Here is a 70,323-nt window from a genome sequence, read left to right as displayed (position 1 = left end):
CGCCAAGAACGTAGCAAAACAGCCGCATATCCGGTTATGTGGGGATTCGGCTAAAAAGCCGGGGCAAACAAACTAACGGGGCCATATGGGAAATTCTGTTTAACAGTTTTACTATCCACTCTACTATCCTTAAAAAATGTATAACGTTTTTTTAGAGTAGAAGCTTAAGTTTGTTTCTTTTTTTTTCAAATTATAACTAAGCAAATTTCTGATTGATGGAAATTACTTTTCAGCACAACAAAGACAAGAAATATTAACAAAAATCTTAATATTGTTAGCAATACATTTAACACTGATAAGAGTTAAGTATTAAGTCATTTGGTATGGTTACTATATTTATAAGATCCCTTTTATTTGTAAGCTAATTATATTTAAATATAAATGCATAAATAAATCATTATTAAATAGGAAACTTAAAAAATGTGTATTCGAGTAGAATCAACCAGTTCTTAGCATCATCTCGACATCAAAACAACAACTAACTTTTAATAAAATAAATAATAAAACAAAATTTAAAATACCAACCGAGTCTTCCTATAGCAGCTATATAATATTTTAGTTAGTAGCCAAAATGTTACTTAAATGAGTTTCGTAAGCATTCCTTGGCCGACCAAAAAGTTTTTCAACCAAGAAGTCATCCTTCGACAGATTATTCCTGTGGCAGCTATGTGAGAAATAACTCGACTAGTGATGCTGATCAATAATCTATGCACTTTGTGAGTTAGGAGAAATCTTCTTTCGACGCAACCAAATCCAAAGCTACAAAAATCTTATGACAATTTAGTTTAAGACAAGCAAAATTTTGTCAGATTTCGATGTGTTTTTTTTTTTTGTTTTCTTCCAGCATTATCTCAACATTGTACAGTAGTGGATGTTGCCACAGATCATTTGCTCTTAAGCGGCGCCAGCGCGTGCCAAGGAAAGGGTTCCCTTTTTTGGGCTCGTGTCTGGCAACAGCCGCTCCAACCGGAAGTCCTTTTGTATGTGACAACGCTGGCTGCTGTAATAAAACGAAAGGATTTATATTTCCTATTGTGCCGTCAAATATCTTGTAATCTTCCAACGCGCCAGCTGACTTACATTCATATTATTTTTAAGAAGTTTTTACCCAAAAAGAAACATACTCAAATTCTGCAACGTTTTTGAGTTTCAGTGTTTTGTGCGTTTTTTTTTTTTAATTTTTGCCGACTCGTTTTTGTGGTGTCGCATTTCGCGGAAGCAGGCAACGATTTGCTGACTCATGCCACCGCTCGTTTATCCTTTTTATGAGCTGCCCGAGCATTTTGCGGCTTAAGCCTTCCTCACCTGTCTGTTGGCAGCGGCGGATTAGGCCACTGTCAAATATCACGTAAAGTGGGCAGTGGCCATCGTTGTCGCCGTCGGGCTAAAAGATCATTAATTTGGCTCTTATGGCACATAAAGACATTAAGCCACACTCAACGAAAAAATAGAGATTTTTCTTAACTTAAATCAAGTACAGATGAAAATCCATTTCTGTAAATCCCAAAAGACCTGAATGTAAAATTGTTTTGGATAAAGCTAGGTGCGATTGAGTTTATTTAAAAATAGTTGTGCTCTTAAACCACATTTGAATATTTAACATATTTTTCTAAAGCCAAACACTTGATTATTATGACACTTATTTTAGGCAACCAATTTCTTGGATTAGTCCTTTTATCGTCTTCAAGTAGCACTTAGCAGCTTGTCTCAAAAAATGAAGTTTGTAAATTTTGGATTCCTTAAAAAAGGACAGATGTTTCTTAAGTGAAATACTTGATTATTAGAACTTTTATTTTAAGCAATAAGCTCTTAGATCAGTCAGTTAGATCAAGACGTTTAAGCTTAAGCAGCTCGACTCCTGCAATTAAGTTTGTAAATATCAAATTGCATAATAGTTTTAATAGTTGGATTATATAAAAAAGTACAGATTTCTCTTAGTTAATAATACTTATTATTGATTATTAGGATTCTTAAGAAATGAACACTTTTACACTAAATTGATGTACAAAAATGCTTGTGCTTGATCCAAGAATTGTTTCCCTTTATGCAACATTAAAATTTTTAAATCAAAAATAAATTCTCGTTTTACTAGATTTTTTCTTCAAGTGCAAAATGTGTGTGTTTTGTCAAAGTAGGCAGCAGCGAAAAACAGTTAACATGTGTATTTGTGCAAGCTACTTGTTCTTGGTCGGCGTGTTTAAATTAATTTTAGCCAAGTCATCAGCTCAATTAGCTGCGGCCCAAAAAATGTAGGTGGAGCCACTCGCCGCAGGATCTCAGCAATGGAAATGAACCACCAATAGGCAAAGCGCTCTACCTGCCTAGCACACACACACACACACACATATGCGCAGGAAGATCGTCACTCACACACACACACACACACACACACACACACATTGACAGAGGCATAACGAGGGCACTCGATCGTGTCGCAATTTGACAAAAACAGCTGTTTCTTGAATGAAACCCAGGTGGAGGCGGGCATGTGTGTGTATATATGTGTATGCGTAATGCCCTCATACCTTTTTAGTCAGCCATAAAGAGAGCGCGCGTGAGAGCGAGAGAGAGAGTGTGAGATTCAGTTGATCACATGAATGAAATGTTTGCCGCTGCTCTCGCTCTCGCTCTCGCTCTCGGTCTCGCAACGAATTTCAAGAGCAACAGCTAAGAGCAACACACCTGCCATCTATCGTACTCTTTTGCGCCCGCACACTCTTACCGAAGTGTCGCGTCGCTTAAGCTTCCGACTGAGACCGCATATCGTGCGCCGTTGGCTGCTCTCTGCACACACTCTCTCAGATTCATATAAATAACACTGTATGGGCAACGTTTTGAATCATAAGATCGACAACGTTCGACGTGTGCAGATCAGTGCGAACTCACAACTTATTACAACACAAAAAGAAGCACAAGAAAAAGACTAAAAAAAAACACTTGTGAAGTTTTCTTTGACGTGAATTTACACAAATCTTTTTGCTCGCAAAGCCAAACAAAATTCACAAATAAAAAACAATAGGCTCACGCCGCTTAAATTAATAAACAATCAAGTTTATTCAAGACAACAACAACATCAAGAAAAAAAGAATTATTTAATGGATTTGAAGTGTCAGTGACTCTATATACAAAAAACTATTGACATCCCAAAAAACGAAAGAGCAACAAAAAGCTAAAAATATATAAATATAAACATACACACGCGCACCACTGTATAATCAGTCAATAACAACAACAACAACAATAACAACAACTACAACTGGTGATAATAAAAGAACTTACAACAAAAAATAACAACAACAACCCCAGCGAAGCCGAAGCAGAAGCTGAGTTTTAAATTAAACAAAGGAGAGATACAAAAAAAAAACAAAAAAAATATTTATTCGTGTTGATATCATTCAAGTATTTTCGTTGAAATTACACACGGCATTTAAATTTATATAAATAAATAATTATGGCTGCTTACTTGGATCCTACTGGACAATACTGAAAGAAGAAGAACTCGTCATTTTAGTTTTTCTGTCTCTACTCTAAAGTAATCATCTTTAAAATGGCCTTCTACCTGGATCCCACGGGTCAATATTGAACAAACTAGAAAACTATTTTTAACGCTTTTCCACACTGTAAAAGAAAAATCCACAAAATGTCGCTGGCTTTGGATCCCACTGGCACCTACTAAAAACGCAACTAGACCAACTTAAAGTCTAAAATTTGATATTGATTTGCTTATCAAAGAAAAAGGAGATAAAAAAAGAAATAAGAAAAAATGCTGGATCCCACGGGTACCTATCGTCGTCCGCGTGACACGCGTGACACGCGCCACAAGCAGCGACAGGCAGTTGTCGCCTTGGATCCCACTGGGCAATATTAGGGCGTAAGCCACACCCACAATCCACAATCCACATCCATTTTTGCCTTATCCACGAAGGAATTCTGGACATGATTGGCGGCGCTCGTTGGTTGCGCCTCCGAGGACGCGAGGAGACATCCAGCTGTCGGCGCCGAAGAAAGTCGCCTTAATTGCAATGATTGCAATTGTAAACATTTAGTTTGACTCTTTGACTATTATGCATTAAATTATTTATTATTATCATTATGATTATTATTATTATTATTATTATTTAAATTAAATAATTGTTCACAAACGAAAAGCTGTTCAGCATTCATGCAACAAATATCCTATCATAAAGCACAACCATAAACAAAATACATATCTCTACTATAACAACTAATTTATCTAATTTGTTTTTAGAAAACTATGCAAAACAAAAAAGAGTATTAAATTTAGTGTCATATTTATGCGCCAACAACTTTTGTCAGCAACATTTTACTTGTTGAACACATATAATTTTTTTTATTTATAATTTCTTTAAAATTATTATTTTTGCAAACGTTTTTTCCTAGTTTTTATCTCTTCTTTTTTTTTTGTTGTAAAAACTAATTATGCACAAATTTTGTAGGCATTTAAGTGTATTCTGTTATTTATATACAAGAACAACAACAACAAGAAAAAACATACACAAAACAAACTATTCACATAAAATATAATAATATTAAATGAAAAATCATATATACATATATATATATATATATATATATTGAAAAACATAAAAGGCTGTCTTCTTATTGATGGGCGTCGAGGCGCATAAAATTGTCGCATTTAATTACACGATTTTTGCACACTGGCAATTTTTCCTATAGGGCCTCTGCAGACAAATTGCAGCCGCTGCAGCCATAAAATATGATTTTCCAAACGGGCAGCGCATATTTGATGAATCTCTGTGCATTAATTAATGTCACTGGGCGGTCGCCTGCCGGCTAAAAAAAAATAATAATAAATAAACGGCAAAATGATACTGCCAATAACAACACCAACAGCAACAACAAAAACAAAAACAACAACAACGCGTGCATTAAATTGCATGCGGAAGTAAAAGTTCAATGTTCGTTTGTGCTCCACAATTGATTAGGTCAATAATAACAATAGCAGCAGCAGCAGCAGCAGCAGCCGAGCAACAACAACAACAACATATCAAACAGCAACTCTTTGAACTGAGCGCAGCTTCTCTTGCTTAGACTTAAGCAGCTTTTGATGTGCATGTAGAACTGCATTCTGAGAGATCGCGTGCAAAAGCTCACTCACTCTCTCTCTCTCTCTCTCTCGCTCTCTGTCTGTTTGTCTCTGTGGCGCTGCTGCAACAGGAAGTTCACACATGTGAAGCACGACGCGGATGTGTTGAGCGGCTAGCGCTATAAATAGATACGTTAGCTTTTATTTATTTATTTATTTTTTTTTTGTTTCGTGAAGTTCAGGGAAATCTACTGAGAGAGCAGGCGTAAGTGTGAGAGAGAGAAAGAGACTGTGTAGAGTCGCAGCTGTTTTGCCAAGGTTGCCGCCTAACGGAAAAAAGCTCTCGACGCATTTTGCATTGAACAAAACTGCAATTAATTTGTGCATATGAAATTTTAAATGCAATTTCGCTTGTCGTTTGTGCGATCAGCCGAAAACTTCGCCTCCCAATGTCTTGACCCAGTTACCAGATATTAGTTCGTCATTTATGACACCAAGAAAAAGTAAACCAAAAAAAAAAAGGAGAAAAAATCAACATAAATAACCGCAAGCAGAACTTTCTAAGTGAAAGTTTTCGCCGGGAATGAAGCGACTAGAAAAGTCTGCCATTCCACTTCATTCCACTCCGCAGACTGATTAACTGACTCTCTGGAACTGTTTATACCAAACTTCCACCGTCCCACACTCACACTGAGAGAGAGAGAGAGAAAGAGAGAGAGAGAGGGAGAAATACTCACCATATAACTTGACCTACATTTCTGCAAGACAATAACAACGAAAAAAAATATAAAAAAAAATACAAAAACAAATTGAGAAAAGAAAAAGCAAGAAATTTCCAACGGTACAACGCGTTGGGGCCTGGCGCTGATTCAATGTTTATGAAGCGGTTGTTGTTGTTGGGCTTCACAGACTGCTGTTTCAGTTATGTGTTGTTGTTGCTCTTGCTGCTGTTGATGTTGTTGTTGTTGTGCTTTCAAAAAATTATTATCGTAAAATTGATTTCATTGAAGTTGTCGACGGTGCTGCTGCTGCCTGCCCCTGCACGCGTTTTTTTCTTTTTTCTTTTTTTTACTTTTTATGTATTTTGATAATTAGGCGAAAGGTGAACAAACTCAGCGACTAACTGGAAGTCACCGTAGTTATTGTTGTTGTTATTGTTTTTTTCTTGGGCTCATTGTGGCACGAGTTGGTGTGAAGCTTTAATTTACACATTGTGGCAAAAGAAATCGCAGCTGCTCCATATTTGTAAGTGGCCAAAATTGTTTTTTTTTTTCTTTTTTTTCTCACACTGCAGCAGGATATGGATATTAAATTAATATTGATATTCACATCATATTTTGAGTTTCTTTTTAGAATGTTTTTGAACTCAATATTATTAAATATATACCTCGTAAATAAATAATAAATTGATGCAGACTAAAAATAATAAAGTCTAAAACACAAATTTCAGCATGCCGATCTGCTTATCTTTATTTTCATTTCTTTAAATACATTCTCGAAATACTCATTTTGGGAAATTCTTTTCTAATTAAAGCCCTTTGCTCCAATTTCTATTTATATTTGTAGTTTTATATGTACGCATTTGAGTATAATATTATTTTGAAGCTTCTAAAAATATTTAGAAAATAACAGCATTAAAATATCCTTTTTTTATGTCTCCTTATACATATACGAGTATTTCTAATCTTATTAAAATATAAAGAACAAATAATGAAAATTTGATAAAGTTACTTTGAAATTCTCTTATAAGCATTTAAATATACATATATATATTTTTCAGCACATTGGAATATTGAGAAATAAACATTATTAAACTATGCTTAAGTTTATCTGAACATCTTTGAATCTATTGAAAATATTGAGAAATATAAATAATCACTAAGTTCAAAGTTCCCTTTAACATATATATATATCCAGTTTATAAACATTTTGAAGAATAAACCTTAGTAAAATATGCTAAACTTTATCTGAAGTTCCTTGAAAAGTTTCTTAAAATATATACATTTTTAGCTATACTTAAGATGCTTTGAAGTTCGTTCAGAAATTTCTTAAAACCTTCAAAGCCTCTAAATAGATTTGTTGACCTAAATTTCAAGCATTTAACTGGAAGCGTCGATTTATAACGCTTTAGACTTGGCTGCATCCACTTGCATTCGAGAAAACTCCATTAAATGCCACATCAAAACAAATAAAGCTAACATTAAAAAGCTTCTCGGCAAATGTTTTTCTCCAAACAAAAATTAAGAAAAAAAAACAACAAAAATCTGAGAAAGAAAAAATAATAAACGAAAATAAACCGAAAGCACTCTCACTGCTCTGGGGCAGGCAAAGGTCAATGACATGGTCCAATTTTGTTGTACGACTAATGTTATTTTCATTTGTAAACAACGATGAACAATGAAGAAGACTGCGACGGCTCAAGAGCAATGAAACAACAACAGCAACAACAACAACTGGCTGACAACAACAAAAACAAAAATAAATTCAATTCACTTTCTATTCCAATGAAAAATCGCTCAAAGCTTTTGGCGGCTCCTAAAATCAACAACAGTAACAACGAAAGTGGTAGACAACAACAGCAACAGCAACAACAACAACAGCAACAACAACAACATTTGAGTTTTGGTAGCTGGTCTCTTAACTTGACTTGTTGGCTTCACTTGGCTGGGCAGCAAAAATCCAACGATAGCCGCATTGATCTTCGCTTTCAAGTGCCACTTGGACAGGGGGGCAGGCGGGCAGGGAGGGGCGGTAAACAACGGAGCACGCCTCATTAACAAAAAGGCGGCGGGCACGAGGAGCACCAACAACAACAACAACAACAACAACAACAATAATTTTGTACAATTTGAAAGCGATTTGAAAACTAACGTTTCTCGCTGTTGTTGTTATTTGACTTTAACGGTTTCCGTTTTTTGTCTATTGACTGTTGACTGTTTTGTTTGTTCAGCCAGCAGCAGCAGCAGCAGCAGCAGCAGCAGCAGCAGCAGCAGCTGTTGTTGTCGCTTGTCGCTGTTCATTTGAATATCTGGTGAAAATTTCACCCAGACAAGTGCCTTTTGTTATACATACATACAACATATCTTTCTACAGTTTCAGTTTCAGTTTCATCTGCCTCAAAATATGGTCTGGTAGCAAAAGTTTCTCCTAATTTGCAAATATTGTTAGTTGGCAAAAAGAAAAAAAAACAAAAACAAAACAAAACCATAACAATAACAACAATAATTTGTTGTATATGTTTTTATTGTTTGTTTTCGCATAGTTTTGCAGCGATTCACGTGACGAATGTTACATTTCTGTTTAAGCCTGAATGCGTCATGATCATGTTGACATATCTTTTTGACATGAATTTACATTTGTGTACATTCATTTCTTACATTTTTGTTGCCTCTTGAATATAATATTGTTGCACGCATATTTGTATCACTTTGATTCAAGTGCATTTCAAAGAAGTTAGAACGCTCGAGTCGGGAGAGCTCGACTAGAAGTTGCACTGTTTGCAGTTTGTTAAATTCGAAAATACATTTATGGTAACGATATCCGATCTCAATGAAATCCTCACAGTTGATCAATTATATATCATTCAGTCTCCATTTGATAGCTCAAGTAAAAAGATACTCTGAATATTTCTTTAAAATTCAAAGAATTATTTTAATATGTTTTGCTTAAAAGAATCTGCGTTTTTTTTTAATCAAATTTCAATATAATTTTCATCAGTTGATCAATAATCTAACTGACTATAAAATATATATATTGGAAGGATATATCTTAAAAATAGTGTCTCCTGTTTTCGATTATCGGCTTGCCTCAATATTGTCGACTTTCCAACTGCACGCATCTCATTTTAATATCAATTGTTAATAACTTTTTTTCTTATTAATTCAAATTATCATTCAAGTGTTCACCTTTCATTTCATACAATGTATTTAGAAAAGCAAAAAGAAAAGAAGTTCACATTTTTTACATTAGCAACTCCATGGGGCGTATGCGTAATATGCGGTTAAATGGGTCGCTTTGAAGTGCGGCTGGGTTTTGCCAACTACGCAACTTGGCTCGCTGCCAGTTGTCGAATAGAACCCTACGAGCCAAAGACTTAATAGGCCAACAGGCCAAAAAATATGCACAGCACATACACACACACACACACACACACACACACATATATATATATTCAACAATGTATGTGTTTGTGCGTTTTTCTGTGGAAAAGCGCGCAAATTGAAAAGTGAAAAGTTGCCAGCAAATGTTGTCGTTTTTTTCAGAGCTGTCTTCGTCTTTGTCTGCTGGTCACTCTTTGGCTTTGCCAATTGCAAATTACGTGCCATAAAAATCAAGTGAGTTGATGGTGTATGTGGGCCCGGTACACCCACCAGCCCACCCTCTGCTGCTTCACCACTCCACCTGCCCCCCATCCCTCCCACAATTACCCGCATCCAATCGGAGCCCGTTTATTGCTTTTACACCCACGCCCGCCTCTCGCCCGATGTCTCGAGTTTAACTCGCACTTTCACGTCTAATGCCAAAAACACGTTGCAGTTTTCATTCACTTGGCACTGACTTTAAGCCGCTGCTGTTGGCCAAGTCCAAGTGAACAAAAAATTGCACTTAGCCAAAAAGACGTTGCAATCAGCTATCAGTGACGTCAGTCAAGTTAACTTAATATTTATGCAGTTAAGAGCAGTTGGCAGCTGGCAGGTAGAGTTGCCTGTTGGCCTCTTTTGCTCCAATCACATTGCGTAAGCAGAGCAGCCCAAATATATATATATATGTATATATATATACATGATCAGCGAGTCATAGATATTGTGCAATTTTTGGCCAACATAAAACACACGACAATCAATTAATCGCCCACAATCGCAACAATAACAAGAGACACCAACTTACACCTATTTATTTTTTTGCCAACAATTCAATTAAAAAACTATTACTACATATTTATCATAATTATTATACACTAACATTGGGCTACTGGGCCATGTCAACTGGTATGTGACGATCGTCATTCACTTTAAATTTATTTATTATTTTTAAGTGTATGATTTTATGGCATTCTTTTGATTTTAAAGTATTAAAAAGTTCAGGTTTTGAAAACAACTTCAACTTAATTATAATTATATGTATCATAAGAGCTGCTATTGATCTTTAATAAAGGTTAGCTTAAAGTTATAGACTAGAGCCTGCTTTATATAAATCTTAAATAAATATATATATATAGGAATATATATATGCAGCTGCCCAAACTGGACACAATGGCAAATTACTGCCTGGAAAATGCATTTGAATAATTACAGTTTATTACTTCAATTGGCAATCGAAAGTTTCTGTTTATAAATATACTTTTCATTCCCAGCATGTTTCTCGAAAACTACTTTTAAATCTGAAGCGATTTCTATCGGAAAATATCATGATTTTAAGCTATATTCAAATATGGTAGATATAGTTTAGACAAATACCTATCTTGAAAATAACTTTGAAATCTGAAACGACTCCTAGGTAGTAACTTCTTAGATACTTTTTAGGCTCTATCTAGGAAGCGGCTGATAAATGTACTTCGACATCTCTGAAGTAGAGTTTTCTTTGTAAATCCGTTTATTATTAATATTAGATTCACAAAGTTTATCAATCAATATTTAAATATGGTAGATATTAAGTCAGATTGAATGATTTCGTGATACAATTTAAGGTAGACAAGTGTGATAGGCTTGACAGTTAATAAAACTAATAGTAAAAATCTGTATAAATAAAATAATTCTACAGTTAGATAATTAACAATATCAATTAGTTAGAGCATTTCAGCTGCGTTAACAATAAAAATAAATCTCTTTTTACTTTGTTTTCAGTATATAAAATACTTGACCAAAAAAGCTGAACATTTTTGGATACCCACAGACGAGGCATGAAACGTGAGCCGGCACACTCGCACACAGACAGGCACACACACACACACACACACTCGCACACAGCCAAATAGAGACCTGTGTGGTTGTGCACCTGTCAGGTAAGACTGGTGGTCTGTATGGATATGAAACCGATCCATCTAGCGCCTCTATCAGCATAACAATTAGGCTTAAATGCCTTTGCCTAAAATTGGCATTATTCACACTTGATTGGAGGCATGTGAAAAGTTTCGTGTGCCACTTGACGCACTTTAGATCAAAATTCATTCAAAACTAATGATGAAGCTTCAGTTCAGCGACTACGTGACAAAAACTGGAAGCACGCACATACACAACCAAATAAATAAGGAAAAAAGTAGCTGTAGATGCAGAGATACATCGAAGATACATCGAAAACTAGCTAAAATTGGATAAAATGGTTGTATATACATATATATATAAATATGTATATATATATACATTTGTATCTATGTAGTCGAAGCTTTCGTTGCATTCGATCCTAACTAAGCCAAGTTAAACAAACCAAAATGAATTCGAATACTCAAATAAATACAGCGAGTGAGAGCGAGAGAGAAAGAGAGCGATCATGTGAGCTATGATATGCATATGTGGGCAGACCCAGAGAGCGAGGGAGAGTGAGGGAGAGAGAGAGAGAGAGCTAGAGAGATAGAGAGAGAGCAAGCAGCATAGCAACATACTGAAGACAAAAACAGTTCATTGAACTATTTGTGAGCTTTTTTTCTTTAGTTTTATTCGTGGATTATGGTATCATAGCCCATAGCATATATACCATTAATACATATACATAAGTACATATACATAGCTTCTTTAAAGGTTTTGAGGTGTCATGTGTTTCGTATTTTTTTTTTTTTTCTTCTTCTTCAGAGGTTTTGGATTTCTTCGGGGCTCTCCCTCTCCCTCTCTCTCTCTCTCTCTCTCGCTCTGTCGGACTCTCGTGAGCTGCGTGTAATGGTAAACTTTTTATCATGAATTCCAACATTGATAGGGCACACGAGTGTGACTATTTACATGTCTATATATATATATATATAGGTATATGTATAAGATTTGTTTGACAAAAGACACACATAAAAGCAATAGAAAGAAAGCTAAGCCAAGCCGAAATGTGCAAGTCATTGATATAGCAATGCAGACATTTAAAATATATATTTAGCTATATCTGCTCTTTACTCGCTTACTAGCTCCTATTTAGTTCAGTTATTTAAACCTGTCTAGACGCTTCCATTTATTTACAATAAGACCAGTAAAAATGACCTTGAGATTAGCAAGTGATAAATCCATAAAAAAAATCGAGTTTATGCATACAAAGGCAAAGTTGCACACACACACACACACACACTCACACATGCACACACTCACACACGCATAGTAGATTCAATTAAAAATATTTGTCATGTGGCAATTCATGATACGATTTCATTATTGAAATTATTCCGCCAGCTCCAAACCAAAAACCAGCCCAGCTTTAAGACGCCATCTTCAATAAACATAAACAATATAATTTTTTATTTATTTATTTTTTTTTTTGACACCAAACAAAAATGCATTTCATTAACTGTGGTTTTTATCGATTCCTCCGCTGCTTTTTTTTAATTATTCTTAGTTAGCCCCCTCAAAAGTTAAGAGTTAGAACAATAGAAATTTCAGCATCGCATTTAAAGACAAATATGATTCTTTGTTAGCTATTGCAATTTATTATGATAATTGTAGTTATGTATTGGATTTCTAAGAAGTCTTTATATGTTTTATATTCCAGACAAGAAGATTGTTTGCGTAAACAACTGCATTCATACCAAAGTATAAATAATCTCAGATGAGATAATGCAAAAGATATTTCTTTGGATTTGGAGTGCAGAATCAAATTAGTTGAGCAACTTAAAGCCAAGCACATCAGCTTTGATCGGTTCTAAAGATATACAATGATGTTTTCCCAGAATGAAGAAATACAAATCCATCAAAATAAAAATATTCCGCCTGCAGCATGAGTAAATTGAACTGAATAGTTTCCGCATGGAAGCTGTTTAATCATGGGAGAGGAATTTGGATAGTAAATTGTCATAGACTTGGCATTTATTGCGAATACACCTAGTACTCTTTAGAAATAACAAATTTAAATATATCATAACTCTGCTGGCAATTGCGCATATTTCTTATTTCAAGATAAACACATTTAAATTCATGAGCAAAAACAAATTGCAAATGAATTGCAGAAACAAGTTTAATGCATCAACAATATTAAATCCGCCTACAACCCAGAACATAAATAAATTAATAAACTTTTATTTTTTTTTTTTTAAGAGTACGAGTGCATAATATATTAGAGGTAGACATCAAGTCAGAGCCAAGTTCAATATCAAATAACACGCGCTATTAGCTAGACTTGGCTAGACTCAATGAGATCAATCTGGGGAAACGGGGCTTGTCATAGTCGGACAGTCATAGTCAATCACACACACACACACAGATACACACACAGATACACACACACACATAGATACACACACAACAGGAAGCATTGCGAAGATTAAAAGTGCCATTGGGCGGGTTGCATTGCAATAAATCAAAATTGCAAACAACCTTTGGCTAGCACGCCCTTTTTTGGCCAGCCGGAGTAAGCCGAAACCAAGCCAAACTCCCGCAGTTCCAGCTTATATTAAACAACTACAAGAAAATCAAAACCACAACTACATTCAACAGTAGCAACAACTTCCGTATGTAAACCCATGAGTCAAATGCAACAGAAAACAAAAAAAATCTCAACTTAGGAACTGCAATTGAATATCTTTTTGGTGCATCGATTTCGATTTTGATTAGTTATGCATATGTATATGTATATATAAGTATTTGAGCTTGTATATATATATATATATATATATAGATATAGTCGTTTGGCTAGTCTAGCGACTTTGCGTCGTGTTTACCGACAAATTGACATAATTTGCTTATAAATGTTTAATGAAAAAAGACTTGGCGCAAACCCAAACAGCGCCAACCACATCAGCGCAGATATGTGTAGTTAGCATACTTTTCTAACTACCCATTAACCTGGAAAAAAGTGGGGTATATTAGGCTTCGATAGTTTGTGTAACTGAAATCAAATTTGTGGTATGAAAGTATTTTAGTTTCAATACTGTCTAGCTCTAAATTTGTTTTACTTGAATTTTACATTTTAAATTATGTTTTTCACTGGCTTAAAAGTAAATTTTCTTTTGTCTTTAGTCAGAGATTCACAGCGCCTGCCCAGCTATGGAGTGTGAAGAACTAAAATAAACCGGAGTCTATAAAATATGAAAACAGACTCTTGACCAGAAGCCAACGAACAACAAATTTAAACATATTTAAAAGTTAACATTTCTTTTATATAATTCAGCACAAGTATTGATCCCAAAGCTAGAAATGTGTGCTGGGTATCTAATTATAGCTTCAACTTTATGTTTGCTATTATCACACTTGTATAAATAATCAATTGAACAGCAGCAGCAAAAAAAGTTCAGCGACAAAAGCCAAATGCTAATTCGGATATCAAAGTCGAAGTGCCTATAGATCAAATAAACCCACCCCGTCAAAATATTCGACACTTGCTGCCATTAATTGAGATACTTTAATACTTAATTCAAGCGCCGACAATCAAATACAGAATTATGATAATTTATTGAATGCACAGCAATAATACCACATATTTTTTAACATATATAGAAATGTATATATATATATTGTACATTTGTTATTAAATAAATTATAATAATTCAATGAATGACTAGCAACAATATCACTTAATTATATGTATATATATAAAAGCATATAGCAATATATAAATATTTTATTATTTTATATGTATATTTTATTTACATGTTAAACTCGTTGTAGTTGATTTGGATGCTTTTTTTGAGTACCGGTAATTTTGTATGTGGTCTGGAAGAAAATGCAAACTCGATTATGATTGCACGAGCACATAATAATAATAAACCTTGTTTATGGTACTGGATACTATATGCGATATATATTATACTAGATGCTAAGAAATTAGCTACAAAACTGGCTTATTTGAAAAGTACCAAATAAGCTCATAAATTAAATATGCAAAAATATTTTTAAGATATAAAAAAGTATTAAATAATCCAACCAAATGAATATGGTTAAAAATTAAATAATCATTTCAATCCAATTGCTACATTGTATAAATATCAAAGAGTTGCCAAGACAGGCTTATTATATCATTGCTTCATTAATTAAACTGCATGCTAATAATAATAATCAATTTATTTATACACAAGTTGCGTCCCCTTGACGCACTTCCATTTTGGATAAAAGCCGCATTTACGACACTCGTAACCAGTCAGCTGTTCTTATTAGCCAAACAAGTATCCGTACTCTCATTTATTCGGCACACTTTTTAAATCTGTTGCCCGTTCCAAATATAACCAAGCTGCCCAGCCCCAAATCCCAATCGCGTGCTGACGTAAACATTGAACTCTAACCAACTAAGTATCGATGATTATATTTAGAAAATATGCATGTAATATGCATATTAAAAGCATACATTACACTTGGCTAATTATTTAACACATTTGTGAAAATGTCAAATGGCTATCAGAACTTTGGAGTGCGTAGAATTTACAGGGAACGGAAACTGATTTCAGCCACGTTTATCTATATATAGATGTGTATTGGCTAGATTGGCTAACTCGATCAATGTCGGGTTGGGATCGGGGGCTAATTTATGTAGCAGCGCCAAGCGATTACAATTATTACTACATATTAACATTTGTAACATTCTTACATACTTAATACATTATTATAGTAATTTAATAACATGTTCTCATGGCCAACTTGCTGCCGAGTGGCTAACTGAAGTCCATTTGGACCTGAGTTCATAGTGATTCCAATCGATTCGATTCGATTCGATTCGATTGGTTTCGTTTGGAGTGCAGTGGCAAAAGGCACATTGTACTCAATTGCTGACAGTTTGCGATGCATATTTTAAAGAGTCGCCAGACGATTACATTACATTGTTGGCGATCATTATGAACGACACTTTACGGGCGTTGCTGCTCCAACATGATGGCTCGAACGTTCGACATGACATACATACATTTATCCATACACACACATGTATGGCTAATACATATCTGTGGTCAAAGATAGTACCACCAGCGGGGTACAACAGTTGCATACATCAAATATCACGATTTTCAGCTGTCAACAGTTAGGCGGATGTTAGACTCAGCCCCGTATGCATGGGCGTAGTCAGGATATCGACTAGAGTGGGGGACCTTGCAGCACATCCCTTGGAAAGATTATCGTCAGCAAGAAAAATTTAAATACATTTGAGCTCTGGAGTTTCAGGTATAGAACAACTATGCCTCGACAATCACACGGTGGAAAACAAGAAATAGAAAATTGTACAAAATGATAAGTTAATGATTATGATGAAATTCTTACAAAACTAAATTATTTTTAAATAATTATTTCATTTTAACAATAGGTCGAGAAATAATTTTTAAATATTTATTTTAAATTTTTAAATAAATTAAACTAACAGAATTTAAATTCTTAAGCAACTTTCAACATAAGTTTAAAATTGGTTTTTCTTTTCTCCTCTCTATTTTTTGACTAATCATTATGCTCTCCCTCTTGGCACTCCCCATGGCTCCGCCCCTGCTGTTCAGGTGAAAAGTGAAAATGCATCGTTCTAATTATAACACGTGATATCACATCAGCAACAGTTTGATTTATGAGCTCAAGTTGGAAATATTATGTATGCTCCAAAGATCCGGCAACAGCAACAATTGGCTGCACCTGATTGCATTCGCTACCTTCCCTAGGCCACCCCCTCCCCCCACTTCTCCGCCGATCTCATGCAACAGTTGCAACCGCTCAAGTTCAATGCGAAACGGCAAATGCGAGACGCCAGACAAGGCGAACCCTTGAAAATGGAAGCGACTTATCATCATCTGATACGAGAACTGCAATTGCGACAATGGACACCCAAAACCACATCAGTCGGCCTCGCAGCTACTACTTACTCACTGCTTACTTGGTTGCATACGTGCAAAGTGTTCATTTGAATACAAAACACAAAAATAACTAAAAAAGAAAATCACAAAAATCAGAAAACCAAAACGATTCAATTCCATTTCTTTTGCGAATTTCATTCTGTGCAATTTTTCGTGTTTTTGTCGGTGGGGCAATTTGTTTGTTTAGTTTTTGCTAAATTGGGTCTAGTTTATGCGGTTTTTATGAATCTGACCTTAGTCATGATCATGAAGTGTTCTCTTTTTGGGGGGCATTTTAGTTCTATGCATGGGGCTTAAATGCGCCACTTACATAACATAAATATATACAAGGAAAGGGGCAGGCTGCATTTCAAATATTGCAAACTATAATTAAATTGATGTATTTTAATGCTCAGTTCTTTTGAGTCGAATCAATCATTTATGACGACGGGCTTCCCCGCTTCTGTATCGACGGCTTATAGTTTATCATAAAATTCTTAACTATTTATATGCGACATAGACTCATCCATAGATATATAGGCGCCGCTTGGCTGTTTGCCGTTTTTTCGGATAATAAACAAGATCTAAATCAAGTTCAAAGTCAAACAAATTAACAACAATTTAGCTAATCAAATGGCTTTCTGCTTGAGCACAACTGACGGAGGGGTGCCGAAAAAAACGCCCAAGAGACAGAAACAGAAACAGAAACATGTTTGCAATATTTGCGATACAACTAAAGACAACTGCACAACTACAGTGAACCCTATGTAAATTTTTAGCCATACAAATAAATAATTAAAAACATATTAAGTGTTTAGCATTTATACGAATGGCAGCAACTTGAAAAAGTCGGCTGTTATTTTATTTTGGCCATAAACTTGTTTAATTTGCATAAGCCCAATGACCACCCCGCCCCACCCAACAGTTGCAACTTAACCTGGCGACCACGCAGATTGTCTCGAATCGACATCAACGTCAACATCAGCATCAACATCAGGCAGAGAATCAGCTGACGCAGATGCTGGGATAACAGCATATCGAACTGAAGTTAATTTGTATAAATATTTTATTTTTTATGCACTTTTTTTTCGGCATCAGACGTCTGTTTGTGTTAGTGCAGTATATAATTCAACTGGGAACGAGCCAGCAGAGCGTACCTGACGGCCAAATGCCCTGTAACCCATATACTTAAGCTCAATTACATTCATATGTCTTGCAAGCAATTTCAAACAAATTTTTATTATAATTTAATGAATGTTTAATTGAATGTGTATTGTTCTTCTTATAAAAAATATTTCAAAACAAATTTTAAAGAAATAATATTCTCTTATATCCAACAATAATTATGTTAAAAATCTGAATGGAGAAATGAATACAGTTTTCGAACATTTTAGAAATTTATAAATTGATATAAGTAAACTTGATTTTTAATTTCTTCACTTAATTTAAGTTCTCCCCAATGAACTTGTAATGCTGAAATCAATCTTTTTTTAGAACAAAAGATATTTTGATGTATATAATTTTCTTTGAGTTGCTTAATTTGCTCCAAGTAATTTGAAGAGTCTCGGAAATCATACTTTAACTGATTTACAAATGTGACTTCCTTTTAAATGAGGTTGGTACAGGGTATTAGCTTAAAATTAAATATGCACGTTTATGGTTAAATCATATATATATAGACACAAATATGTCTAGACATATGCATATGCAGATGTAGATACATTCATACATTCATTAATACATATGTATGTACTTGCTTGCTAAATGTTTCTTTTTTTATTTAGCGTGTTCTATTGAAAGGACAATAAACTTCTAACAATGCATCAAGGTCAACCACTCTGCATTAGATGAGTCGAGTTAAAACAAAAAATAAAACAAAAAATATGCCGGTATTTCTGGGCGCTCGATTTTTGAGGTTTAGATAAGATTATTTAATTTTATTTGTCGTTGTTCTAAACATAGAATCGTAGAATTGTATTATGCAAATTGCGCTAATCTGAAATGAAGTTAAGATTTGTGCAAATCAAGCTGTGAAAGTGATCTAAATTAAATGAAATTAAACTCGATGTTGAACTTGACACTAACTATTCTAATTTACTGCACTTAACAATTTCTATTGTAGTCGTTGGCAAAACTGGGCAATGATTTGGAGATCCCCGTTTCGCAAAAAGATAAAAACTCATTTTTATTTGAAATACTAATAAATAATAAAAGCCAGCATTGAATGCTTGGATATAAACTTGGCTGACACAGTCCAAATCTCATTAAAAACACTTATTGTATTGTGAAATTAGAGTCTTAATTATTATGAACTTTGAAACTTAGTAATGTGTAACTAGGTTTATACAATTCCCCTAATAACTATAATTAGAAAACGTTCATTTTTAAATCTTCAGTAGCCAAATAAAAGATCAGTCTAAGATCAAACTCGTTCTAACTGATAAATAATAGGTTTTATATCCAAAAAACCTTTGAAACTCAGATTGTCTCAGATGTATTACATTTTTGACATACCAATTTTATTCTGAAATCTTGACAACTGTTTCACATTAATCTCACAGATGAATATTATTTTTTATTTGAATACCAGGGTATGCAAACAGCGCCTTGTGGAATATTTTCTTTTCGGTTTGCTGACTTAATGTTTGCTTTTGTTTTAGTTGTAAAATATTTACAGCTGTTTTGCAACTATTTTTGCAGCGCATTGCTCACAAATACAAATACAGATACAAATGTATATATGTATTTATATATATATATATATATATATATGTATTTATAAGTATGTAAGGGATTTACATTTCTGTTTTGTTGCCAGCTCATGTGTTCAATGCACCCAACGTTTTCGCTGTTGTTGTTGTTGTTTTGTTGTTGTTTTTGTTGCTGGTTTGCGATTAAGTCAGTTCTGCGCTGCAGTTTTGTTTACTTTTGATTTTGTCGTATTTTTTGATTAAGTGCAATGGGTGCATAGCCGGTATAAGTATGTAGATATATATATATATATGGTGTATATAAGTAGTATTTATATACAGATGATATTTTCCATTATCTGACAACTTTTGTTGCCCTTTTGCTCTTGTTGCTGTTGTGTTCTTGTTTCTGCTGCTGCTGCTGCTGCTGCTGCTGCTGGAAGTTCAACGTAATCAACGCCAAGAATGTCACATTGAAAGAGGTCAACCACCAGCGCCTTGTCATGTCTTTCATGTAATTGAAAGCAATTTATTTTATTTGCTAACGATATTACGATTTAATTTAATTAAAGCATTTAAAGCAGGAAGCCAGTCAAGAAATCACACACTCAGCTGTTGCCATAGAAACAGTTTCAGTAAAAGTTTGTGGCTCACAAAATGTGCAATAGCAGCTTAATATTTTCAGCAGGATTGAAGAAAGCAATCATTCCGAAAAAGTACTCCCAAAGAGCATTTACTCGAGGAGAAGAGACGACTGTTCCTCAGCCAGCCACAACAATGCTCCTGGCCTGTGGTGGAAATGATTAAATATCTGTATCTCATCCTTGACAGAAGTATCAGCTGAAGGCTGAAGGACCAGAAGATTAAAAAGTCCCCAGCAATTGGATATCTACTTCAGTACTGTGATATGACTAGTCAAATGTTTTCAACTGCGCTTGCTTAATCACCAGATTTCTATTACTGAACCTAGTTTGTAAGTGAAAATAGAAATACAATTTTCCTCCATGCAAACTGCATATACATATTAAATAAATATGAGATATTTTATAGGCGTACATATTACTAAGTATACATATGAGTCACACATTATTATATAAATATACATATGTATATTTAAAAATGTTTGCATGACTGACTGAGCATTGAGGCAGAGAGAGAGAGAGAGAGAGAGAGAGAGAGAGAGAGAAAAGTATGGGTTGCAAATAAAAAGCGCATAATAAGCGTTTAAATGCAATTTTCGGAGCAAAACGAACCATTCAGGCACAAATATCAAATGGAATTAAGTATATGTTTTGCAGCAGCACGTTGATTAGAATGAAATATGTGGCTGGGCAAACAACAACAACAATAATAATATAAAAAGCAGCCACAAAAACAACATATCAAATAGTCCTCTTTTTCATTCTAACAAAAATATTTAGGTAGCATTTAAGGAGACAGACGCAGACAACTCAAAAATCGGACAGAAGTTTGGGTTTTTTTTTTATATATATTTTGTTTTTGTTTTTTTTTGGTTTGTTCATTTCTTTTGGCTGGTCAATAATTTTGTGAGGGTGCCGCCAAAAAGGGCAGAGGCGCATCTCTCTCGTTGTTTCTGTTTCTTTGTTTGAAATAGATTATTGGCAATGCGAACACATGAAAATATTTATTTCGTCTGCGGACAAGTTCAAGGATTCTGGACATTGAGGTTCATTGAACCAACCGGAAATATCAAATTCACTTTAATTATGAACGAAATAAATTAATATACATATATTTGATGAAAAGTGAAACACACAATTGATCACAACAGATGTCGTTGCGTCCTGTCGGAGAAAAACAAAAAACAAAAACAAAAGGAAAAAAAGAAAGAAATTGCGCCATCCAAATCAATATCCGCCTGGCAAAAGTGTGCGCCCTAATGACTTGTGGGCGTGACAAGGCTGACAACATCGAAAGGGTTTTTTGGCTTTTGGCTAGGGCTAGGTAACCCGAGTAGTGCGCTCAGGAAAAGTGAAGAAAGGCAAGAATTGGGCACGTGCTGCCATCGAGCCCACAGCTGTCAAGGATTCAAATGAAAGTGAACTACGACGCGTTGCCATTAAGTTGCCACAAGGTGGAGGAAAAGAGAGGGAGCGAAAGTGAGATCGCAGCTCAAAATCGCACACTGATTGATCTTGCGACTGGTTTTCGCATTGTGCCACGGAATTCCTAAGAATATGGAACACACACACACCACAAAAAAAAAAAAGCAAAAAAAAAAAGAAAACGACGCAACGCACAACACGCAAAAAAAAAGGGTGGAATACAATATAATAATAACAAGGAACAGGGAGCTGGCTCGTATTATTTAATTTGGCACTGTGCCTCCAACTCAGATTTTTTTTTGTTTTTTTTTTTTGCTGTTGAGTATCAATGAATCGAAATGAAATGCGACTGCGACTGCGACTGCGAATGCTTCGATCGCGTGCTGCAAACATTTCCATGGGTTTCTTTGCTGGAGCCCGCCTTCGCTGTTTTTGCGCTACACGCTCCACATTTTGATTTGTCTTGCTTGATTCAGAACCGATTTGCTGATTATATATTTATTTTTTTTATTTTTTTGTGTAATCTTGTGGGTTGTGCCTCGTGTTTAGGCCACAAATGCATATATAAAATATGTTTAACCCATGTCAAATAACGACTCCATTTTTATATTACATATTAATTTTACAACACATTTTCTATCTATGTTTTATGTATTCTGAAACCCAATAGATAGTTTCTCTGTTGGCATGTACAAACTTAGTCAAAATATTATTAAAATTTTTATAATAACAATAACACAAATGAGGTAACTTCAGCATTATTAGTTGACCTATAAAAATTAGCTGAGAGAAACTTTTGCTTTACCTTTACATCATAAGCTTCCACTATGCCAAGGGTTAATCAATAGCTATGTTTTTTTGTTGCTTTATTCAAGAATAATATATTGCAATTATTTTTGAAATGTTTTTCGTTATCAATTTTGATGACTAATACGCATGCAAGTTCCCAGAAATTGCCGACATACCATGAATAGTTTTCAACTTCTTGGCTCGCATGCCAAATTGCAACTTAATTATAAATTGCAAAAATAACCAAAATGCAAACAACAACAACAACAACACAATAACAACAAGAAAAATAAAACACAGACCAGGGCGAATTCAAAACTCAAAGTATCGGGCCAGATACAGTGGAAAATTGTAGCGTCAGTGCCGTGAAGCGACATACGAAACAAAAAACTGCTAATTTAACTGTTAGTTTCACATGCAGCACACACACACACACACACACACACACACACACACACACACACACATGTGAACCTTAATGAAAATGCCATGAAAATGCTGTTAGTACTGGCAAATCCATGAAATGTGCGAGTAGCAAGCATTAAAGCAAGAAAATCTTCCGCGTTTGTGTAATTCAGGAAGATTTTTTGCACGATGTTGTTTTGCATTTGCCATTAAAAATAGACTTATAAATGCAAGTTTACTTATACATAGCTGCCACACAGAAAATTATGAGAAAAACTAGAGTGATTGAATATGAAATGTTGGATATATTTGCTAAAAGGTTAATAACTTCGTCAAATTATTATCTGTGTATATAAATGATATCTTGACTAAGTATCAATTTACATATCTCCAAGATCAAATCCATAAACGATTAATTGTTCAATATTAACTGCGAGTGCTGCATTCAAAATTCTTTACAGTTGACTAATTTAATCATCTAAACTTGGAAATACCAATATGGAGTAATGATATACTGGTTCCCAGAAAGGTAGCAACTTTTGTAGACTCGGCTTAATCCACAATAGTTTTCGACTAGTGATTATCTGAATATGAGTAAAAACTATCTTCGGATATACACTGGGTTCCCCACGGAACTCTACAAGATGCACAAGCATTTAGATAACTCCAAAAATTATGGAAATGGCGTGTGTAGAGTAAGAAAACTCCAGAGCACATTGGGGAAAACTGCTCGGCAATAAGTAGACTGAGACTCGCTCAGTTATGGGCCTTCAATCTCAACGCTTAACGCTGGAGATCTCTGAAACCAGACACAATCCTCGCATTCCAGCCTTGAAAGGACTGAAGCGGTATTAGCAGTGAGATGCACAATATATCCAAGTGATTACAGTGCACAGACTCCATAATAAAATTAAAATGAAGAAACTAATTTTTAGATGCATCCACTTAAATTGCTTGAAATATGCCTAGTAAAATATCTTCCTCAAATAAAAGAAGTGTGTGACTAAAATAATTACTAAAAATAGATTGCATCGTTTTGACTGTTTCAGAAACAAGGCAAAATAGTGTTTACCGACAGGACAAAAATGGAATGCCACAGAAAAATGCAACAAAAAATAATTTAAAATCAAAAGCCCAATGAGAGTTGCAGAACAGTCTGGAATCATCTCAGCAATTTCTCCGGGTCATGATGAAAATCCATAGCGATACGAGCGCTTTAGATCCGGTGAGAAAAAGCGAGAGGGAGAGAGAGAGAGAGAGAGGGAGAGGGAGGGAGGGAGAGGCGCAGAGGTGATAACTTCCATTTGAAAGAAAGCAGTGAGAGCAGCAGCAGCAAGAGCAGCATCAGCAGCAGCAGCAGCAGCAGCAGCAGCCGAGACCAGAAACCTGAACCACATGACAGACCCAGACCTCAGCGCAGTTTGCCCCTGTTACACTCAGCTGCCCCCAAACAGCTCCAACCCCTCCATCTGCTTCTTCTTCTTGTCTTTTTTTTTCATTCCAGTAGCGCCAGCAACGTGCGACGTCAGCGACAGCGTGCGAAAGTGAAATCGAACCTTTTGCTGCCGGCGTTTGCGCTTTTGACAACAACAACAACAACAGCAGCAACAACAGCAGCAACAACAACAACAACAACGAGAAGCGCAGCCGGTTTGCAAGTGTTATCGTGGAAAGAGTGGGGGGTGGTTGGGGGAAGTCGGCTTTGGCTTTGACTGTTGCTTTAGCTTTAGCATTACATTTAGCCACAGCTGACAAGTGCGCCAACATCAACAGCACCCAACATCTCCCCCTCCCCCTACCCCACAGCCTCACCCACAATTAATAATAACAAAAATACACGCACGCCAGCGATTGCAACTCTTTTTTTGTTGTTTTTTTTTCTTTTTGTAAAAGTTTCGCATTTTATTTTTAAAAGAGGCTATATGAAAATTTCATTTGGCTTTGCGCTTTTTCTGTTTTTGCTTTTGCTTTTATTTTATTTTTTCATTTTTTGGGTGCCCCCGGTCACTGAACTTTGTCCGACTGGACTTTCGTCATGAAAATTTGCATACTTTGCCAGATGACGCGGCACACGAGTTACACTTGAATTGGGTGCTGGGTGCTGGGTGCTGGGATATGGGTGTTGGGTGATGGGTTTTATTTTGGGTGCTCTTTACTTGAACATGGGCGTAGCCAAAAGGGCCAGTTGTCGGCAAGCCGCAACTCTGGTCAAATATTTTTATAATTCGCTATAAAGAAAATATATTTCTAGATTATTATAATTTGTGTGCTGTAGCTTGCTTGTATATTGTATTTAAATATTGTTTCTTCTTAGTTGGCATTATAAGTTAGACTATGTCAATCACTAAAATACTTGACATTGCATTGCCTGCCATTAAAGTTTTGTATACTGGATGGAATAATAGAAGTTTTGTGACTTGGACAGGTTGAATTGATAATAGTTGGCTGTTAGGATGCCAAGCGAATCGCTTCGTATATCCATTGCTAAGCCTTGCTCATTTTTCTACAATTTAACTTCTTCATGTATATCCTGATTTTTGTTGAGCAAATAGACTTTTGAAGCTTGTGCTGAGACCATGTTTTTACTTACAGGCTCTTGTATAGCAGAAGTTGGTTCCCTAGCTTTAGCTAAGATTTTCTTTTGATATCCTAAAATGCTTTGTTTTCTCAAATGAATTCTAATCTAAACTCTACATTTATCAGATGAGACTGTCAAGAGATTTAATTGTTACCAGACAGGTATAGAAGCATTGCTTAGACAAGCCAGTGCATTTTTGTACATCTTTTAGTAGTACTGATATTAATTGGATTGAAGGAGTCTTACTCATTACTAAATTTAATTAAATTTGCACAACTAACATTTATCAATATTATTTTATATTCATATTTGGCTACATCTTTTCTCATCCATAGCTACGTCAATGTTTCTTATAATTTTCATATAATTTATATGTGAGGCGACAAAAATCAATCAATTGACGCTTATCACGAGCAGCGTTTGCAGTGGTTGGCAGTCTTTAATTGCATTTGGCAGACATTGCAGTGCGCCTAATTGTGGCGTTCTAGTGTAAGATTGTCGCTAGTTAATTAAGTAGTTCTGCATCTTGGGTAAAAATATGCAGTTTTAATGAGTTAATAAACACCATGCTGGCATGCAGCTGGCAAAAGTCGAGCCGTTATTGACGTTGGCTAGGATTCCTTAGATAAGCTGGCGCTCAACTGATCCACATACATATAAAATAGACATATATATAATATATACACATATTTATGTATATAAATATGTATATTCAGATGTGTAATATGGTCCGCAGAGAGCGTCGAATGGGCGTCGTGCGCAATTAGCTACTTATATCAATTACAACACATAAATAAGAAATCTACATACATTACGTAGTATAAGACTCGCTTTCAATGTTTACATTATAAATCATTTATTCAAATTACATATTAAAGCTGCCTCTGATTGATTATAAAAATAACTGACCATACTCGTACTCGTACTCGTATTTGTATTTGTATTCGTATGTATATAAATATATATCCAGAGTGGATCCAGTGTGGCGAGTCTGTTAGTCGCCCCATAACGGCGACTCGAACAGCTGATCGACAACGTCTGGAATTGGGGCTCTGATTAGCAGCGGTCTAAGATTGGCGCCCGAGTCAAGTTCAAGAATGCCAAGAGACGTACCTTTTCAAATTTATTCATTAGCATATATTTCTTAGATACATTGCCACACATACATACATACGTTCATGCATATAATATTAACACATTTGAGTAACTTTATAAATGCATTATGTCATTTGGAAACTTTTTTATTAACTTGTTGGTTGCAAGTTCTTTCAAACAAAGCACGAATATATATTTTCATAAGTTATACATTTTTTAAATTAGCTTTGTACTAAAAATAAATAGAACAATTTTTACAGTTTTTTTTTTACATAAATTCTTTATAAATGACAAATATTTTAACTTTTTCGTGCATTTTGCAAAATGTCGATTGAAATCCTTGAGAGTAATTTACTTTGTTTCCATTTTGTTAATAATTTTAAATATATTTTTGTAAACTTTTTATAAACATGTTATTGCATTATTTTGCTTGCCTTTGTTTGTTTTCTTTTTTCATAAGTTATTTTTAATTTTCTTTTAATTTGTATAGAGGGCTCGAATTGTTTAGGATACATTCTTAATATTTGCACACAAATAGGAAATATCCGAAACCGAGCATTTTAATTTAGATTTCCACAATTGAAAATTGAAAACTTATAAAAAAAACATGCATAATCCTTAAATCAAAATTTCTTAATACTTTGAAGTTTAAATTGCAAATTAAAAAATTATATTAAAGCATCATTTTATTTTATATTTTCGTTGAACAATTTTTAGTCTTTAGCCCATAAAAGTATGCTTTATTCTCTCTAACAACACTCTGATCCTAATCACATAAAATACCATGCATTATTTATTTGTGTACAAATTTGAACACCTCATTTGACTTTGTAATACAAAATATGTGGAATGTATTTGGCATGACTCAATTCTCAGCCTGAACTTCTCTTAAAATGTAGTCTACTTTTGTGCGGTGCAGCATAGTTAGTTTGTAAAATGGCCGCAATTTCTCTCTGGCGGCGCTAGAGTATATCAAAAATTACAAAATTTGGGCACGATAAATAATCTGCAAAGTTCGATCAAAAAACCATTTTGATAGACATTAAAAATGTAGTATAAGTTGATTACACACATGTATATATATGTATATTAGGTTAAGTCATCCAAAAATTGTTGTTGCTATATGTGTTTCTTTATAATCCTTTTACTTCTTCTTCTTTGAACTAGACAGCGAGGCATTTGGGGATTATCCATGCTTTTAAGGACATATAAATTGAATATACAACAAATACACAGCGATATAATATATAGGTTTCCATATCGGATAAATCAAATATAGCTACAAGGTTATTTAACTAACTAATATTCACGAATATGCCAAGGGCATTGACAAGGATTCGACAAGGCTCAACATGGACATGGTCGTCGTGGTTGGAGGGGGATTCGCATGGAATGTTGCATAAACTAGGCTATATATATATATGTAGATATATATATATATAGAATTGTTCTATGTTATTGGTCGGTTTGTGTTGTGGTTTCGATGAGCTTTTTCTTGGTATAATTGTAGAATGTTTTACAAATCTGTATTTTGAGCTAATTCGTTGGTGGTTGGTTGCTTGTTGGTGGTTGGCGTTGGTGGTGGTGGCTCAGAAAGCATCGTTAAGCTCCACAATTGACATTCTCAATTCGAGAAGACTCGTTAGCTACTGCGTTCTCGCCAGCATCTCCAATCCGCCCTCCTCCTCCATTTTGCTGAGGAACTTGATGACACGATATTGTGGCTCCGATTGCCGCACCATATCGATCAGCGCCAGCAGCTTCTTGATGCCAATCCAAACCCGCTTGCCAGCCATTTTCCTCGCAATGCTCTGCAGCTCGTCGGCACCAAACACATCCGAGTCATCGAGCACGGCCAGCACATGCTCGGCACTGGATAAATTCGAGACGTGCAACACGGATGTGAAGGCGGACAGCATTTCCATTTCCTCGAGCACCTCACGTCGGCTGGAGGTGCACAGGACGAGCAGTTTGCGACCCTTGGGCGGCTGTTTCTTGAGCAGCACGAGCAGTGCTTGCAGCGTCAGGTTGGAGTAGCGCGGCCCAATCGGTCCATAATCGAGCAGACGCTCCACATTATCCACAACGATGCAGCTGAGCGAGGAGCGATATGCATCATCGAAGATCTTGCGTATGTGCAGACATTTGGCGGACTCAGTGAAGCCAACCATATCCTCCGGTGAGCACACCTTGACGAATGGGAAATCACTCATCTTGGCCAGATTGGCGGCCAGCGCCGATTTACCAGAGTTGGGTGCACCCTCGATCAGCACAGAGACGAGGCCGGAACTCTCTGTGGCCTTTGCCTGTTGCACAAACAGCATGCCATCCTCGAGAACGCTCGTCACCGGCTGTCCCCAGTTGATGACGCCACGCGCCAACATATTCTCAATCATCTCCTGGGCGGCACCAAACGCGGGCTTTATATCATTCTCCAGCGCATGCATAAAATCGGAACGGGTCACCTTCAGTTTCTCCATGGCCTCGGGATCAACATGCACTTTGGCATCCGCCTTGATCAGACGATTCATCGCCGTGGATTGGGCAGCACGGACGAGACCCTCCAGTTCGGCACCGCTAAAGTTCTTGGTGCAGGCGGCGATCTCTTTGTTGTCCACATCGCTGGCAATCTTGTTGAATTCACGCATTCGTTTCGTGTGTATGTTCAGGATCTGGACGCGTCCCTGCTCATTGGGCAGACTGATCTCCATTTGGACTTCAAGGCGGCCCGGTCGCAGAAGAGCCTCATCGATCATATCCCGTCGATTGGTCATGCCAATGACCAGTATATTATTCAGCTGCTCCACGCCGTCAATTTTCGCCAGCAGCTGATTGACGACAGTGTCGTGGACGCCACTATTGCCAGCCACAGAGCCACGCGCCTTGCATATCGCATCGATCTCATCGAAGATGATGATGTGCAGACCACTATTCGGGCCTAGTCGCTTCTCCTCCTCCTCGGCATCGGCGAACAGGCGACGAATATTCGCCTCGGATTCACCCACATATTTGTCCAATATTTGCGGACCGTTGACAATCTTCGGTTCCCGGGCATTGAGCATGGTGCCAATCTGGCGGGCCATCAGAGTTTTACCAGTGCCTGGTGGTCCATAGAGGAGGATGCCTTTGACATGCTTGATGCCCAACTGCTCGACAAGTTCGGGAGGAAAGACGCGCGAGGCGAACGCACGTCGAAAGATCGCATTGAATTCGTTGTCCAAGCCACCGATGCCCATTTTACCGAAATCCCAATCGGGATTTATGATCGATTGGCGTGTGATTTTGCCCTTGGATCTGCCCTGCAGATTCAGAACCGAATTCTCGGCCTTCTCGAATTGGACGACCGTGTTGCCGAGCAGGCGACCAAAGCGCACATTACGCGACTTTGGCTCCTTGCCATCGCCCACTGTGCGGGGATCGACAGCCTCTAGCGATTTGACGGCGAGTCCCAGCAATTTCTTGTCCTTGAAGTGAAAGACGAGTGTTTGGCCGACTGTTAAGGCCATGCCAGCGAATTGCATAATGAACTCCTTGGCCATTTCATCGGAATCGTAGGGCTCCTGGGTGATTGTCTTCTTTTGCAGAAAATCCGTCTCGAAGGCGACGGATGTGATGATGTCCGAGCTGGCATCGAATCGATACGGACGCACATCGATCTCCTGATTGATTGACAACGTTGCCCACTTGCGCTGCACCAGCGAGAAACCCACATGTCCACGTGGCAGCTCCCCAATCTTCTCCAGCGCAAATATATAATGCTGTCCCGGTCCCGGTGAGATGTCCGCATATCTATTGACGAATCAGTAAAATATATGCAATTAAATTAGTCACTCCACAATGAGACAGACGCCCCCACACATTTCGAGTTGGCGTCATTTCAAATACAAACAAAAAACAAAAAACGAACAGCAAAACAAAAAAAAAGCTAAATAAAAAACTGACTTGACTTCTTCGGTGAAATCAGCAATGTTGACAATTGCCTTGTTCGTCAGCGACAGTTCGTCTGTCGGGCATTTGATGGCCTTCATTTTGTGCGCCATTTCACCAGCCATTGTTGCGTGCACAAATTATTTCAAATTAAATTTTCCAACTGCAATTTTATATTAAATAGACGAAATTGTTCTTTTTTTCTTTTCTACCCAAAGCTGACTGATTCACCCACACAGCTGTTCACAGTGCACTGCAGCCCTGGCAGCAGAAAACCGCAAATATTTGGAGTACACACTGGCAGCATTAAACAGCTGTTCGACATAAATAACAAAATTTGAAAATGAATCAATTTTGATATGATCTTTTAAACGGATTAAAGGGAATATATAGAAGCAGTGTAATGAATCTGTACAATTATATATATTCATTATTTAAGGCAGCAATAATTCATCTCCAAAGTCAAGTAAGCAAAATCAGCTTTTATTTAAATTGCACTTAGTGTTTTCCCGCTTTGCCAAAAGGACAACATTTTCTAAAGTTACTTCTCGGGGCACATAGAATTTCAAGGATGCCTCGTAGCCATGTGCCTTGAGATGCTCCAGACGGCCTTGGTCCAGGACACGCTTGCACTGATAGCCAATTGTTTCACGCTCCTCGCGACTCAATCGCTGCGTGGCTTCCACTTGGGGCAGCTGCTCTTCCTCCTCCTCCCTGGATTGCTCCTCCTTGGCCTCGGCGATGGCTTTGCGACGCTCACGACTCAAACCGCTGCCACAAACCGCCCAGCTGACCATCTTAGCAATTATGGTGAATTCTCGGCGGGAGATTCCCGCAGCCTGCAGCCACAACTTGCCCACGTAGGAGCGCCAGGAGCAGCGATGATGACAGCACAACGCAATTAAAATGTAGTTGGTGTGGCATGCCACATCACCAAGTATGCAACGTATTGTCAAATCTGTGGCTGCGCCACACAGATGCTTCGATAGCGCTACATGGCGCTGGGTGCGTTGCAATTCGGGCAGCTGGGTAAGATTTAGGTCAGCGATATCGGCGCGAATGCGTTGCACCTGCTGCTTGTTGGTCAGCTTGTTGTCCTTCTTGTGGCGCAGCGACAGGCGATCCACGAGCACCACCTGAGAATGCTTCAGTTGCTGTGATTCCAACGCCGTCGCCAAATAAAAAGCCAATTGTCCTTTGCCAGCACCAAATTCTATGTAGCTGGTATGCTCCGCTAGCTGCTTGTCCCGCTCGAGTATGCCCAGCAGTGCGGATGTCTGCACGAGATGTTTGCGTGCCTCCGGCCCGTATTCCTTGTGGCTCAGCGGCTCCTCGAGGGAAGGATGCTCCAACTGCAGTTGCTCAATATTGCCCGCAATGTGCGTGTCATAAAGATGCTTTACTTTCTTTATAACGCCATAAAACTCGGCATCCTCAAGCTCATGCAGCTTGAGCTCCAGTTCAGTCTCCAACTGAGCCTCCAGCTCCTCGCCAGCATTGATATCCTTCACCAAATAGGGAAAATTGCTGCTCTGATCTCTGGCATTGCAAATGCTCAAGTGTTTGGCTAGCTTTCGCTTGAATACCGTATGTTTGGGGTCCAGTGGGCAGGGTATTCTCTCCGTTTGGGGATCGTCTTCCGGGGATTTCTCTCCTGGCTGCTGGTGAGCTCCACAAAATAAACTCTCCTTGTTTGGCGTCATTTTGCAATAGCGTTTCTTCCGCTGTACCCAATGGGCACAGTGGTCGACTGCTGGCATCACCATCTCCTTGTCGGCCGTCATCTTGGCTTGCTTCGCGGCACTTGCCATGTGCAGCAGGCAGCGGTTAATCCTGCACGTGCCTTTTGTTTATATTAAAATCGAGTTAAGAATATCAAGCAACTGCAGTGTGATCAGAGGAGTAAATCATGAAAATACAAAAAAATACTGAAACAATAAATTACAACTTGCTCTCAACCATATGCAGCAGCTGATCTCACTGCTTATAATGTTATTATAAACCTTATAATAAATTAAAATTCATGTTCATTTATTTATTCCGTTTAGCAGCCTTTTTTTCTTGCTACTAAGTATAAAAGATTTTAATAATTGTATTTTTAGCTAAATGGCAGCACCGCATCACGCAAACAATTGCGTCGCCTATCGATAGTGGCATCTTATCGATAGTTGCCGCATCTCCTCGCAAAACACGGAAAAAAGCCGCGAGGCGCAAACGTTTCTCGTCCATAAGCATTTAGTAAATAAATAAAGTCTAACACTTATCAACTCATAAAAACAGAACTAAGACAAACACTGCAACATGTAAGTAAACAAGAATAAAGGCCCTGCTGCAACATGTGTACTGCCGGCACGCCCATTGTTGTAGTTGCACACAATTCACAGCTAGTTTTTTTTTTGCAGGGCTCTCGTCAAACCAAAATCAGAGTTGACACCCGAGGAGCTGGCACGTCAGGAGGAGGAGGAGTTCAACACTGGTCCGCTATCAGTGCTCACACAGTCCGTGAAGAATAATACGCAAGTGTTGATCAACTGTCGCAACAACAAAAAACTGCTGGGCCGTGTAAAAGCCTTCGATCGCCATTGCAACATGGTGTTGGAGAACGTCAAGGAGATGTGGACGGAACTGCCGCGCACCGGCAAGGGCAAGAAGAAGGTGAAACCGGTCAACAAGGATCGCTTCATATCGAAAATGTTCCTGCGCGGCGATTCAGTGATTCTCGTCCTGCGCAATCCGCTCGCCACCGCAGCGGGCAAGTAGTTGTAATCAAATAAAAAATAAATAAATAATACAAAAAAAAAACCCTCAAAATTAAAAAGTGAAGAAAAAACCCACAAAGAATAAAAACCAAATTGTAATTTTGCATAAATTCACAAATGTAAAACTTAATTCTCGGACAGCTGCTGGTGCAAAATGGGCACATAATCATCATATTCCGCCTGGTAGAATGTGCCAGCGACGACCTCGCCCAACTGATGATGCTCGGCAAATTTGGCCACATGGAATTTGGGTCGACTGCGACGGGATTTGTTGCTGACGCGAGTACCTTCAAACTGCAGCTTGCCCGGCTGCTTGTAGAGGAGCAAAACATATCGATGGAGTCCCGTATCCTTGGGCGGACCCGAGCCCACATAGTCGGCAAGGACCTCGCCACTGGCCACATCGTTGCCGGGTATATTGACAACAACCCAATGCTTGAACTCACGGAACTTGGGCTCAGCGCGACTGGGCGCATCCGGATCGGTCATGATGAGCGAATAGTATTCATCTGGCTGCGCTTCCCACTCGACCAAGGGTTGTGACTTCACCTGTGTGGGTGTGAGCACCACGCCCTCCTTGGCAACGAGTCCATTCTCATAGGTGACCTTTGAACGGAAAGTTTTTATTTTTTTGTTAGCGTTTTTAGGTTTATTTTTTGTATACCCTTTCATAGGGTTTTTTAACTTTGGAGGGAAAGTGTGTAGTGTATTGAAGGAGACAGCTCAAGGAACATATAGTGTATATATTCTTGATTCTATATAGTCTATATACGAGATTTCAGATATAATCAATCAGTGCATAATCACTTTTAGCTGCAAGTCAGTTGAATTCCCTTCGGTGAGGGTATTTAAACCTAGGCTTTTCCAGTCTATCTCTTATTTCTGCTCTCTCTTTTTCTTACCTTAAGCAACTGGCTTGGGGCATGTGGCACCACATCGGGCACAACGCCATGCGCCTTGAATGAGTCCTCGACTGAGTTGGATTCCACTGCTGCCAGAATGCAGGCAATCAGCACCGATTGAAATAACATGTCAATTGTGTAATTGAATTCAGAAAACTTTTGCCAAACAATCTGAACTGTTCGCTGGTAAAATTTGCTGGCAACTAAAACTAGTTTGTTGTGACGCAGCGTATTTAAATAGTTGACGCTGGCAGCTGCTTGCTGCTGCTGTGCGAAAACGTTGCGGGAAATATTTTTAATAACACTCGTTTTTTTTGTTCAATATATTGCAAATTGCATTTACTAATTTATCAATTCAAGTCTAAATCAATTATCATGAATATTATTGTTGTTGTTTATTTGGTTTTTTCACTTGCCAGACAGCTGCTTGTACAATGTGGGCACATAATCGTCCCATTGTGCTTGAAAGAAATTGCCGGCCACGGGATTGCCCAGCTTGTATTTGGCCACAAATTTCTCAGTGCTGAATTTGCCGCGTTTGTCGCCGCTTGTCTTCGGAATGTGCGGCTCATTGCAGGACAGTTTCTGGGACTGTTTGTATACCAGGAAAACGTAGCGATGCAGGCCGGTGCCCTGTGGTGGACCCGCACCCACGAAAGCGCTGAGCACATCACCTTTGTCCACCTGAGTGCCAGGCACATTGACGACCAGCCAATGATGCCACTCACGAAACTTGGGCTCCTTGCGACTGGGCGCATCGGGATCTGTAAGGATCACGGCATACAGAGCATTCTCCTCCGTTTCCCATTCAAGCCGTGGATTATTCTTCACCTGAGTGGGCGTCAACTCATTGCCGCTGTTCACCTCCACACCGGACGCATAGGTGACCTATTTAAGTGGCATGCAGCTGATGCAGTTCAGATGTGTTAAGGATAATGGGATGCGTACCTTTAAGAGTTTCGCTGGTGCCACTTGCAGTATGTCCGGTATGATCTTGTGCTTCTTAAAGCTCTCCGAAATATCAGCCATAATTATAAGAATATTTATCGAGGATGTCTGTAGTCTGAGGTATTCGAAAACGAACAAATTCCAAAGCTGTGCTGATCAAATTACTTGGAATCGAAGAGAACTCGATTATCATATAAGACCTAAGAACAACTGATAAATATATTATTCTAGTTTTGTTGACAAAATTTTTTCATTTTGACTGTTGCTTGTGCCTATATATTTTACTCGCATAGTTGAAATTAAAGTTTGTAGAATCAGTTTCATTATTGTATATTTAATAAAGATACGGATTATTGCATCGATGATTTAAACTCCCACCAGACAAAGCAAAAAGCATCTGCCATCCTTTTCACTCTCAGCAAATCACACAATTCAAAAACACATTCATCTTTAAGCTGGTACCCCAAAATAGCCCATGTCACTCAGCGTAGCTTATATAATTACAGCATGCTGAAGCAAAAATCAAGTATGATGTTATTCACAAGCCCCAACTGAAACCAGCGACTTGCGACGAGCATGTGCAAAGATGTGTGTATATACACTATTATTCAGAGATATCAGTGAGGTTCAGACTATATAAAGAAATTTACACTCCCTTCGATTCTCATGCGTTCCCTTTCTCTCATATCCACGCGCTTATTATGCACAATTTTGTGCTATAACTTGGATGACTTGTATGCATTTGATCAATAATAGTTCAGGGAATATTATATATATAATTTGACATACAACATTACGAAGATTACCATTATCGGAAATCGATTTAAATCGATATTCGCGAAACGGGGCAGTTATCGATCAAATAAAAGATACTTGATGTGCTTGTGATATCCGAGAACTTATTTGCCAAACTTAAAGTTTATTAATCTCATTGTTCTGATCAAGAATGTATATGCTGCATGTCCTGTAATCAGAACTAGCTGTTGCACATAATAATTAAGCATTCCAAAAACCAAACCTGACTGGAATCAGTCTTAGTTGAGTTGGCTATTCCATAGATTCTTTAAATAAACAACTTTGAAATCGATTTAAAAAAACTTTTCAAGGTTTACTGCTTAAATTGTTATACAGCCGGTTTAGGTAAACTTTCACTTCAGACATAATATATTTTCAAAGTGGAAGATTTGGAAATAAGCTGGAATCGAAGTTTAGCTTTAATTTTATTTATGCATTTCTTTGGCAATCCAAAAACCGGCCAACAAATTAGCTTGTTCACTCTTTGACTTTTTTTTTTTGTTGCTGTGGAGTTTAGATGATTACCTAAAGCGATAGAGTCTGTCCCTGACCTCCCTGAATGTTGGCCTTGTTCAGCACTGGCACATCTTTGCTCCACTCGCTGGTGAAAAAGTTGCCAGCCAGTGGATGACCAAGTTTATATTTTTCTGCAAACGATTTGGTGCTGAAGTTCATCCTGTTCTCTTCGCTGTGCCGGGGCACGGGCTTAAAATCGAACTTCAGATGATCCGTTTGCTTGTAGAGCAAAAAGGCGTAACGATGCAGTCCACTGTCTTTGGGTGGCGTGGCACCCATATATGCAACACGGACATCGCCCATGCTCAACTGATTACCGGGTATGTTGAGGACGAGCCAATGCAGATACTCCTTGAACTTTGGATTCTTGCGATCCGGTGCATCCGGATCGGTCATCAGCAGCGTATAGTAGTTCTCCTCGCTAGATACCCATTTGACTTTGGGTTCATCCCGCACCTGCATCGGCTGGAGCTGAATACCACGATCGGCTTTTATCTGGCCCGGATAGGTCACCTATTGCCGTACAAGGGAAATCGACTTGTGACTCATTGAAAATAATCTTGAGTGTTGCACTTACATTGAGAAACTCCTGCGGACCCAGATCTAAAAGATCAGGTATAAGATCCAAGTGCCTAAAGAACTTGCTAACTTCCGTTTCCTTTGGATCAGTGCCACTGGACAGGCACAGACCTAAATTGAGCAAGAGCCCAATGCACAGCAATCGGTAGGAATTGGTTAGCAACATGATTTATACGATTTAAGCAGCGATTTGAACACACTGTCGTCTGCTTGGCTCCAACAGCGCTTTAAGTAGCTCGTGCCCAGACTGGAGCAGAAAAACCGGCTGTCTGGGTGGGTCTAGGTCTGGTGGCCAGTTTTAGCCAAGTTTGTCTTTTGCTAAAACAGCTGTCTTATACGCTAATTTGCCAATGGCAGAAAGGTATATGCGTTTGCTAGCGACTTGAAAGTTGGAAGATATTTGTATGTCTTTCTCTTTGTATAAGCGTCGCACAAAGTGTTAAGATTGATAAGACTCGAACTACTTCCGTGAATAAGTCGATCAAATCCAAATATTTTAAACAACCGCTGGTCTAAATTCAAATGCATACGAAATAAATCACAATCGATTTGCCAACATTTCTCAGTTGCTCTTACACGGGTTGTTAGAGTATCAAGCAGTTGTTAGAGTATCAAAAGGCTTCACCTTTTTACTTGTTTTGCTTTAGCTTTCATAGCTATCATAGCTGAAAGTCCAATTAGATTAGAACACTGCTGCTGCTACCCTTCCATCTATTGTCACCCTACCTTGTTCAGTCCATTTGCAAAACGCTTTTCACATGCATCTACTCAATTTATGCTGCTCGGAATTCGCGTGACTGGCCCAAAAGGAACGTGAATGTTATGAATGTTAAAAAGCAGTTAGTAGCCAATTTAGGTGTAATTGAATTAGAGTACAGGAAATTGCTGCTAACTACAAAGCATGCAAATCAGGCATTATGACAAATAGCAATTATAGATAATATCTCAATGGGCCCTGTTTGTATTGTGCTTGATTTTAGCGTTAAGTTTATAAAATGAATTTAACTCTTTTGCACATGGTCATTAAAAACAATCTACACAAAGGCTATGATATTCAGAACTTGGCCTTGAAAAAATGTAAAGTGGTTAAAATTAAGCTGAACACTTGTTTTTTTCAAAAAGTTGAGAGTACTTTAAAGCGTAAAATATTTCAAAATAAATCAACGCTTTAGCTTTCATGATCAAATGTACGTTACCCTATATTACTTTAATTATAATATTAAAAAAAAAACAATTAAGTATATGCCTAGTAAGTACAAAAAAATGTTGTAAAAGTGCTTAAAGAAACCAAGAAGTTTGTTGATATAGTTCCAGAAAGAACTAATTGGAAGAAGGAGGAAGCCATTCCATTTTTCATAAGAATGCTTGAAGAATGTCAGATTGAAATTGAGGTTCTGTAATCATTTATAAAATGATTATGTACAAATAATGATTGTCTATAGGGTCATACATTTGTTGATGTGAACTAATACTCTGTTTCACTTCGCCCTACTGTGTATGCTATGTAAGATTAAATGCACAATCTGCTGAGACCTTTTTTCTATTCTTCATGTATGCCAAATAATCTAATCAAATATTTTGCTGTGGGAGAAATTCAATCAAGGAAAACTTCAAAAACAACAACTTAGTAAAAGTCCTCTCCAAGGCTTCTTATTCGCTGACTCTCTTTTTGCTATCGACGCAGAAAACCGAATTCAATTATTTTCACTTTGCAGCAACTTTAGAAAATTTAGAAAGCATCGCAGTGCATCTAAAACAATAACAACTAATAAAAAAAAGCGCGGAGTTTTGGGTTTTATTTATTTATTGTTTTTTTTTTGTTGCAAAGACAACAATTTAGCTTGAACTTGCACAGAAACAAATATTGACAATTATCCGAGATTCCATTAAATTGTATTGCAAGCTGCGTGGATTGTGGATTAAACAGATTAGATTTTCAAAAGCCAGGGTTTTGGGGTCATGGTTTGACTTTAAGATTAATACTTAAGGAATTGCCTTCTGGCTATTTATTTAAGGATATTTATGTTAAAATTATACCCTCAAAAGTGCTTCCCAAGGCAATAACTATATCAATGATGGCTGAAACAAATAATATTAATAAATATTAACATATCTTTAGAACTTTTGCTCACAACAATATGATTCACAATAGCTGCAACAGAGTAAGAACCCATAGAATATTTAAGCATAGTTAATTAATTGTTAAGCAACAAGTTAGTTAGTTTGGTTAAGTGGAAAAGCACTATTATTATATAGAAAAATTAGAAAAACAATGTTTAAATTCATTTAATTTTAATTTTGGAATTTGTAATAAATTAAATAAATAATATTTCATTTAAGTTGCTTGATTTTTGGTCGTTTTCTGTGGAAGAGTGGAAGATGTGAGGGAAAATGCATAGAAATGGAGAATAAAGCAGTAGTAAAAGGAAGTCGATAGGGAAGAAGATGCAGAGTGTAAAGTGTGGGAAGTAATAGAATGGCTAAAAGTCGAGCGTACTTAAAACTTAACAAACTAATATTATGGCCTAGGCATGTTCCGGTTCCATTTGGTCTGCTTACTCAAAGTGCCACGCCCCCTCAGAGATATGTCAGATATGTATGAGGAGAGCTATGGCACTCAGTTCCTTGGTATGTACATTTTAACAGCGGCAGTTTTTATCCTAGATCTAAGAGGAGGAGCTGTAGCTGGATGAGCTGCCACTCGATGGGGAGCCCGACGACGAGCTGTACGACGAGGAGCTGCTGGGGTGATAGGAGCTATAGGCCACATTCTGTGAGTCCCAACGCGCATATGGACCACCGCTCATGGGCTCCCAGCTGCTGGGATCGTACGAGGAGGCCGTGGTACTGGGCACACCATATTCAGCTTGTGGCATTGGTGGTGGCATTGGGACCATGTTCATCTTCATGCCACCCAATTTCTGGACCAGATTGTAGATGAGGAAACCGAGCACCAGCTTAATGGCAATCTTGGACAGGATCAGGGCCTTGGTCGCCTTCAAACTGACCAGAGCCAGAAGAATGGGCATGATAACCTTCAGCTTGAACTTCATGAGCAGCAGCAGAGGCAGGAAGAGCTTATCCTTGTTCTTCTTCTCAGCGCGACCTAAACTTGCCGATTGAGAATTGTGATTAGAATTGTTTTAATACAGATTGGGTGTTGATCTTTTACACACCTTCCTCCTTGGGCAGTTCCAGATCGAAGCCACGATCAGCACGATAGGTCATCACGGAGCTGGAGAAGAAAGTCTCCGGCAGTTGGACGCGCAGCTCGTTGGAGCGCAGAATCCTTGCGAGACGATCGACGATGACCTTATCGATGACATCATCGTTGTAGGCACGACCGCTGACCTCCTCCTCAACGTTGGCAACGGTGTCCAGATACGTGAGCACCTTCTCCTTCAGGCAATGCATGGCATTGGCATGGAAGCACTTATCCACAATCGTTGAGATCAGCTCATCGGAGCTGTGAATCCGTGGAGTGACCGCATTATCTATGGCAGCACCTTGCACCGATGATGACGCCGCCAGCAGCAGCACGCAACCGAACGCGACGAAGGATGTGTAACGGTATGCCATCTTTTAATTATCTATATAAATATTTATATATATATATATATATCTATGTCTAATTAAACACTTGTTCAATGCACTACCAGAGCGCGTAATGGGTGTTCACTGCGATGCCGTTGCGACGACAATGTTGAACAATTGTGCGAGTACTCACGATTTTATACTGCCGCTCCTCGGAGCGCCCCAAAGAGACTACTGCATTGCAAGAGTGCCCATTGTTGCTGTTGTTGTTGTTGTTGGTTTTTTTTTTTTTTTTTTTTTGGAGCGCACTACAACAACAACAACAATATTGTTTCTTTTTGGACAGCTACGAATTGAGTGACGAAAGCCACATGGCCGAACCTTAGCCAAACTACTCCAAAGTTTTTCATCGACTTTTGATATCTGGGTTGCCCCCGCAGTCCGCTTCGACTAGCTTGCAAGCTTTCTCGCTTTCCATATCGGCACTGGCTGCCGCCCCACCCTCTGTGGACTCCCCCACACTCGAGCAGTGGTCAAAGTTGCATTTATCGAGGTGCCCGATGAAAATAACTTTTGTTTCCCCCAATTAGTATGCGAGCCCTCAACTCTTACGTACCCAGCCACAAGAAAGCCGAGACCCAAGACGGACCCAACACCAGACCCGGGTCCAGGGCACGTATTGTGTCAAATTTTTCGATACAAGAAATTCAGTACGGAACTGGAGTCTACGCTTTGGTATTGGACATTGATGCGGATTAAGCCATTTGATATTTTCGTTCGTAGTATGTACATATATGTATATATGCGGAACTGTTTGTTCAGTTTCCGCAGCACAGTTCAGTTATTATTATTTCGTTCGTTTTCTGGGATTACGAAATCGATTTTTGTTTCTTTGCTGCCATATATTCCATTCGACACGCTTCCATAAACTGGGTTAATCAGATGTTGAGTTAATCAAATGTAGGTCAACAAAAATGAAGGAGTCGGCAAATCAGTTGTTGATATTTGTCAGTAGTACACATGTCCATTTTTGTTTTCATTCGATATACAGGCTTGTTGACAGGACTGCAGTCAATATTTACCAGTAGGCACGTCAAGCACTTAACTCAATCGTTCAGTTAATTAAGAATAAAATTGATTTGATGTAACGATTGATAAGCAATAATAATTAAATAATGTTTGACATCCTCAGATATATAACTAAAACTATATACATAGGAATCAACTTAATCGAATACATGTTTTATCATTTGGCATTGGATTTAATATACATAAGTAAATAATTAATTTTTGTTTTCCTAAAATATTTATTAAAAGTAATTGTTTGTTGTTGGTGACCTCGTTTTATTGTTTTCAAAATTATATATTAATATATTATATATATTTAAAATTTATGTTTATTGGTCAATTATACAGATCTGCAATAGTACATAAAATTCCAGTTTAATAGTATAAATTAAGGAGATCCTGATGTGCCCTTCTTCCTCAAAGAAACACTTATTTAATGATAACATATTTTTAAACAAAAAGTATTTTTATAATTGATAACAATAGTTAAATTAAAATCAATGTTGATAGTTCTTAACTTATACGTAAACTATTGTAAATAATAGATATTGAAGTGGACAGAAATATAGACACTTATTTTTTTTACCCATCCTCAAATTATAAATGATTACGTTTATGTAAATATTTACGGTATTCTAATATTTCGCAGGGCGTGTTTCTAAGTGTGTCATCAGAGAGGAAGCAAACGGAATGTGAAATTAAATATGAATTAAATATGATTTCAGTGTTCAGCATTAAATTATTTTTCTTGCAGCGTTGGCATGCGGCATTCTCACGTTTGCGAAAATGTTGGTTTATGAATGAAATTAAACATCATACAAATATTCTCATTATTTTTTATTATATTAAGTATTAAGAGAGATATTTACACCAACTATTAATATCTCACTGTGAAATAATCTTGAACAGGTAGCCTAAAATCAAATCTTTGCCAATTGTTGACAACACTTGCGGATTACCCAACTGATCATCTGAATAATGCAACATGTGTCGTCGTTGTTATATTGTCGTCACACGATCTGTTATCACCCAATAAAAGAAATTGTCAACATATATATCACAGACGCCACACTTTACTTAATGCGTGCCAAAATTAAACCAAAAAAAAATAAACTTAAAAAAAAAGATATAAACAAAATGAAAATCGTAAACATGCAATCAATTTCCATATGCTGGTGTGACGACTGTGCAACGTCCTCCTGAATGCCAAAACGTTATGAAAGCGACGGGGCGCGCTGGGGCAGCTGGCCAAGTGCCTCACAACTATACCAATGCCACGTTTGATAAACTTGTCACTGAATTCTTGCAGCTGGTCCCATTTGTGCAGCATTGGAAGCGCTTTATTGACCATAAGAATGCTTGTTCACTTTTATTATTTTTCAATGAAATTGAGATGCCATCGTCTCGATGCAAAATGGCGGCACAAGCATTTCCAGCAATTGAGCAAAGGGTGTGTTGAGTTGAGGGTCCTTGGCTTGTGGTCACTTGTCGCTCAGTTGGCCAGATAAAATGGCTCGCCTATCAACGGTTAAAGCCCTGGCCAAAAGGAATGCTTTAAAGACTTTCACTTTCGGCGCGTGGTCGGTGGACAACAACAAAGAGCCGCATAACTTTCGCGCAAGTGAAAATAAGAAACTTAAAAATTAAAATTAAAGACAGTAGCTCATCATTTTAATCGACCCATCCAAAAAACGAAACCGTCACTGCTCTTTCCCCCACCAGCATTCCACAGAAACGCATTTGACTGGAATGTTTAATTAGTTGGTAGCGCCGAAGCATATGAAGCTAATTAAATTTTTGGCTAATTAGGACGGCAACAGTGTTTTGACTATACATAATTTAAGCGCAGTGAAATTAGGCAGTTTAGTTAATTAACTAAAGCCGTGCATAGGCAGCAACAGTAAGTAGGCTATACTAAATAAATTGAAGACAGTCGAATACTTTAATTTAAATAGGCATTTATTTTGCTTTTGATTTGTATGTTTTCTTTGTTTTGCTCTTTTCAATAAATAAATAAATAAATATTATTATAAATAATGTCTAACGGGATGGGGAGCAGCCTCGCACCATTCGTCCTCTGTTTTGATTCATTTGGAAAAAGGGACGAACCAAGTCACAAACAACTTTTAACAATTAACAAACAATTTGTGCTGTGAGCTCAACTTTTTCTAGGGCTGTTGTGTGGCTTCAGGATTTTTGGGTTTAGATTATTAGACATGGGCCTGATAGGCCAGCTGATGGGCGGCCAATTGGGGATGGGGCTGCTCCACAACAGGCGCACCAAAATTGCGACCATCCCACGGACCGTGGGCGGTAATATGTGCGGTGTGATGATGATCATGAGCAATCTGTGGAGGCAAACAATAAAAATAGGGGTCGGGTGAAAATGAGAAAAAGATAGAGACATTTTTGGCACATTTTGGGGGTTGGCTTTTTAGGAGGTGCTTTTTAGGAGTTGTGGGAGGGTTTTTGGACTCGGAACTTACCCAGCGCGCGCTCGCCCTCACTTTGGGGGTCGAAGAGAGGGGGGAAACAGTATACATACGTGATATGTGTAAAAGTAATTGTTAGAACTCTACCCGTCTGCCCTCCTCAACACACAACTCAACTACAGCACTCACTTAATTACCACAGCCCGCGAATGCCTAAAAGACAATAGAAATGCGGTTTTTAATAGCTGATCGCTCTTACCTTTTTGCACAATTGGAAAATGGCCAAACCAACCGAGACAATAAACGAGAAGAAGCCCAAAGCCAGCGCATTGAATGCCTTTATCTTCAGTATGCCAATTGCCATTGGAATCACGGTGATTGCCTTCAACAAAATGAGCACCAAAATGGGCATGGCCAGTTTGCGTAGACGATGCTTCTTGCCTGAAGTGGAAGGAAGTTGGATGTGAATTTAGTCATTCGATGGCGTTGATTGTCTGGAACCCACCCTTCTTGAAGATGTTGCCCTTCTTACCCCTGGCTTCGATATCGCTGGCATCAGCATCCTCATTATTCAGCTGCAAGTTCAAGCTCAGCTCGTCATTGGCCAGATTACGTGCCGAGACGGTGATCTTGGCATCGGCCATGGGCAGACTCATGCTCACATCGTGCCCCTTGATATAGTTCTCGATGGCATCGAGGAAACCATCGCTGGTGCTGGCGCGTGCCTCGCTAATGGGCGCCACCCGTTGGCCATTGGTGCGAACCTCCAAATTGGAAAGCTGTAAATGGAAAAACGAGATTGAGTTGAGTTTAAATTAAGGTTCATTATTTTTGAAGCAATTATATTATAATCACCTTATAGCTATCTTGGCTCAGCACATTGTCCACAAAACGCATGGCGCGCTCTTTGATGCACGCCATCGAATCTTGGCCGCTGACGCACTTGCTCTGCTCCTCTGCAATCAGCCGTTGCAGCTGCGGCGTGGAGGCGCCATGTGTTGACAGCACTAGGGCTGTAATGCCCACAACCAGAAGGAGCAATTTGGCCATTTTGTTTTTTTGTTTTTCTTTTTGTAAATTGTGCTTTGGTGCTTTGGTCGGAAGACACAACTCGCCTCAATGCTGGCACAATTGAGTTTAATAATCGTTTTTCTATTGTTCACGATTTTTATACTCACCCAATGTTTTAAATGGCGACTGCGGTGCTCTGCCGACTCGTGTCCCCCACTCGGCTTCTTGTCGTACGCAACAACGTACAAAAAAAAAAATTAAAATAAAATAACAAAAAAAATAACAGAAAAACATGGCGGAAGAAGACGTAAATGAAGCAGACACCGAAAGAGGCAGCTCGGCGAGTGCATTGTTGTTGCCTACAAACTTTGTTATTGTTGTTGCTCTTGTTGGCCATTGCCACTTAGTGGATTTTTTCGTGTTGCTGTTATTGTTGTTGTTGTTGTTGGAAGAGCTGGTGTGTGTGCGTGCTTGGGAGTACCACGTGTCGGATACTTAATACGACTTTATTTCGAACGCGTTTGCGACTTGCGTCTGGCGTTTCAGTATTGCGCCAGCATTGCGTTTTATTTTTGTACAAACTTGACTTTGGTAATAAATGCATTTTCCTGTTGGACTCTTTGTAAAAGGTTTGAGTCAAATATAGCTTGAGGAAATTGTCGAAAGAAAACCCTAAAAGAGCTGTGAATGACTTTGGAGGCCATTTGCGGCTTTTTATTAACTTTTGTTTTGGGATAATTACTTTTGAAATTACACATTTTTTCGCCTTCAAAGGTGGAGAGAGAGTGCAGGTAGCTGCAGATGGTAAGCTTGGTACTTAGAAGTATATATATATATATATGTATATATGTGGCAGAAAAATAAATGAATGAGTATAAATGCGAAAATTCATTTTTACGAATATAAATTTTATATTATTATTTAATTTTTTTTGCAAAAGAATTTAAATTTCTTTCTTTAATTTCTTTATAGTTTTCATTTCTTTAATAGTTATTGCTTCTATGAATATCTAAAGGTAAGGTTTATTGGGCATAGACTAATAAGTAACTAATGATATATATGTCTTGCATAAATTAGCTCTTACTTATTGATTACATTATCAAATGGGTTATAGCGATATGATTATTCATTTAGAATTAGAAGACATTTGCCTACGCTTGAAGCATTTCAGTCAGTCACTAATTAAATAAATTTGCACATGACAAAGAAGATTATTTTATCGATTCAAAATATGTATAAACTATGATTGAAATTCTGGTGGATTTAAAATGAAAACCTAACACTCTACTTTGAATTTTTGGGTGGGCTTATAGTAATATGCGATATCTATAAATAACTATGCCACAAGATCAAATAGAAACTTTTGACCGCATGTGGTAAGCAGAAATATAGGCAACATTTTTAATAAGCTGCTCACAGTCATAACCCGTCCAATGGTCTCAGTAAAACTCAACACAAATTGAATGCAACGCATAATTTTATACAACAGCGACATGGAAAATTGTGTAAATCGAGCAATTAGCACACACTGAAAAATCATAATTAATAATTGAAATTGAGTAGACTCTGCGACTAAATTGAGTAACAACAACAACATCAGCTGCATGACAATGATTTAGTAGAAAGTGTTTTTCCTTGCCATATTGAAAGCGAAAGTGGTCGGCCAGTTTCCCCTCAAAAGACACCCTTCCCCACCAAAAATCGCACGTAATCCTCAAGTAAACCTGTAGCCAAAAGACATGCGCTGAATTTCAAAAATACACAAAATATATTCGCAGGGCAGCGTGTGAATTATGAATTTCGTAAATTGATTACGCTTTTTCGGCCTGCCACAAAATGGAAATTGAGCGATTTCAGCATATCTTCTTTTATTTTTTGTTGTCTGTTGATATTTTTAACTCTTTATCGAAGCCAAAGTTTCTCTTGTTCATTTACAATTCAAGTCGCATTTTGGCAGACGCTCCGAAGCCCCGGAACATTTGCCAATGAAATTGGAAAACTTTGTTATATCTGTTTTTTTTTTCTATTATTTTCTTATCCACATTTCAAATTGTTGCGTAGAAACGGGCAACAAGGTAGCACCGTCAAAAAAAGAGTGTGCCTTTAAATATCAATGAAGTGTGTTGTTGTCCAGCAGTTGAAGCCGCACACAAATTTGTTGTTGACACTCCACTTGTCAGTGCCGGGCATTGCTGTTGCCGTTGCTGCCGTTGCTGCTAACGCCATTTTGCATTGTTGCACGTGTTTGTTGTCACTATGGTCGCGGCTGCAACTTTCCCACTTTTGACTTTTATTAAAAACAAGTAAATAAAGAGCGAAATACAAAAATTGCCATGCATTTTTTTTTTTTTTGGGGTTTTTATTTAAATTGCCGTTCCTCTGTATAAATTCCACTTTTTATATATTTAAAAAAGTTGTTATTGAGTGCAAAGGTAATTCTGCCTCAACTCTTGCAATTTATCCAGGTTTGCAGCTTCCATGTGTGTCTAACCCTGACCAAGATTTTCCACCTCATTGAGTCCTTAAGTAGTCTCGATGTGAACAACGCTCGAGTTGAGTAGCTGTTTGGTTTCCTGCAGCAAGGACTAAGTGCTTTAAGGGGTCCCAGACTAATCTTTGCATAAGAAAGTTTGCGCTTAAGCACTCTTAGGTAGAAGCTTGTTACATTTACCTAATTGCTGCTCGTGTGGTCCACTTTGCTACCTCAAACAAAAATAAGTTTGCTATGAATATCTTCAATTAGGCAAAAGGCTTTTGCATGGTTTTATTGCATAAATATTTACAAAAACGACACGAGTGCTACACCTAGCTGGGAAATCCTTTTCCTCTCTGAAATACATTATGTTTTTTTTTTCTAGTTTCATTTTATGGTTGTCACTTTTCTTTTGTTGTATTTGTACAATTCACATAAATATTAAATAATAAAATAAATAAATAAATAAATAAAAACAATACGAAGCACTACTTAAAATCGAGCCAGCAGCATTTTCCATTCAGGTATTGAGTTTTGCATCTTAACGCCTCTTTTGTCCCGCATATGCCATGTCTTGGGCATCCTGTGGCTCTTGGGAGGAGCGTGCCCAGGCATGTGGATCCCAAGCAGGCGCCGGATGTTCCAAATGATCAATATGCTCATAGGGCAAGTCGACATGATGATCAATATGATGATCCAAATGATGATCCAAGTGATGATCCAAATGATGATCCAAATCCAGATGATGATCAATGTGATGGGGCACAATGTGCTCAATGTGATGGGGAACCACATGTTCAATATGATGTGGCACCACATGATCCACATGGGGATAATGCACCACCTCGTAGTTGACAATCTTGGGCTTGGCAATCTTAAAGATGACCAGTGCACCCGAGAGCACCAGCGAGAGCAGACCCAAAGTCATCGCCTTCCAGGTTTTCAGAGCAATCAGACCCAATGCGAGGGGCATGAGGACCGTGGTCTTGAGCTTGAGACCCAACAGGAAAGGCAACACAGCCTTGCGAATCATGCCGCGTCCTGGTAATAGATTGCACAAATTAACACTAGCTCTAAATCGGAAAGAGTTTCAATCACCGGTTACTCACCCTCATTGGCAGCTGTTAGGGGCACAATGCCACCCTGTGTCAGGGGATTCTGGAGCAGATAGTCGGGCACCAGCGAGCGTGCCTCCTCGCTGCGGAAGAACTCCGGCGCCTGAATCCTCAACGCATGACTGCTCAGATAGCTATCGATGTTGTCAAACATCTGCTGCTCAGCACTGTGAGAGCGTCTCTCCGTCTCCGCTTCTGCCACACGTTCACTGGAGGAGGTACGCACAATGGACAAACGTTCTGTCAGCTTTAACTCTGGCTGTTGGACGGCTGCATTGAACCATTGCAGTGCTTTGGGGCGCACACAAGAGATGCTCAGATCCTTGAGACAGCCATGATACATATCCAGCGCCAGCTGGGTGGCCGACTGAGCTTGTGCTTGGGGGCTGGGTGCTGCCTGTGCGACGACCAGCGTCGCCATGGCGCCAATTAGCCAAATGTAGCTCTGCATCCTTGCACACTTTCACTTTGGGGAATAAACGGTTTATGTTTTTGGCCAGTTAGCTGCTGCTGTTGGTGCTTTTGGTGCTGCTCACTGCACACGCGTTGGCGACTCAATGGGTTATGCAAATGTCGGCCGGGTAACGCTTGGTTTTTATACGTCGGTATTTTGTTAATTGAATTGCGTACGCGACTCTTTCGATGGCTTGCTTTGCTGCCCAGGTTTAGCGGACATTGCGTTTTGTTTTGTCAAAGTCATGGAAAGCGCAAGTTGAGCAGTTGAACAGTTGAACAGTTTCACCTGTTTACAAAGTCATGAGCCCCCTACACACTCTGAGAAAAAGTACAACCGGAAATGAATTCCTATCCTTATGTTCAATCAATTTTAGCTTTAATATGTATTAATTACAATTTTTACCTGTCTATTCTTAAATAAGCATGAATTATTCTTGGTTTCACAAACGAACGTCAATTTTGTATCAAAAAGAGCAAACCTTGTTGAACAAATTACAAAATTTCCTTTGAATTATATTAAGTTTTCAATTTAATAGCTCTGAATTTAAGAACCTGAACTCATACTGCAATATCTTTAAGTGTTATTTAAAAGGGTAATAAGTACTAAAATAAAAATTGTAGGCATTCAAAGTAAGTACAAAATGTCTGCACAGTAATTCAGTATCTGATTTAAGATATATTCAAACATATTTGAATATGTAAGCAATTGAATCTTAATTATCGTTCTTACTATTCAATTCTATTCAAATCATTCCATGTTCTAGAGTTTGTTACCTTGACAGAGTTTATTCATGATTTGAGTAACAAGCTCTTAATTATTTTTCTAAGTGTACTGATTCTACGGTTTCCTTATAGGTCTATTGGGTCAGCTGCCTGGGCTTTATGGGCACGCCTCTGTCTAACCATTTGGCTGTCAGTTTGTGTTTTGCTTAATCAGACACTTCTAAGCATAATACTCGGCATTTAATGCCGCACATAATTGAAAGTTATTTTATGGCTTCTTCGCTTCTGCGGAGGAGGTGTCGTAAAACCATCAGTTGCCCGAACTCACATTCAATGTGCGTGCCTGGAAACTCAATTAGAATGCGATTCGATACGATACGATACGAAACAATATAAAGTGGCTTTGACACGATGCATCAATAGAAGGCCACCTGCAAAACTCAACAAATGCATTTGAAGGCGCGGCTTCTGAATTACTTTTCATAGCCAACAAGTTTTAAAGAGCCGGTCATATCTGATTTTCAAATATAACTTTGATTCGGATTGAAGACTAACTGATATGGAATTCAAAATATCGAAGCTACTTTATAAAATTATTCTGCTCTTAAGAATATATATAATATAATACCTATAATAACGATAGGAAAATAGCAATCATCTTTTATTAACATTAAAAGTCCTTAAAAGTCAAAAACAGTCACAGCAGCAGTTTTCTCTTTCTCTTAAATCTGTTCAACAATAAGGTTTATTTATATTTATAAACTAAATTATATTTCCGTCTATCCCATGAAAAATCATATACAGATTAAATACTAAGCCTTAATGATACATGGAATTCTAAGAATTTGGTAACTAAGCGCCATTCACATTAAAGCGCAAGTACTTCAGCCAAGCATCTTAAAGAGCAGACACATATGGATGAAGTAATGAAATCTAATATTTGTACAGTTCTATATTTGGCAAGTGCTCTCAACTATATTTAATATCGTCTCAGACAGACGTACTTCAGCTGAAGCCTACTTCAGACTCGTACAGAGTATGGGTACGTCGGCTATGCCACATATTGCTGCTACTATTTATCAACGGTTTCTTTTGTTTGTTTATTTCTTCTGTACATTTTTGTCATGGGCTTCGTATAACGGAAATATAATCGTAGCCCAAAATTAAGCCAAGCCCATTAGTAGAGGGTTGGGTTGGGGTTGGGGTTGGGGTTGGGCGAGTGGGATTTGCTATTAGCTGGAATGTGTCCGAATGCTTTTACTACTGAGGCATTTAATAAGACATCAACATTTGGCAATTGGTGTTTTGATGTCACTGCTCTCAAATATTTTTCTTTGCTTTTATTTCCGTTTTTATTGTTTGCGTTTTCTTTTTGGCCAAAAGAATTTTTTGCTTCGTTTTTTTTATGAAAGTGAAATTTTTGATTTTTGCGTGTCAGAATATTCATATATTCCTTGCTTTCCAGTCGACTTATTTTCAGACATCAAAGCCCGCACCCAAATTTCAATAGCTCAACCTAATAAATATATTTATGCAAATGAATTCTTTTTAATTTCAACTGTATTCCTAATGCAACAACAATCAGCAAGATGCTCTGCATGCTATCTGTGATGTCATGATTTATGCAAACTGAGTTAAATTTTTATTACGTATTCGCAACAGCATCGCTGCGTGTGAGTGATTTCACAGCATGGCTAATTCTAGGGAACCTGCTACAACATTTATGGGGGCAGAGCAAAGAAAATGTGCCAAACACAGCACATTAGCCAAACTCGATTCACATGTGAAAAAACATGGGGGAACGTCGAATAGTCGAGAATGATTGACTGGAGGACACTTACTTTCTTCGAATATATTTCAATAATTGATCAAGTAAACAAATTCATTACAAATATAATCCCTGAGGATCGTTAACGCCACTCAATATACATGTGATGCTTATGAATTGCTGTTGCTGTTGTGGTTGAAAGAGTTGATGTGGAACGCTTTATAATACCCCGCCTTATCGGAGTACAGGGTAAGCGAAAAAGATTCATTGATTCTTCAGAATCGCCAGGCGCATTAAAATGAACTGGCTTGAGTTTGAAACAAGCAAAATCCGTAAATAACAGACCCAATCCAAACGTAACAAAATTGCTTGTAGATTTTATTTACTTTATTTACATACATTTACATTTTGGGGCAATGTTTTAAATGTTTTTATTTTTTCAACACCATTAAGAAACATAATCAACATTGGAGATAATATAATTAATTTTTTAAAACTGTTTTTATGTGTATTTTCGTTTTTGTTTTTTAAGGGTAATCAACAATATTACTATGGACTACAGAATGCATTATATTATTTGATAGTAAGCATCGATTGTCAGTTGTCTGACAACCAATAAAAATCCTGATTTCATTTTACATATAAATTGCTGAGGCTGCCAAAAATGTCATTGCAGCCCTTGTGAAAATTATTGAAATAAAAACTGTGTTAAATGTCGCAGTAAAAATGTGAAAATTGGCAATATGTCGAAACAAAATCAGAATGAATATTAATTGAGCTGTGACAATCAAGCTTAATATCTTTTCTTAAATAAAAACTTCAATAAATACATAAATAAATAAGTTATTAACAATTATAGTATGCTTAACATGTTTAAATAATTCGGATATTCACAGTTCGATTTAACAAGGAAAAGTTGACTCAGAAAGGATTTGATTGAGTAGAAGCTCAATGCAATTTCATATTTATCACTTTGCCGGCGTATTGCAGTGTGGATAGAGGGTTTGGCAATCCTTTTGATCCTGGCCGTCGCGGGCTGCCTGTATAAAACGGTAAAAGCGACGCACTGCCTCATTCGCATGCGTTACGGGTTCCAGTTCGCTGGTATCTCTGCCAAAAGGAAAATGAACAATTGTTGTTAATTCAATTAATTTGAGGAGGAGCAGCCGGTTTCTATTTCGATTACAAAACAGGCCGGGAACTCAGCTAATTAACTTTGCCGCATTCATACTAAACTTTTGGATGTACTTTGAAAGCCGACTCACTTTGCTGGACTGGCCTGAAGCACGTGTCCTTTGTGTGCGTGGCAGACAAAAAGCCTGAGATGCTCCCTAAAACAGAAACTTTTCGGTTTTTGCCCTGGGCATTATAGTTTCAGCTTTTTAACTTTGACGCCCAGCCAACCTTAACTATTCGCACCGAACATAAGAAAACCCTTAACGATGCCATACTTGGTTGGCATTGCAGCTGCTAATGGATTTTCTCCTGCTAATTGTTTGCCCATCGAATTTCGTATTCATATGCCGGCTGTCAAACAAGCAGTAGAAAGGCTGACGGGACGAGCGGAAATTACTAGTTAAGTCAACAGACGTGCTCAGACAACATTGCATGCAAAATGTTACAGACATTTGCGTTATAAAATTAATGTCAGTTTCATCTACATAATGGAATTTGCCTTAAATTCCATTGAAAACAATTTGTAAGATTGTTACACGTCACTGTCACTTCCTTGTTCGGCAAATATTATTAAGTAAAAAGAAAAAGTTCCAGAATTCCAGAGGGTACTTTAATTTGGTTAGCAACTTCAGCGGTTTTAAATTGAATTGTTTTTATATTTTTGTTGCTTTTTTAAGTTACCTTGAGCCATTTTTTTGATCACATATTTTATTAAATATGCCAATTTTTACTTGAATTGAATGGATGCGCATCTGATTGATAAACTATATAATATAGCAGCCATAAGCATTATATAACATTAAAAATATTGCGTTTGATTTATAAGTTTATAAAGTGCAAAAGGGTATTCGACATCCTATAAGGAAGAATTTTTCTTGATTTCAATATTGGGTTGTGCAGCTAATTGAATCTATTTTTTATTAATTAAATTAAATTTAAACTAAAATCGATAATGGGTCTTTATTTGTTAATTATGCAATGCATAATTGAAGGCAGTTAAGCGATTTAATTGAATTTTATGTCATTTTTTTTATTAGTAATTTAATAGTAATGATAATCAAATATTCGCTTTATAATAAATATTAAGAGAATACTTTTCCAGTATAATTGGTAGAGCCTATTTAATCTATATAAGCAATTTCAATAGCTAAACAAAAGCCATTTAGCCATTATTCAGTATTTTAATTAATTTCCTAGAATCCTCAAATGTCAAGGACGTTGTTGGAGCCTTTTGTTTTGCACTTCTACCCCGATTTAATTTAGTCTGCTGTTTTGTAAGTTTTTTCCTGTTTTGGTTCTGCTTTTGTATCTGTTGTTCGACTACTCGAGTGCGTTTAATAAGATTAGAATTGAACGTACTTGGGGCATTTAATTAATGATGTGTCATTTACATGAATACTCATAAATCATACAGTGAGCTTCAATTCCCCTGAAGGTATGCAACAATCTGGAAGCCAATGTTATTCAACAAATTTCTAGATGTCAATATACTTATCAAACATTTTACAACGACTATTTATATTCATTTTTGGTTTCATGTGCTGTCAGCCAGAAAAAAATTACAAAAAATCAGACAGGCAAGTTGACACGAAGACAGGCAAGTTGAGTCTTCCAATCAATTTTGAAATCAAGTACTTAAAGTTCATTATGTCTTTTAATCCCATCGATTTCGACGAAGCAAGGAAAACATGTAATATCTAAAGATAGCTTTATATAAATTTGGTATCAATCAAATCGATATGAGTCTAGCCTTAACAGTCTCTGAGATTGTTATTTGCATATATACAGCAAGAGTAGAAAGGCATTAATCAAGCAAGCTCGACTTAGAGATACCCTGTACTCAACTCTTTGTCTCTTTGCCATTTTTTGTTCGTAGCTGATTGATGTGAATCTAGTCTTAATAGTCTCTGAGATTGTTATACACAGAACAAGTAAGAATGCACTCATCAAGGGACACACGACGTCCTCTTTGTCATTTTAACTGTCACAAGCGCACTCACAACATTAAAATACCCAATTTGTGTGCCATGACAATTGCAGGGTATACAATGATGAGCTATCTAAGCTATATCACGCATGAGTGCTCTGCAGTTGGCAGTTGTCAGTTGCCAGATGACCGTCGGCAAGCGTAGTCAATTATGAGAATACATTGTATATGAATGGGTGGCACAAGTTGACGCGCTCTTTGACGCCACAATTTTTTCGCTTTCCACTTGGCTGCTCAAGTGCAGTGCGTGCAACATGCAGCATATGTGGAGGACAGCAGGCGAGCTCTGTGACAACTGCTGCACATGTGCATCTATATGTGTCTTTGCGATGAGCACTTTCTTTGTTCACGCTCTGGGCCATTGATTGAAAAGTTTTGTCAGCCGCTTTGGTTCATTATGTGTACAGTTTTCACCCGGGCTACAATTCAAGATAGACAAGAAAGACAAGCAGTGACATTTTTGACTGGCTGACACTACATTTTGTAATTTGTAATGTGTAATTTGTAATGCAGCTATTAGAGCGCAAAATTGGGTCCAAAGCAAGAGTCAAATGCATTTATAACACTTTTCGCATTAATGATGCTGACAGGTTTGAGCAACTAAGCCAAGCAAAGTTGGCCAGAGTTTGCCCTAATTGAATAGAAAACATACCGACTAAGTTCAGCAGATATGAAATTGCTATGCGGACTATATGTGGCCGGATCCTTGTACATGCTGCACACGATGCGCTCCTTGCATAATTCATTTTTAACGCCCAGCTGCTCAATGATTTTATCAATCTTCAACAATATGGGACTGTAGAATGGATCGTAGTTAAGCGGATATAATGGCTGAAATAAAGAAATACAAAATAATTATGATCGAGAGTTGTTATATTGGATCCACTTTCAAACCTGTCCATCCTGCACAAACGGCTGATGTTCGAGTATTTGCTGCTGTTGTTGGATCAGACGCTGCTCAGCCTGTATCCGAATGGCCTCCTTCAGCTGTGCCGCCAGTTCGGGCTATGATTGGAGAGAGAATGAAATGGACAATATGAAATGGTGACATTTATTGCTATTTATATGAAAACTGAGCTGAAGTGTTTATGGTAATATTGTATTTTTATCGATTTACTTTTAATATATATACACATAAAAAAAATCACAAAATCTCTTTGAATGAAATAATATAAAATTGATTGATTGATTGGCATTTATAAATGGCATTCCATATAAAATGGGGACGATAATTATAATTGTCATCTCTTTTAAAATTGATTTTTATGCTATCAAACCTGCGCCCATTTTTTGTTTTGGCTTTGATGTATTTACATGAGAGACGTAAAAGGTTGGTGCTTGAAAACATTCTTCACAATACTTGACACACCCCTGCTGACTGACGTCATCCCTGAACACGAATTCTACATATATTTTAATATATATATAATAAAAAAAACTTGTCTTTAAGCCAACAAAAGAAATATTTAAAATATAAAAAGAAAATCAGCAAATCAATACGGAAGTATTCTTCATGTATATAAACGTAAGTGTTGTATTTTTAAATATTAAATTATGCAATTCAACTATTAAATAGTTAATAAATAGATAAATTAATAATTTATATCATAAAATATTAAGTAGCATAAATAGGTATTTAACTTGAAATTGGTGTGTTTGAAAAAGAGCTTTAAATATAACAAACAAACTTAACAAAGGTGAAAACCATACATAAATTTATTGCAATAATTATTAGATACATAAATAAATGACAAAATTAATTGTGAATTATGACTAAAGCTTTCTGTTTAACCCCTGCAGAGAGTTAAGTATAATGTGCAACATATGCCTGCTTAAAGTATCATTAATATCTTCTAAAAACATTCCTAAGATAATAATTTAATTGTCGGCTAGGTTTCTAAAAAGCCGTTGGCATACTTTCTCAAGGCACTGTAGCCAAAATCACTAAGCAGCAAACCTTGTCTTGTTGCACTCGTTTAATAAAGCCCAACATCAGTTGATGTTGCAATTTAGTTGTCGTGCCAAAGTGCATTTTAATTATGGTTTAGTTAACACGACCCACATGGGTTGCCAACACCCTTGAGCACTCTTGAAAGTGAAAACTGCCAACTGACCCAGTGCAGTTGGGAAAATAAATAATATGTGCATAGCACTTTACGGCCACATGACAATGCAATTTGCATGGAGACACCGGAGAGATGGCGAGACAGACACGGGACAGACATTAAGACAAACAATTGCGAGTTGGGAGGAAAAGCTGTTTACACTCTTAGAAAAAGTGTCAATAAAAAGTTGACGACCATGGTGCCCGTCTAGACTTGGTTGTACTTGACTGCAAGTGAAATTGCTGCGGCTTGATTGATTAGTATTTTGTCCAATAACAGCTACAGCACGGTGCCTCCCATTCCTCCCCTTTGAATGGAAAGCTATATTCCAATAATCCTCAATGCTGATTTATTAAGTACGGATGTTAATTTCCTTTTGTATATGTGTATATGTTTCCAGACTACAAATGTATATATATATATAAGCAATAAAATATGCAAATGCAATTTTATGGACTCTGTTGAAATTTTAGTTATCATGTGAAAACATTTATTATTCCATTCTGTTAGATTTTTTAGGTTGAATTCATAAAAATTTAGGATATAATGACAAAAACTGTGAACAATAAAATTCGCTTGCAATCACAATCTTATAGTTTTTTCAACATTTTTTTTTAGAATCAGATAGATTACAAATTTATCTTGACGACTTCTCTACCTTTTAGCTATCTATGAATACTTTAATAATCAGACCAGTCAAAATTTGATTACTTTTGTAACAAGTCCAGTCGTAGACTATCGCTTTAATTGGCACTCACAAATATAGATTAAATCAGTGTATAATTAACAGAGCTTGCCACATGTGGTTCTATATACGCACCGAAAGTTGTTGCTCCAATTGTTGTTGTTGTTGTTGCTGTTGGATTTGCTGTTGTTGCTGATTGTTGCGCGCTGGCTCGTATTGTGCGGCAATCTGAGCTGCGGCTGTAAGGCCCTGTCCTGGTCCAGGTCCTTGTCCCTGTCCATAACCCGGGGCTGCCACATAGACCGGACTGTGTTGCCCAAATGCTGGCCTTGAGCTGCAAAAATGTCATTCAATTCGGAAATGCGCATGAAAATTTGTGTTGTTTTTGAGAACCACGCAAATCTCTTCTGATTGTTCCACTTGTATTTGTTTGCTTGGCTGTGCACTCAGAGAAAAATTCAGTTCTAAATTCATGCGAAATCAGTAAGAAATTTTTAGCGTTTCTGTGTTGAAAATTATTACAAATTAATAAATCATTAAAAATCGTTCTCGAAGCAAAATAAATGCGAACAAATATTGTTAAATCATACACTTATTAAAAGTATGGTTGTACTTAAAGTAAGTGTAAAATACTCTTTGTGCTAAAGTGAAAGCCAGAATTCTTCACCTAAGCTGATTAAGTTATTTAGATTAAAACAAGTATCATATGTCTTACTCCAAGTGAACAAGTTCTTGACTTTATAAATATCTAAATAGATTTTGAGAAGACAATTGTCTTAAAAGTAAGCACTATTGATATAGACTTATCCCAAAACATACTTATAGCTGGAAATGTGGGTAGTAGAGAAACTAATCTTGAATTGAGAATTTTGGAAGTTTCTTCGATTTCAGATTTCCGACCTTTAAACTTTGAACTTTTTCTCCGAATGTAAGCTTTCGATTCTGAACAATTTGGAACAATATCGAATTTGCACTTCGACTAGTAGTTGTTAGTACATAGAGGCAATTACGGTGTTTAGTTAGTTTACTGTTGATATTAGGGGTGTGTGTGTGTGAGTGTGTGTGTGTTTATGAGTGTGGGTGTGTGCGTGTGCGTGTGCGTATCTTGGGCAGTTTGTACCTTTGTTTGTTTAAGTTGTGACTAGAGGCATGTGCTTTTTGAAAACCAATTTGTTGCTGCTGCTGCTGCTGCTGCTGCTGTTGTTGTGTGGGCGGCCTTTGTTGCTGGTTTTGTTGCCAACGTTGGTGCTGTTGTTGCTGCTGCTGGTGTTGATGTTGCTGGTTAGCAGATGGCTGATGCTGTTTGGTGTGCGGTTGTGTTGTGCCCAAGCCCCAACCATGCAGCTCATTTACATCGTTTGCTGAGTGCGGCTTAAAGTAATTCGCATTTTCCCCAATTTGTGCAACGCGATTTATATCGCCTATATATCTAAATGTGACGAAGATGATATTTAAGCGTGTGGCAATGTGATGTGTTTGTTGTGTGTGGTGTATGTGTGTGAGTGTTTTTAGAGACAGACATTGAGAGAGTTATGCACAAGAAGCACAATTAAAATGATGAACACTTCGAAAAGAGTTGAACATAATTGCATTCAAAATGTTTTCTATTTTGTCAAAAATAACAACTGCTGCCAAAGTATGAAAAATCTACTGCAAAATCATTCTTGAAAATGTGAATTAAAAATATTTGTACAATCTGTTTGAGTGAATTGATACAATGAAGTCTTCATGGCTAACGAAGCGGTAAAACAAATCTTCAACAATATGAAGATTGAGCACTCTGACGGGGTTTGTTTTTTTATTTTTTAAATTCGATACGCAACTTTAGGAAAGTAACCGAAAAGTCGTTGCTGAAAACTTGTGTGCCACCCGATTGGTTTGGCTGACTAAAAGATTGATTATATTAGTAGTTCGTAAAATAAAGTAAAAAATGCTGATAATAAATTTGGACACGTCTTTGGCAGCTTTCTTCCTATTACCAGTTCAAATATTTTTCTTGGCTTATAGTTGCAACTTACTCAGAGCCCAGGCCGGGACCGCTGCTCTCCCAGGCGCCCTCAAAGTGCTCATGTCCTGGCCTAGGACCATAAGTCTCGTGCACAGGTGCGCCATGCAGAAAGGCCGACGGATGTCCCTTGGGTGGATGTGTGTAGATGAGTTCCGGTACCGATTGATGTTGCTCACCACTGTGCCAGGGCGGAACCACCTAAGAAAGAGTATAACAGAGATGAGAGTGAGAGAGAGGAAATGAATATTAAAGTCAGTTCTTAAATAATACACGGGCAACATTCCTGAGTAACATTAGAGTAACTTACATCATTTTGTTACTGTATGCTCAACTTTTGTGTCGGGGCTTTTCTTAATGTGGCACGATTCGGTTGCCCTTTGTGCTCTCATTGCTATTTATAGCTCGCAATTGATGCGCATTATTTTGGTTCGAAGAGTGCTTGGGTTTGATTTAGTTCAGTTCAGTTCAATGACTTTCAAATTGTCGTAAATAATAAATGCGGGCCCGGTGGCTGAGCTATGTACTGTGGCCAAAACAACAGCCATTGCCAGACAGCACAATACAGTTCAATATACATTTATATATACATATTTTTTATATAGACTCAGTTCAACGCTCTGCTGTAACAGAGGTATGATGAGCAGGAACTTAAGTGCTTATGTAAGATTTATATACAGTAGCAATCGGTAAAGCTGGGCTGTTCTGGTACTTTAAGCTGGATCATTATCAGAATAAGATTAATCCTCGCAAATGAACCCGAAAATATCTTTATAATTTTAATAAAGCTTTAAGTTTTTTTAGTTGAAATATATATATATAAATAATTATTTATGAAATGTCTATGAGGCAAATGAATATTCATACATTCTCATTCGCATGAATACAGGATATAGGCTAGTCGAGCATCACCACTATTTGTGTTTTGTTAACTTGTGTTTTCCATTTTCGCAGCTCGTCTGTGTCTGAATTTGTCTCATATATTTCTGAATTTTAGTTGCTTCACACGTGGGCTTCATACTGTGAGTTAAAGGACACAACTTTCAGCTTTCAGCTGTTGACAGATAAGAGGAAAAAAAATGGTGAATTTTTTGTCTCATCACTAACAGATGACAGCAAATTCAGATTACGCCTGGCAAACTTTCGGGACAATGATATATGTCAGCTCTTGAGTATAAGACGCGAACGCGTCAAAATTTAATTTATGATTGCACCACAAGTGTCTGTTTATGAAGCTTAAATCATGTACCGATGAGCAAAAGGCGAATTTTGTGCACATTAAAGCTGAGAGCTGGAAGATTCTGTGCCAGTAGTTTAATAAGCATATATTTATTCTGACTAAACAATAAGCACTAAACATAATGTCTCATTAAGAAGTATTAAGAGAGGCCTTTGACTCGAGATGATGACATAATTAGATTTGAACATCTAAGTTATTTATAAATGTATGAAGAGCGTTAATATTATGAAAGCAGTTTAATAGGTAATTGCAAGTTTCCATTAAATGCAAATATATTGCCTTTTATGACAGTCTTGGCTAATCAAAATTTAAAGGCGCATCTCTCAGACCTACGTTTACAATTTGCGCAGTCTAAATGAATTTGCTGGCTTAAATGAAATCCGGACATGAAAATGGAAAAATAATAACACGTACATCCAATTGGCCTCCGCGGCTCAAGTGAAACTTTTGCGCCAAGATCTTCAATTATCTAGGCCTATTGTCATTGTCAGCGCGACAAATTCAGTATTCATATGATGAATATATCTCATAAGTATAAATGAGATTTTGTGGGTAAATGTTCGAGTGTCTGTTCGTGAGTGGGCTCCTGCTAAGCCATGTTAGCAACAGACACCATTTAATTCAAGCAACAGGATTTCATTTTCATTTGATGAAATGTTAAGCATTTATTTTTTGTGCGGCACTTGTTGTGTGTGTGTGTATGTGTGTGTGTGTGTATGTGTGTGTGTGTGTGTTTGAGTGTGGAGATTGTCATCTTTAAGTTGACAATGAAGCACGTGCTTTGCGTTCTTGGCGCATAATACAATTAGCTGACATACCGCTTCCACATATGTCTTCAAGTTTTTAATTACCTTTTGAAGAAATGGGTGGGCGTGGGACATATACCCTAATAATAAGCGTGTCTGGCATAAATATTAAAAATGAAAGAGCAAAAGAAATTGAATCTACTTCTTTTTTTTGTTTTCTTGTGAAATTTAATCAAATTCATCGCGCTGACATTTTAACAACAGAAACACAAACACCAAAAAAAAATCGTGAGTGGCATGATGAATACAAATCAGAAATGTTTAAAGAAAGGGATAAAGACCGAATATAATTTATATTTTGTTTTTCATATTTTTTTCTTTGAGTACATACCGTATGATGATGATTGATCAGATGGTGATGATGATGATATTTGGTGCCGTGATACGATTGCTGATAATACGAGCATAGTTTGAACAAATGCGATAAGGCTGGGAACAGGAAGAGCAGGAATTTCAACAGCAACTTTTTGGCTGCCCCAACACCAATCACAATCGGTAACAACCAGAATAACTTGATTTTGATGATCTTAATAATGAGCACCAGTGCAATGAATGACAGCAGCAATTTGTTACGTAGAAATTTGTCTATGGAAACGAAAGTTGCATTTTGATTATTGGATTTGCTTGTAGTTGACCAGAAACTGAAAGCGCACTTTCTGCACATGTTTTCGCATTTACTCACGTATCTTCTTCTTGATCATGGTGCCGGCCAGTCGAGCCTCGACCAGCTGCTTGGGTATCAACTCCAGTTTGGCAATGACCCCATTGCCTTCGATGGACCGGGGCGAGATCCGAAATGTGGCACCGTTGAAAACGATCTCCGGCAGATCAAGTTCCACATCGTGTGTCATTGCGAACTTAATTGTTTTGTCATAAAACGCATTCGAGACTTCCTCGATGGGAGTTTCCGGACCGGCTGCGTGTGAGAGAAGAAAATCAGCATAGTGAAAAATCCCATTTATATGTAAAATATGATGTGGCAAATATATAAGTCAGTTATGTGCTATAGAAAGTTGTCCAAAGATCAAGCTGCTACGTGAAGGGGAACCCATTAAATGATATATAACAATTTTAGCTTATGTTAATCGAATTGAAATTAAGTAATTATTTTTTAAAAAGATTTTCTAAATCGTAGTCCTTGAATCTCTTGCAAATCAGTTGTATATTTAAATGAGACATTGGAATGATTATATCTGTCTTATGTGAAATACTGATAAAATTTACCAGGGAATCTGGTAACTTAACAATTATTTAGCATTAAAGTGAAGGATGATAATTATAAGTTTTGATAAACCATTTGCAATATAATATTTATTTTTCGAAGAACTTTTCAACGTAGTATTTTAAGAAATATATTTCGATATTTATCATGAAATTTAAGAATTCTACTTTACTTAAAAATCGAGTAGTTATTTGCTAAAAATAGTATAATACAAATTCTGATGCAGTAATTATTTTTCCATTCTTTCGATTTTAAGAATGACAAATTTACATAAATTTACATAAAAATCAAGTCTCTTGTACATTTAGCATATGGAATATATTATTAAAACATTATTATATTAAATAGAAATAGTAATATTTAATTGATGGTTATTTAATTGTAAGTATTAGTCTCGCATTTCTATTTGTCGTTTTATCAGTTCTATGGTTATAAAAGTGGTCTAAAGCGAACTCTTGCATAACATTTGGCTCAATGAATTTCAATTATTTGTTGATATTGCATTAGCGAAAGAAATCAGCTGTTCAGTGCCGTGACTCACAATGAATGCATGCGCTTTATTTTTATTTTTTATTTTTATTTCTTATTTTCTTTTCCAGCAAAAGAAAAAAAAACACGTATAATCAAATCAAAGAGCGTCGGCAAGTGAAAGTTGTGAGTGTGAACGTGCCAAGCAAAATGGTAAACAAAACGAATGCAAAGAATCGAATGCCGAACGAGATGTGAAAACGGCTAACAAAAAGATCCACCAACAGACCCAGACTCGAACCAGAGTCGAACTCAAACCAGCCAAACGAAAGCGAAATTAGCCAAGGGCTGCTTACGTAAGAGCTCCACATGCGTTTGATTTAATAGATCATTTGGGTAAATTAAGAATTAAAGTTGAAGTTTTTTAACTTAAGCCATAAACTGCCATGAAGAAACGAGACCAATACAGACTTTAAGCTAGAAATAATTGGTCAAAAATTACGTTTTAATATGCATCAATTTTTTTCTTTATCAAAATATATTTATTTATGAAAAAAGAAGATTTTTTAAAAAATCTCATTCATTCGTAGAAATGAGCTTGGAGAAACAAAATTCACTTCTACTAAATTTAAGAGCACATTATTTCTTTGAGTGTAAGCGGTTTGTTGAAAGACTTACCGGAACGTGCTTCATTTGGCGTTTCCTGTTCCTGTTGCTCCGGTTCGTACTCCACCTGATTTTTGTAGAATTTCAAACGCCGTGTTATGTTCACATCCTGTGTACTCAGAGCTGTATCCAAATAGCTGTAGACGTTTTTCTGGAAACAGGACATGTCTGGCCTCTTATAGCAGTCGCGTATGATGCCATCCCAGAGATCGTTGCCGCTGGAGAAGGTGCGTGCCAATCGCATTAGAATCGAGTCGCTGCCGCTCATCTTTGTCCTGACAGGCGAAGGAGACGGCCGGGGAGGCTGAGATGAAGACAGAGACGGAGGCGGAGGTGGTGCCCCTGTAGCATTAACAAGTGGCTGCCAATCCTCCTGCGTTTCCTCCCCATCGGGTGCATTTGTTGTTGCTGTTGTCTCTGCAATTTGCGTACTAATATCAGGTGTTAAAGGTGTTGTGCTCAAGGCGCCTTCATCCGCGTTGACCACGTTGGTGAACTGGATTGGGCAGAGGAGCATGGCCAGCAGCAGTGGCAGCCAGTTGGTCGACTTATTGGCCATGTTCGACTGACAGCGATTTCTATTTCGACTCGTTGAGGATATGCTGTGTTGGCTCTCACTTGTTGGCCAATTACGGATGTGCGGCGTCCAGTTACTGCAACTGCCAACTGTAAATTTATTCATTTTCCACAATTTACACCTTAAGGGTAATTTAACAGTCTTCAACTATTTATATTATTTGGTTACGCTTCACTGGCTGCCAAATTAAACTGGGCTAATTGCGGGGAAAGGGATTGTTAGCCAGCAACAACAAATAAACAACAGTTGTCGCTTTTGTGGGCGAAATCAATTCGGCGTACAAAACCCGATTAACACGTAAACACAATTTCAGCTTTTGTTGTTACTTTTCTTTTTCTTTTTTAGTAATTTGTTGTAATATTGATTTTCACAAATTCTTTTGGCCAATGCGTGCTGTGCTTTCTTTTTTATTTGACTTGTGGCTGTGTGTTTTGGCCAATTTCGCTGTTGCTGCTGTGCTGCATTTAGCACATTTTCTATTTGCGTTGGCCAAGCCAAACCAAACTGAAATTTTTGAAACTCAAACAAGGCGTTGCTCAGTTGCAATTACTTCATTTGTACACGCGCGACAGACACGCCTACGGCTTTAACGGTTAGAAATCGTCTGCTTAAAGACGCTCAAATATTTTGGTGACGTGCGCATGCGTGCGCGTCTGACCGACAACTGACTGAGACGCTCGCAGTGCCAGCTAGTCAAGTTCATGGCGAGGCCAATGCTGTCGACGTTCGTTCAGTTGCTGGCTTCGTTAAGTTGGTTTTTTTTTGCAATGCATTCACCACGTCTGCCGCTGTTGTTGCTGCTTCTTCTTTTGGCACGCGGAATTACTCTATTGGTATTCTTCCGCCGCGTTAACTGTAGTCGTCAGTCTTGTTGTGTTGTGGTTGTGGTTGTTGTTGTCTGAAAATTGTTTCAGCTTTGTTTACGTTTTCCAGTTTGCCGTCATTGCTGCAAGTGCAGCTTTACCGCTAAATTCAGCGCACAATTCGCGCTCAGCGCTTTTTTCACGGTCTTTTAAACGAGTGTTTCTCAAACGTGTTTTTACCTGCAAAGCCAAAAAAATTCGAAAGATTATTTTATTCAAGTTACATCCATCTATGTACATATATGCACACAATAGGCCACTGGGCCAAAGCTGCTTTGTTGCGATCACAAATATTTTAAAATGCCTAACGGGTTTTCAATAGTGGTAATAGTTGAAATTGATTTGGATAATACAATAAAATGAAAAGGTGCTGCTCTTCTTCTTAATAATAAAGTTGATATTCAATTTATGGATGTAATAGATTGATTGATGATTGATACAGAAAAAAAACATTGGTCGAATTTGTCTTTTTTTTTTTAATGTTCATTTCAGGATTAAATATTTATGAACTCATTTGAACATGCCCAAATTACACAATGTTTGAACTTTTATTTATTTCTTTTTTGTTACAAAATTGTGACTTTCTTTGTTTCTTAAATGTTTTGTTAAAAAACAACAAATGTAGATTTTTATGCAGTCTTTTTTAAATATTTATTGAATTCCATTTCAACAATTGTTAGTATGTACACTTGAAATAATATTTTTAGTCGTAAGTCAAGGCTCACACTTGTAAGTCTCTCTCTCTCTCTCTGCTTACTACCACATTACAATATTGTATTAAGCCAATTTGGCCTTATACGAGCCACTTGAATCCCTTTTGCATATTTAACGCCCAGCAGACAGATATGAAATATTTGTGTGTGGCTTAAGCGGTTTGAAGAAATCACAAATGAGATTTATATGTTTGGTTGTGGGAAAAATCAATTACAATAATTTACGCAAACGCAGCTGGTGACAACGTTATTTAATAATTTTAATGGGGATCGCTGCTTGTTGAGTGGCCACCACGAGGCGTATGAGGAACGTTATTAATAACGACATGTGTTTCCAGTATTGCAGCTGACATTGCGCTTATGTCTTTTCATATAAAAAGCACACATTCTTTTTAAACTACCGCTGCGGCTTAGGTAATCAAACGCGCAACGGTCATAAAGCATTTCAACAAAGTGTCATCAAAGTAATGGGCCAACTGAACAAGTTTTGGACTAACACAGAACACTTAACTACGACTTAGTATTAGTTACATGTTTTTTGTTGTTTTTGTTTTTGTCATTTTATACCCTTGTAGAGGGTCTTGTAATGTTGTCGTAGAGCACTGAAGAAAACATCTTCGTCAGGGGAACGTGTAAATTTTCTAGATTTGCTGGCCTTTTGTCCATTTACCTACCCATGTAAATGTTAAAGCAATCTTTATGAAACGTCTAATATAACAGTCACTTTTCAGCAGGGAGCAATTGTGGGAAGTCATTCGGATCTGACTACTATATCATATGAAAAACTTGTTTGTTGTCTACATTGTATCAAGAATATACTACTATATCTAATAGAACCCAGAAGAATAAGGGAAAATTTGTGTAGGAGTCGGTCGGATCAGATTATTACATCATATAGTAAAAATCTATTAGGATTATTATTAACAACACCTGACTTAGTCAGCTGAATTTAAAGTATACTAAGCAACTTTCAATGTACGTAGAAGGGTATCTGAGCTTCGGCTTGTTGCAGATAGTTTCCCATACTTCTAGCTGGTTATGTTTGGGTTCAAACAGAAGTCGGCAGTTGTCTAACGGTTGCTGACCCAGCAGAGTGGTCAGAGTTGAGCGTACGAGATGAGAGCACAGCAAATTAGAAAACTAGAACCATGAGTGATTTTTGGCTAGGCTTATATAAGATGTTATATATTACAACTAGATTGTACTCTATTTTATGCGGCTTTCACTTGACAAGCTGATTGCGCTGGCATAATGATCTAATGAAATCTTTTCGTAATGGCACTTGGCTGGAAAATGGTCAAAATGCTGACAGATTTAATTTTGTAACAAGCTTTCGCTGTTTTTAGCTGCCAGACAGCGAGATATTTTTATTGCATTTTTATGTGACAACTACAACAAAAATAAAAACAAATAGCAAATGCTGCTGCTGTTGCAGATACTAAAGATAGACCAGCAGAATCCAACTGTCTGTCGAATGTCAATTTTGTTTTTATTTAACTGCGTGTTACGTAAAAATCTCAACAGTTTTTAAATGCTTTAATCTGGTAATCAATTGTATCAAATGGGGAATTAGGCATTTTTAATCACTCGTCAAACTTTCAGTTTCAGCTAATATCTCTGCAATAAATATATAATTTCACTTTATGCGTATGCGTATGCGTGTGTATCTCGTAGTTCGTGTATCTTTCAGCGTGTCTTTCTGTCTGGCTGTGTGGTCAATTTGTAAGCCGATCGCTCGACTAGCGTGCAAATATTTGTATAAACTGTGCCTAAGTTTTTAGTTAGCTTTTGCCGCTGTTGGTATTTTGAGAGAAATCTAGCTGTGAGCAAAAGCAAATTCACTTTCATTGCGGTTAACCAACCCGGCTTACTAATGGCTTATTAAGCCACAAATAGATTGGCTTAATTTTTTACGAGCACATTTGATGTGCAGGCGAGTGCAACGCATTTAATGTTTTATTCGATTGAGTTTGCTGTTTGCTGTTTGCTGTTTGTTTTTTGCTGTTTGCTGTTTGCTGTTTGCTCTTACGAGTATTTTCAATCTATTTGGCTTTTGGATAAGTGCAGCCAAACGGCAGAAACGTGTTGATAAACCGACCATAAAAACCAAAAAGCGACACAATTCGCACATTCCCAATGGCTAATCGAGTCTGGTTGGTGTTCTTGTTGTTGTTGATGGCGATGTTGTGATACCATTGCGTGAGGTTATTCAAACATAACACAGCTAAAGAGTCATTTAAGAGAGCATAAAGTGTATACGTGTATCTAGACAATAGTATTTCTGATTTTCATCTATATTGTTAAAGTGTAAAAGAATCATTTTGTGTCTCATAAAGTTGTACGTTTAATGCAACTTTGATTTATATTGTTAAAGACTTGTTTTAGACATCAAAGCTCTTAAATGAAATTATGTACTCTTTTGATAATGGGCCATTTTAAGCCATCAAAGATTTTACGAGTTTATTTATGAAATATTATCAGACTTTTACTCTTTAAGAGTAATTGCAGATCTCATTATATATATATATTAAATTACTTATCTGTTATATATGTTTTATATATTTATGTAAAATCAGTCGACATTGCTGAAGCATGTAATAAATGTAAATTGTGTCCAAAAATTGTTGCATGAATTGTGAAAAACCAAGAAACATCGATAAAGAGATTTAAAGATAATTGACTGGAAGCTGTTTTATAATCGATATCAATTTTAATCATATAGCTAAAGTAAATTGCTGATATATATTGAAAATTCTTGTATTGCATCTTCTAACTTAGCATGACCTTAATTATGGTTAACAAAATATTTCAACGAATTTTAATAAGAATTATGCTATTCTAACCAGCTAACAGAAATTTGCGGCCAAGCAAACAGATGTGCAAAACTTGTTTGCTTTTAATTAAATATGCGATTTAGAGTGCTATTTCCAATCAGGTCAAGCATATAAAAACAAATTTATTTACATAACTTAACACGAAAAATTGAAAACTGCTGTTTTTATGTTTAAATAACAGTTGGAGTTTTTCGTCAAAGCTTTCTTTTATGCATTTTAGTTTGATTTTTTGTGTACATTTTAATATTTTATATTTGAAATAACAAGCGCATAAACCACATTATATATTTAACATTCGTTGCCCCACAAAATGCATATTTATATATGAATAAAATAAATCTGCTGCCAACAACAAACTCAGTTTCAGCTGTTTCTCATGTTATGCAAATGAATTTAACGCTTGTAACTTGCAACAAGAAAAACCAAAAATGTATGTTAAGCTGTAGCTAAATTTAGACATGGCAAATGAAATGAATTAGCATTTGTCGTTGCTGGGGGGATGTATGCAAGCAATGTGTGTAAATAACTATTAGTGTTTAACAACAAAATACAGAATTGCACGCCAGCAGCTTTAAGCCGGGCTAATTGCTAGAATAATGTGCACGCCTCAAAATTATGTGTTTGTTTGCTGTTTGCTGCTTGCTGCTGTTGTTGCCGTTGGGTATTAGAGCGTGGTGTGATGCTCATCGGGCATGCGCTAATAACTCAGACACAAGCTAAAATTCTGACTGCCAGAACTTTATTCAGCGTCTCACAACAATGTCTTCCCACATGCCACATGCCACAGTTTGGGGGCACACTACAAAAATTTCACTTTTATATGCGCACACATGCTCGTAATTTTGTGCAGGAGAAATGCAACGCCAAACAGAAAATAAAAAGCCGGAAAACAGGTTTTATTTTGATATTTGTGTGATGGGGCGAAAGACCTGAATTAGTGTCTGCTGCCTGGATTTAGCCTTGTCAGCAGCTGGTAGCCAGTTTTTTTTTTATTTTTTATTTTTATTTTTTTATTTTGCTATTTATGCAGCTTGCAGTCGAAACTGGGTCAAGAATTGTGCACTAATAGGAAATCGCTACAGCCTGACTTTTACTTACAACTATTAATGAATTGTAATAGACACACACACACACAACTGAGCACACACACACACACACACACACACACACACTTGCGCACTGTTATCAATTAACGCATTTTTGTGGCTCGCACTTTTTGTTGTTTGTTGCGTGACGTCTAATTAGAAGCTGTTGTTGTTGTTGTTGTTGCAGTTGTTGTTTTAATAGTTACTTTCGCTTGTCTGCCCAGCACAGAGCAACAACAATTTCACGAATTTCATATTAAGAATTAATCTTGTCAAA

At 37.3% G+C, this 70,323-nt stretch overlaps 11 protein-coding genes across 11 annotated transcripts; 2 read left to right on the top strand and 9 right to left on the bottom strand.

Moving 5' to 3' along the window:
• The first annotated feature begins 2,844 nt into the window (after positions 1 to 2,844).
• LOC116805987 (peptide tarsal-less AA) lies at positions 2,845 to 3,930 on the top strand. The gene has a single exon (XM_032741537.2). The coding sequence runs from the start codon at positions 3,764 to 3,766 to the stop codon at positions 3,866 to 3,868; it is 105 nt and encodes a 34-aa protein (XP_032597428.1). The 5' UTR covers positions 2,845 to 3,763; the 3' UTR covers positions 3,869 to 3,930.
• A 23,794-nt stretch (positions 3,931 to 27,724) lies between these two features.
• LOC6569728 (vesicle-fusing ATPase 2) lies at positions 27,725 to 30,781 on the bottom strand. Its single transcript, XM_001996002.3, has 2 exons — positions 30,551 to 30,781; positions 27,725 to 30,397 (listed from the first exon to the last, which is right to left on the bottom strand). Exons 1-2 carry the CDS (start codon positions 30,658 to 30,660, stop codon positions 28,255 to 28,257), a joined length of 2,253 nt encoding a protein of 750 aa, XP_001996038.1. The 5' UTR covers positions 30,661 to 30,781; the 3' UTR covers positions 27,725 to 28,254.
• A 216-nt stretch (positions 30,782 to 30,997) lies between these two features.
• Positions 30,998 to 32,452, bottom strand: LOC6569729 (tRNA:m(4)X modification enzyme TRM13 homolog). The gene has a single exon (XM_001996003.3). The coding sequence runs from the start codon at positions 32,344 to 32,346 to the stop codon at positions 31,012 to 31,014; it is 1,335 nt and encodes a 444-aa protein (XP_001996039.2). The 5' UTR covers positions 32,347 to 32,452; the 3' UTR covers positions 30,998 to 31,011.
• A 237-nt stretch (positions 32,453 to 32,689) lies between these two features.
• LOC6569730 (probable small nuclear ribonucleoprotein Sm D2) lies at positions 32,690 to 33,404 on the top strand. Its single transcript, XM_032741508.1, has 2 exons — positions 32,690 to 32,838; positions 32,938 to 33,404. Coding segments are annotated over exons 1-2 (360 nt in total). The 5' UTR covers positions 32,690 to 32,836; the 3' UTR covers positions 33,296 to 33,404.
• LOC6569731 (protein D2) lies at positions 33,377 to 34,396 on the bottom strand. The gene is made up of 2 exons (XM_001996005.3): positions 34,197 to 34,396; positions 33,377 to 33,900 (listed from the first exon to the last, which is right to left on the bottom strand). Exons 1-2 carry the CDS (start codon positions 34,323 to 34,325, stop codon positions 33,421 to 33,423), a joined length of 609 nt encoding a protein of 202 aa, XP_001996041.1. The 5' UTR covers positions 34,326 to 34,396; the 3' UTR covers positions 33,377 to 33,420.
• Positions 34,397 to 34,518: 122 nt separating this feature from the next.
• On the bottom strand, positions 34,519 to 35,274 carry LOC6569732 (phosphatidylethanolamine-binding protein homolog F40A3.3). The gene is made up of 2 exons (XM_001996006.3): positions 35,145 to 35,274; positions 34,519 to 35,084 (listed from the first exon to the last, which is right to left on the bottom strand). Exons 1-2 carry the CDS (start codon positions 35,223 to 35,225, stop codon positions 34,605 to 34,607), a joined length of 561 nt encoding a protein of 186 aa, XP_001996042.1. The 5' UTR covers positions 35,226 to 35,274; the 3' UTR covers positions 34,519 to 34,604.
• A 1,071-nt stretch (positions 35,275 to 36,345) lies between these two features.
• Positions 36,346 to 37,217, bottom strand: LOC6569733 (protein D3). Its single transcript, XM_001996007.2, has 2 exons — positions 37,033 to 37,217; positions 36,346 to 36,968 (listed from the first exon to the last, which is right to left on the bottom strand). Exons 1-2 carry the CDS (start codon positions 37,198 to 37,200, stop codon positions 36,465 to 36,467), a joined length of 672 nt encoding a protein of 223 aa, XP_001996043.1. The 5' UTR covers positions 37,201 to 37,217; the 3' UTR covers positions 36,346 to 36,464.
• Positions 37,218 to 39,700: 2,483 nt separating this feature from the next.
• LOC6569734 lies at positions 39,701 to 40,613 on the bottom strand. Its single transcript, XM_001996008.3, has 2 exons — positions 40,211 to 40,613; positions 39,701 to 40,140 (listed from the first exon to the last, which is right to left on the bottom strand). The coding sequence occupies exons 1-2, from the start codon at positions 40,611 to 40,613 to the stop codon at positions 39,701 to 39,703; spliced, it is 843 nt and encodes a 280-aa protein (XP_001996044.1).
• Positions 40,614 to 43,801: 3,188 nt separating this feature from the next.
• LOC6569735 lies at positions 43,802 to 45,118 on the bottom strand. Its single transcript, XM_001996009.2, has 4 exons — positions 44,924 to 45,118; positions 44,574 to 44,847; positions 44,328 to 44,509; positions 43,802 to 43,984 (listed from the first exon to the last, which is right to left on the bottom strand). The coding sequence occupies exons 1-4, from the start codon at positions 45,116 to 45,118 to the stop codon at positions 43,847 to 43,849; spliced, it is 789 nt and encodes a 262-aa protein (XP_001996045.1). The 3' UTR covers positions 43,802 to 43,846.
• Positions 45,119 to 47,818: 2,700 nt separating this feature from the next.
• On the bottom strand, positions 47,819 to 49,235 carry LOC6569736. The gene is made up of 2 exons (XM_001996010.2): positions 48,662 to 49,235; positions 47,819 to 48,593 (listed from the first exon to the last, which is right to left on the bottom strand). Exons 1-2 carry the CDS (start codon positions 49,116 to 49,118, stop codon positions 48,094 to 48,096), a joined length of 957 nt encoding a protein of 318 aa, XP_001996046.1. The 5' UTR covers positions 49,119 to 49,235; the 3' UTR covers positions 47,819 to 48,093.
• Positions 49,236 to 52,462: 3,227 nt separating this feature from the next.
• On the bottom strand, positions 52,463 to 65,571 carry LOC6569737. Its single transcript, XM_032741668.2, has 8 exons — positions 63,987 to 65,571; positions 62,301 to 62,534; positions 61,950 to 62,203; positions 59,586 to 59,773; positions 57,703 to 57,901; positions 55,672 to 55,782; positions 55,430 to 55,608; positions 52,463 to 52,724 (listed from the first exon to the last, which is right to left on the bottom strand). The coding sequence occupies exons 1-8, from the start codon at positions 64,654 to 64,656 to the stop codon at positions 52,583 to 52,585; spliced, it is 1,977 nt and encodes a 658-aa protein (XP_032597559.1). The 5' UTR covers positions 64,657 to 65,571; the 3' UTR covers positions 52,463 to 52,582.
• Positions 65,572 to 70,323: the final 4,752 nt, after the last annotated feature.

This window comes from Drosophila grimshawi, unplaced genomic scaffold, assembly GCF_018153295.1.
Source record: "Drosophila grimshawi isolate 15287-2541.00 unplaced genomic scaffold, ASM1815329v1 contig_311, whole genome shotgun sequence".
NCBI lineage: Eukaryota > Metazoa > Arthropoda > Insecta > Diptera > Drosophilidae > Drosophila > Drosophila grimshawi.
Note: the sequence above shows the minus strand (reverse complement) of the source record. Positions and strands in the feature narration are given on the sequence as shown.

Coding starts and splice junctions, on each gene's coding strand:
- LOC6569729 (XM_001996003.3), bottom strand. CDS start 32,346: ATGGCAAGTGCCGCGAAGCAAGCCAAGATGACGGCCGACAAGGAGATG.
- LOC6569736 (XM_001996010.2), bottom strand. CDS start 49,118: ATGCAGAGCTACATTTGGCTAATTGGCGCCATGGCGACGCTGGTCGTC. Junction 48,594..48,661: donor CCTAACAGCTGCCAATGAGG/GTGAGTAACCGG, acceptor ATCTATTACCAG/GACGCGGCATGATTCGCAAG.
- LOC6569734 (XM_001996008.3), bottom strand. CDS start 40,613: ATGGCATACCGTTACACATCCTTCGTCGCGTTCGGTTGCGTGCTGCTG. Junction 40,141..40,210: donor GGAACTGCCCAAGGAGGAAG/GTGTGTAAAAGA, acceptor CGGCAAGTTTAG/GTCGCGCTGAGAAGAAGAAC.
- LOC6569731 (XM_001996005.3), bottom strand. CDS start 34,325: ATGTTATTTCAATCGGTGCTGATTGCCTGCATTCTGGCAGCAGTGGAA. Junction 33,901..34,196: donor CCCCAAGCCAGTTGCTTAAG/GTAAGAAAAAGA, acceptor TTCCGTTCAAAG/GTCACCTATGAGAATGGACT.
- LOC6569737 (XM_032741668.2), bottom strand. CDS start 64,656: ATGAATAAATTTACAGTTGGCAGTTGCAGTAACTGGACGCCGCACATC. Junction 62,204..62,300: donor CATGATCAAGAAGAAGATAC/GTGAGTAAATGC, acceptor TCGTTTCCATAG/ACAAATTTCTACGTAACAAA. Junction 59,774..61,949: donor TGATCAATCATCATCATACG/GTATGTACTCAA, acceptor ACTCTTTCTTAG/GTGGTTCCGCCCTGGCACAG.
- LOC6569735 (XM_001996009.2), bottom strand. CDS start 45,118: ATGGCCAAATTGCTCCTTCTGGTTGTGGGCATTACAGCCCTAGTGCTG. Junction 44,510..44,573: donor GGGCAACATCTTCAAGAAGG/GTGGGTTCCAGA, acceptor CTTCCACTTCAG/GCAAGAAGCATCGTCTACGC. Junction 43,985..44,327: donor TTTTCCAATTGTGCAAAAAG/GTAAGAGCGATC, acceptor TTGCCTCCACAG/ATTGCTCATGATCATCATCA.
- LOC6569732 (XM_001996006.3), bottom strand. CDS start 35,225: ATGGCTGATATTTCGGAGAGCTTTAAGAAGCACAAGATCATACCGGAC. Junction 35,085..35,144: donor CACCAGCGAAACTCTTAAAG/GTACGCATCCCA, acceptor CCACTTAAATAG/GTCACCTATGCGTCCGGTGT.
- LOC116805987 (XM_032741537.2), top strand. CDS start 3,764: ATGCTGGATCCCACGGGTACCTATCGTCGTCCGCGTGACACGCGTGAC.
- LOC6569733 (XM_001996007.2), bottom strand. CDS start 37,200: ATGTTGCTAACCAATTCCTACCGATTGCTGTGCATTGGGCTCTTGCTC. Junction 36,969..37,032: donor GTCCGCAGGAGTTTCTCAAT/GTAAGTGCAACA, acceptor GTACGGCAATAG/GTGACCTATCCGGGCCAGAT.
- LOC6569728 (XM_001996002.3), bottom strand. CDS start 30,660: ATGGCTGGTGAAATGGCGCACAAAATGAAGGCCATCAAATGCCCGACA. Junction 30,398..30,550: donor GATTTCACCGAAGAAGTCAA/GTCAGTTTTTTA, acceptor ATTCGTCAATAG/ATATGCGGACATCTCACCGG.